Here is a 72,089-nt window from a genome sequence, read left to right as displayed (position 1 = left end):
CTAGAGTTCACTATTGCTGAAACTTCTGCCATTAGTGTGTTAAGCACGTCATGCGTAAGGCTTCTTCCGGCTGCATTTAGAAGCATAGAATCAAGAATTCTTCTGGTGATACCAATCATTCTTTCCCAGGCTCCACCCATGTGGGACGAATGCGGCGCATTGAAGATCCAAGTTGTACCAGAATTGTACAGAAAGTTCTTGAAGGGTCCATCTTCAACGTTGATTGAATCAATCTTTAAATCGTCGATTGCTCCAATAAAGTTTGTTCCACGGTCAGATCGGAAAATCTTTACTTGGCCTCTTATAGCGGCGAATCTCCTGACGGCGTTTATGAAGGCCGAAGAACTCATTTCCTCGATTAATTCGATGTGAATAGCTCTTGTCACTAAGCATGTGAATAAAATTGCCCAACGTTTGGAGTTGGCGTATCCACCACGTGTTTTACGTGAAACAATTGTCCAGGGTCCAAAGGTGTCTATATGTAAATCTAAATTATCCATGATGGTCTGTGTTATCTCGACTGCTAATACTGCAGCAGATAGTTCAAGGCGTGGAATAGTATGACCACTTGTTGGTGCAACTTTAGCTTTCCCAAGAATGAATCCTATGTTTGGTTCACCACTACTGTCGGTCGTGCGTAGATACGCAACAGCTGCTATGGCTTTTTCTGATGCATCAGAGAAGACATGTAACTCCTTTGTGGCGGTTTTGCTCAGATACGGCACGTAGGTACGTGGAATGCGCAATGTTTCGATAGCAATTAGAGTATCTCTCCAAGATTTCCACTCATCTGCTGTCTCATCAGTGAGAGGTTGGTCCCAATCGACGGTTTCTGATACTATTTTCCTCAATAGGAGTTTCCCTTGTATAATCATCGGAGCCAAAAATCCCAGAGGATCGTAGAGACTGTTTATCGTTGATAAAATTCCTCTCCGAGTGATCGGTTTGTTTTCTGATGATAATTGAAATAAAAAGTTATCAGTGTTTACGTCCCAGCTGAGACCAAGACTACGTTGTAGGGGTTTGCTATCGCATTCTAAGTCTAGATCTTTAAGATTTGAAGCCAAATCACTGGCATGAAATGCAGACATAACTTCCGCACAATTAGAGGCAAACTTGTGAAGGCGTAAGTTTCCATATCTTGCTAATGCTTGCTGTGTGTCCTTCATGAGCGTAACAGCTTCCTCTTTAGTGGGACATGACGTAAGACCGTCGTCGACATAGAAGTCTCTTGTAACAAAGCTAGTCACGTGACTGCCAAACTCTTGTTCTGATGCTTGAGCTGCTTTTCTGAGTCCAAGCGTAGCAACAGCAGGTGACGGACTATTCCCGAAAACATGAACTCTCATGCGGTATTCGACAAGGTTCTCCTGTAGGTCATTGTCTTTATGCCATAAAAATCTCAGGTAATTACGGTGGTCATTTCTGACAACGAAGCAGTGAAACATGTGTTGAACGTCTGCAGTTACTGCGATCATTTCTTTCCTGAAACGCAGCAGTACTCCCAAGAGATCGTTGGTCAAGTCTGGACCTGTAAGCAGGACGCTGTTAAGTGAAACTCCGTTACATTTGGCGGAAGAATCAAACACACCTCTTATCTGATCGGGTTTCTTCGGATGATAAACACCAAACAATGGCAAATACCAGCACTCCTCATGTTCGTGCAATGGTGGAGCGAGCTCTGCATGATTATTGTCCAGGATCTTACTCATAAAAGTAAGAAAGTGTTCCCGCTTAACTGGGTTTCTATTCAAACTGATGTCTAACATATTAGCACGATGAAGAGCTTGTTGTCTGTTGCTTGGCAATGGCTGTCTTGGCACTCGGAACGGCAACGGTGCTACCCAACTTCCTTCCGAGTCTCTTACAAATTCGTTGTCCATCTGCTTCATGAACATTTTGTCCTCATATGACTGTCCAGGCTTGTCATCGTCCCTTGTTTTTTCAAAGAGTGGTGATTGTAAGTCTTTCGTTACAGGGTCTGTGTAGTTTTCCCGGATGTCAAACTTGCTTGTGCATGGTTGAAAGGTTGAAGGTTGTCCTGTAGGCAAAATGTTGGTTATTTTGACATTTAACTCAAGAGGAACATGCTGCTTGTTAATGCAGGTTTCTCCTATCACTACCCAACCAAGTTTCAATTGTTGTGCATATGGAGTTCTGGGTGGTCCTATGCGCTGATCGAGGACATGGTGTGCCTCTATAAGGTCTCTGCCAATTAAGAGAAGAATTTGGCAATTTTCCTCTATTGGTGGAATGCTACCTCTAAGTTCTTTTAAATGAGGGTGATGCATTGTTACTTCAGGAGTAGGTATTTCGTCCCTATTATTGGGAATATGATCACATTCAATCAGTACAGGAAGGTCAAACTTGTCATTACCATTGATTGATTCCATGACGAAACCTCTTCCTCTTTTGCCGGAAGTGACTACTTTGCCGGAGCATGTTGATAAAGTATAGTTTTCCGGTTTATCTTTGACGTCGAAAAGATTGAAGAATTCGGGCGATGCTAGTGACCGGTTGCTTTGGTCATCAATGATGGCGTACATGCGAATAACTTTGTACTGGTTATCTTTGTGATAAACATTCACAGGAAGTATTTTAGCACAAGATTTCCCACTATATGTATCTTTGCAGATCTCAGTACAGGTAGAGTTAACTGAGGTTGCCTTAGTTTCAGCCGATTCTATAGGCTCCCCGCCGTAGGCTGGCTTAGGCGAGCTAGACTGCGAACTTGTAGGTTGCTGTGGTCTAGTGATGTGAAGTGCGGTAGTGTGTTGTTTACTTCCACATTCTTTACAACTTATGCTTGCATTGCAATCCCGGCTTCTATGTGTGGTAGAATCACAACACTTGTAACATACATTGTTTTCTTTCAAAAGACCTTTGCGCTCCTCTATTGACTTGGCTCGGAACGCTCGACATTCATTTAAGGAATGCTTTGTATTGTGCAGAATACAAAGACCTTGTTTGCTGGCGTCTCTAGATTGCTGCTCAACTGCTGTTTTATGAGCACCAACTTTAGTCCTAGGGTAAGGCGTAGACCTTGGCGCAGCACCTTTTGTATTTGGTGTGGCTTTTGACCCAAAGATGAACCCAGGATCGTTCTTTGTTTTGCTGATTTCCCTGATGTAGGCAGAGAATTCTGTGAAAGGTGGAAAGGCAACGTCATATTTAGCCTTGTATCTTGTAGCCCTTGTGGTCCACTTTTCTTGGAGTCCGTACGGTAATTTTTCAACAATAGGATTTATCCCGGACGAGGAGTCAAAATATGCTAGCAAACATCCCAGCTTGGGATTTTCCTTGTGATATTCTATTTCTGATAGAATGTCAGACAGTTCGTAGAGACGTGCGTTGTCCTTATTTGTTAAGGTAGGGAATTTTTCAAGTTTACTCTTGAGAGAGGCTTCCAACATTTCTGGAGCACCATACCGCTCGTCAAGCCTCTTCCATAATCTCTGTATACCTATGGTAGGATTATTAGCGTTCGACGCTCTTATGCTAATGGCGTGTTTAGCAGACTCTGGACCGAGCCACTTGATCAGTAAATCGATCTGTTCTGAGTCAGAGACTTGTAACTCATCAGTCACGTTCTTGAAGCTTGCTTTCCAAGTATGAAATGACTCTGCCCGATCGTTAAAGCTTGTTAATCGGGAGAAAAGCAAGTCCTTGCGTAAAAGGAATCTAGTTATCTCTGATGTAAAGTTGATTTGTTGCTGGTGTGCAACAGGGATCTCTTCTACTATGCCTTGTTTTTGGTGTGAAACAGGGATCTCTTCTATAAAGTCTTGTTTTATGCGCAAGACAGGGATCGCTTCTTTAACACCCTGTTTTTGATGTTCAGTAGGGCTCTCATCTGAAAGACCTAATTTTTGTATGCCGGTTACTAATCCCAGATCTGGGATAAAGGTAACTTCCGGTGACTTAGAATCGGAAGGTAAGACAGCAGATGTCTGTGACAGCAAGTTCAGTGCCGCGGACGGCACGAACGCTGGTGCTTCGTGGCTCAGCTCAATTTTAACAGGAAATTGCTTTTTCTTTTGAGGTGCTGTTACTTCCTTCACAGCTGTTGATACAGGAAGTTTGTTGACAAAATCTTGCACACGCTGGAGCGGGTCTTCCTTTTCGTCAGGTAGTTCGCTAAAGGCTTGACTATCGTCGTATTCCAGGATACGAGCCTCGGCTTCTGCGGCTGCAGCTTCTTTCTGTGCTTCAAGAAGGTTAAATTTGGCTTTAAGCTCGACCTTTTCCCGGCTTACTCGTGCGGCTTCTTGTTGCATTTCAGCCTTCCTGCGCATAGCCTCTTGTTTACGTTGAGCGACTTCTTGCTCCATTTCTGCCTGTTTGCGTGCAGCTTCCTGTTCCATTTCACCTTGTCTGAACAGGGCTTGTTCTTCTAACATTGCTTCCTGTTGTAGGATAATGGCATGTTTCTCTACAAAGGCTATTTTAGACTTGGCAGCCTCTGCCTTGGCACGCTTTCTCCGTGCTAGGCTTGACATGTCTGACACGTTAGAGCTACCACTGCGTGAGGTTTTCTTACCTTTTGAGGTCTTTGTTTTAGTGGATTTGGACTTTGTTAGAGCGAGGCGCTGCTCGTGTAGTTTTTCCATGACCAGTTCCACTTTGGACAGACGAAAATCTAAAGAGAGTTTACACGCATCTATTTCTTTTTGACTCTCCAGTGTTCTGGTCCTTTTCAGAAAGTCAAGGTACTCATCTGTGAGCCTACGATAGTTATTACAGGCTTTAACTAGTTTGTCCTGAGCTGTAAGGAGTTGCTGGAGCTCGTTAGGTGGCGTTGTTACTTCCAATAACTTGGATTCAATGTCTGTCCAGAGAGCCTCTAGTTCCTGACAGAACTTGTCACGTTTTTCAGTGAAAGCTCCTTGTCCTTTTTCCGTGAGGTCACGAACTCGCCTAGCCTCGGGAATTTCATCTGACTGAGATGTATTAGACGGATTTTCTAATATTTCAGGGACATCTCCTTCTTGGGGCTGTACCTCTTCTTGTTGTTCCTCATGACTGGGATCCATGTTGACTCAACGTTGTTAGGTTGCTGTCGAGTATACACACGATATGTAGTCCACTGTCAGTGTGAAGGTATGTACGTTGCTACGTTGTCGTTCCTTGTCTGGATATGTAAAGACAGGTTGTCGTCAATTTACTGTGCTGAGCCTGACTCAGCTAGTATAACCATGGGATTGTATCGCAATCTCGGCAAATTATGAAGAATAACAACTTGTGAGTGAAGCTTGTAGATTATAATTCCACCAGAAAGAATACAGGAGTTTACAGAGTGTGTAATGTTTGGTAAACTGAAAGAAATAAAAATACAATATTTTACAATATGTACGAAAGAAATATATGAATGTTCAATGCAATAATAATATCAAGTCAAAAACGAAAGTAGAATTCTCAGTTCAATTCATAGAAATAAACAATTACAGTTCGTATTGTTGAATAAACGTGGAATCCAAGTTAACGGAATTAACGGTATATATATTTAACAGTTTATAATTGATTTGAAACGTACTTGACGGTGATTTGTCACAATATCCGCAGGAGCAGTTTTGTCGTGGCATCCATTTGCAATAGACCGGTGAGGAAGAGAAAGTAAGGACTAGTGAAAATACGGAGAAGTTCAGATTATTTCCGGAAAATACGGATGTCTAAAAATCCAATCAAATAGACTATACAGTGAATATAATTGCGGATGTGATCCAGAATACACAACGTTCTCCGCCTACAAAATCAGTGTACGCATGCAGTACCAGTTTTACATTTCCATACTGTTCCGTGTCCATGCTGATCGAAGACACATATGTCTGTGACGCTTTGCTGTTTATCGATAAATTATCGGTTTCTGCAGGCAAATGATTACACATGATTCCCTTGTTCATTGAAAACTTGTTAGTATCCGCATGTGTATGTGCATGCTTCGATTGTTTATTGATACATTGTCAGTTTCTGCATGATTGTGTATTTTTACACATGTTTTCATTGTCTATTGAATTATTAGATGAATTATGATGTAAAGTTTCCTTATCTGTATGTATGTCTTTATTACATGTGTTTTTGACTTGTTGGTTTCTAGTTACAGAGAAATTTCGATTAAGTAACTCCCAAAATCCTTTGGTTGCCTCTGACATCGGTCGCGACGCAGGCGGGCAGTTTTCAGACATTTTGACAGCTTGTAAGAGAATCTCTTCATCTTTTGTCCAAATTTTACCGTTTGAATTAGTTGTGCTATCGCTGTTTTTAAAAGCGCTATTGTTAAAGTCTTTAGTACTGTATAATTGTGCAAATCCCGGAGGAGGTGGTCTCTGCTTCAATCGTTTCAAGGGCTATTGGTACTTTACGGAACGGAACGGAACGGAACGGAACGGAACGGAATTTCATTTAAGGTATCCAAAGGGGGCATTTATCAAATTTTCGAAAAATCTTTAAAACAAAACAAACTTTAAAATTTCTGTGTTTTACGGTTTTCCATATACAAATAACACAAATGTATACTTAATCTCATCTTCACAGGTGAAATGTGTAATAATGTATAACATCGGGAAATATTCTGTAGATGAATATGTCGGATTGTCCTGATAAATTATCATGAAATTAACGCATTTGCAAGTCATGCATTATGATATCTAGACTGACCTCACGTCGTCCTTTCCGACGATGATTAGAAACATTGGTTCTGATTTTAACTTTTTAAATTTATTATTCCGTTCCGTTCAACAAAGTTCCAATTGCTCTGAGGAATTGGTATTTAACGGAATCAACGGAAACAGACATCTTTAATGTAATTAAAGCAGTATGATAAAAAAAATTGTCTGACACCTCTTTTTGCATGAGTGGTATGTGTTTTAGATAGCATTTTCGACTTGATAGATAATAAAAAATTTAACACAAAGGCAGGTCACACAAAAAGTCTTTCTCCTTTCATCGGTAATTATATTTTAAAAAAGAGGCCTTCAACAGCCCGTTCCGACGATGATTAGAGACAGTGATCAAGTTGAATCTGATTTAAACTTTTTAATTTATTTTTCCGTTCCGTTCCGTTCCGCAAAGTACCAATTGCTCTGAGGAATTGGTATTTAACGGAATTGAACGGAAACAGACATCTATAATGTAATAAAAGCAGTATGATAAAAAAAATTGTCTGACACCTCTTTTTGCATGAGTGGTATGTGTTTTAGATAGCATTTTCGACTTGATCAATAATAAAAAATTTAACACAAAGGCAGGTTACACAAAAAGTCTTTCTCCTTCCATCGGTAATTATATTTTTAAAAGAGGCCTTCCACCTCTCGTTCCGACGAGGATTAGAAACAGTGATCAAGTTGAATCTGATTTCAACTTTTTAATTTATTTTTCCGTTCCGTTCCGTTCCGCAAAGTACCAATTGCTCTGAGGAATTGGTATTTAACGGAATTGAACGGAAACAGACATCTATAATGTAATAAAAGCAGTATGATAAAAAAAATTGTCTGACACCTCTTTTTGCATGAGTGGTATGTGTTTTAGATAGCATTTTCGACTTGATCAATAATAAAAAATTTAACACAAAGGCAGGTTACACAAAAAGTCTTTCTCCTTCCATCGGTAATTATATTTTTTTAAAGAGGCCTTCCACCTCTCGTTCCGACGAGGATGAGAAACAGTGATCAAGTTGAATCTGATTTAAACTTTTTAATTTATTTTTCCGTTCCGTTCCGTTCCGCAAAGTACCAATTGCTCTGAGGAATTGGTATTTAACGGAATTGAACGGAAACAGACATCTATAATGTAATAAAAGCAGTATGATAACAAATTGTCTGACACCTCTTTTTGCATGAGTGGTATGTGTTTTAGATAGCATTTTCGACTTGATCAATAATAAAAAATTTAACACAAAGGCAGGTTACACAAAAAGTCTTTCTCCTTCCATCGGTAATTATATTTTAAAAAAGAGGCATTCAACAGCCCGTTCCGACGATGATTAGAGACAGTGATCAAGTTGAATCTGATTTAAACTTTTTAATTTATTATTCCGTTCCGTTCTGCAAAGTACCAATTGCTCTGAGGAATTGGTATTTAACGGAATCGAACAGAAACAGACATCTATAATGTAATAAAAGCAGTATGATAAAAAAAAATGTGTCTGACACCCCTTTTTGCACGAGAAATAAGTGTTTTAGATAGCATTTCGACTTGATCAATAATAAAAAATTTAACACAAAGGCAGGTTACACAAAAAGTCTTTCTCCTTCCATCGGTAATTATATTTTAAAAAAGAGGCCTTCAACAGCCCGTTCCGAGGATGATTAGAAACAGTAATCAAGTTGAATCTGATTTAAACTTTTTAATTTATTTTTCCGTTCCGTTCCGCAAAGTACCAATTGCTGAGAGGAATTGGTATTTAACGGAATCGAACGGAAACAGACATCTACAAATGTAATAAAATCAGTATGATAAAAAAAAAGGCTGACACTTCTTTTTTTGAATGAGTGGTAATTGTTTTAGATAGCATTCTCGACCTGATCATTAATAAATAATTTAACACAAATGCAGGTTACCCAAAATCCATCCATTCCTTATTATATTTTAAAATTTTCGGAAAGAAAATGATGAAATGGGCAAAAAAAAGTTGTCGTTAATTATTAAAGTTCGGAATGAGTTGCTACATTTGTATGTCTAAAGTAATGTTGATCCTCTTGGAATTCATTTGAATGTAAGTTTTAAATTGTGCTAATGAATATCATGCATGTGTATTTAAGTTAAAAAAAGAATGAAAAAAAATGTCTTGAATAAAAACAAAGCTCTCGTCAATTATTCCTCAGAGCAATTGGTACTTTGCGGAACGGAACGGAATAATAAATTTAAAAAGTTAAAATCAGAACCAATGTTTCTATGAAATTCCGTTCCGTTCCGTTCCGTTCCGTAAAGTACCAATAGCCGTTTCAAGTACACGTCAGCAGCCGAGAACATCTGTATAGAAAAACAAAATATAATTGTAACTATATATACATCTCTGCGTCTTGTTTTAAGTTTTCTTCTTATGTTAGGAGATTCGGTTTTTATGTTAAATCTCTTAATGCCCACGTCACACTGTCCCGAATTTTATATACGATGGACACCCGAATGCGAAAATTGTAAGTTCGTACGAAGTTGGTCCCGATCTCGTTAAAATACCAAAAAGTGACCGAAGCAAGTACGATGCATAACGAAGTCTATACGATGGTGCCGAAATTATATACGATAGCAAAAGATGGACATACGAAGGTTAACCGAAGACGGGTATTTAAGCTTCATATCTCAGCCGAAGCCTACACGATGGATCACGAAGGCTACACGATGGATTACGAAGGCTACACGATGGATTACGATGATGGCGCGATGGCCATACGATGTCTAAAAGATACGAACAGAATTTCGACAACATATCGTTTCTGTACAAGTCTGCCATGCATTTCGGGAAATCAATCTTTTTGTCTAATTCTTATAAAACTTAGTTTATTATCCCCTAGCCTACTACATGTAAGTTGCGTGTAGATAAAATTGTTATGGACTCTCTAGAACCAAAATGCTCAAAACTTGGTATGGTGTTACTCGTTAAGAATATCTTAAGCGCTATTGACTTTAAAGTTCAAAGGTCAAGGTCACAGTGGCAGTTGTAATACAAGGCAATATCACCCTTGTGGACACTCTAAAACCAATATGCTTCAAAAGATTTTAACCACATTTGATATATTGTTCCTCCTTGTAATGATCTGACATGTTTTACGTTCAAGGCCAAAGGTCAAGGTCATGCAGATGGACTTGTTTTTTCTCCTTGAAATAGCATAATACACAGGAATTTGGTTGCTCATTTCTTTACCTGCTGGTTCTAAAGACAATACTAAAGGTATTTCCAGTTACTGAATGTTTTGGTTGATTTCTAAAAAAATAGTTTATGTATCAAATATGCATATTCAATTTACCATTTTCTGCATGTGTCATATACAAATATAGTGTCCACATTTGTCCACAATATGTTACATAAGAGGGGATGCCACGCTCGGCATTGCCTTGTTTGAACTGTAAAATGTGTGCACTAGTCTGAATAATCACCCATAATTATGCCCATGTTTACTGATCTATCTTAAAGGTAAGGTAATGGGTCCGTTGATCCCTTTTATCCAAAAAGAGTTCTTTCCAGGAGAATATCATAATAATATAGACAAAAGGAAGGATGTGGGGAAAGCAACAAATGCGGCAAAATATGACATATAAAAAACAAAATGGTTATGGAGTAAACATTCGTGTGACAACAACTCAGACGATACATAAAAAAATCAGAATAATGAAGAAAAAGTTGGTTTCCCTATATACGTGTACCTGCAGTGTTGGTGTACGAGGCGCGTTTATGATTTTCATTATGTTACTTGATATGAAAAATTGACAAAAAAAAATATTTTACTTGTAATAGTAAATTCTGAGCCTGTAATAGCTGCTCTTCTTGTTCCATTTGAATTCATAGAAACAACGCTGTCGCCTTTCTTGTTCTTATAGAATCATATGATATGAGCTCCATGTTTTGTGAACATCTTTCTTAACTGTCGTATTAGACTGATTAGTGCATATCGCGCATGGCACTTTAAATATATTTTAGCGCGAAAGTTAACTTACATTTAGCTGGATTTATTGCCGTCGTAGTTCCATCTTGTCGCCTTCGTACTTTTATTCGATGGCACCACGACGGGATTACGAGGTCTTCACGAAGTCGTGCTGCCATCGTAAGACCTTCGGGTATCTTCGTGATTCATTCGTGTAGACATCGTAATGTCAAAACTGCCCGATAAAAACGATGGAAACACGAATGCAATACGATGTGCAAAGATGTATTGCCGGTAACATTACGATGGTGAGGATGGTGATACGAACTCAATACGAACCCTCAACATCGGACGCACCTTCGTGGATTTTTTAACATGTTAAAAAATTTGGAACCCTTCCCGAAGTTGTCCCCGAAGGCTAGAAAAAGTGGCCGATGGTTCTACGATGGTTAAAGATGGCACTACGAATTGCCCGATATGGATACGATCAGTCCCGATTTTGAAAATTTCCATTATCGTGTTGCCATCGGCGTAAAAATCAGGACAGTGTGACGCGGGCATAACTGAAGTATGATTTGTATAGGATAAGATTAGAAAAAAACATAAAAAGAAAGAGAGCGTCTTATTAAAGTGTTCTCCGGGTCGCTAGTTATTACGATTTAGTACAAACGAATACTTTCAAGCTAAATTGAGCATTTTGAATAGATAACAAGCACTCCATGGTCTATGTATTTGATACCTTGAATACATAAACCGACTATTTTATATTAAAATAAACTGAATTATGTACGTTTAAATCTTTAATCCGGTTGTTTCTACATGTGTATCAACATTGCTTTTTGTATTGTAACGTTAGATTTACCTGCATTGAAACAATAACAAAATTGCATAAGATTAGCTAAGATGAGTTTTTCTTAATTGGCGCTTTAATTCAGAATTTTGACTATAAATCTATGACCAAATTAGCCTGAAATATATATTTAGAAAGGAGGGAGATGAGCTATACCAAAACGTTAAACCAACTGGATGGAGTTCTTACATTTTTCGAAAGGATGATTTCAACTTCACTGCTTGGAGCTCTTGGTTTAAAAGCTTCCTTGTGAGCAGCATCCCTCTATCAAGGAAATCATGATTGGAAAAGCAAGCCCTAGAATTACGTACCAACTGGGAGATAATTATAATCCATATGGTGGCGTTGTTGGGTTGTCGCTAATTAGAAATGGAAAATTCGCAATTGGGTAACTGAAATCTTCCCTTTTGTCGTTAAGTTTTGTCCTCAACCGACCCTCATGCATTGTCAATTTCTAGATAAAAGTCAAGATATTAGGAAGACTTATCTGTATCTGTTGTTTGATTTGACGGAAACGGTAAACATAATCACCAAACTTTGATTTATTTAGAGAGAGGACACCATCTATGTAGCGGAAAGTATAGATTTAATCTGCTAGGTTCTAGATCTATTCACAGAAGCTCCTGTATGAAATCAGCATCATATAAAATATGAGAATAAGTTGGCAAGAAGAAGGGCACAGTTGGTTCACATGGGAACGCTGGATGTTTTGTTAAAAAAGTCATCCAAACGTAAAAATATGTTGTCAATAAAAACATCAAGCATCTTGATAATGTAAGTAATAGACATTTTTTGTCTGAATCAGAGTAATGTTTTACAAAGTAGGGAGATAAGTTTAAACTAATGGGATTATACTCTTGAAACAAATTTTTTTTTTTAATTATTCATTCCCAACTTAGACAGGATTTTTGTATCTTGCTTTCTGTGTTGTCCTTGTCTTTGTCTGTGAAACAAAGACGTCCGTCAATTGAAAAGAAGTGATTATCAATTACTAGGTATCTTCCTTGCCAAAGTTGAAAAACTTGACACGAAAGTAGACAAGATTCAACTTTTATAAATAGATGCAGAGTTGTCGTATTGGCACTCATACCATATCTTCTTTTATCGGTAATTCGTATATTTTCCCTTTGATCTTACTGCCTAATATTTTCGAGTATCAACGTACTGGCTGTATCACTGAAAATATTAGGCAAATACATTGTGTGACGTCATAATTAACGATAAACAGAATAATAGGTAGTTTCGTTTTTGATACTGACTATATCAAGTGGAATATCTCAACTCGTCCTAACGGGCTCGTCTAGATATTCCACATGATATAGTCAGTATCAAAAACGAAACTACCTATTATTCTATATTTATATCTACTAGAACACACCCGCGAAATCGCGGGCACTAAGAGCGTAGTTTAAAGTATGTAAAGTGTTGTTGGAAGAATTTTGTAAAATATTGAATGACTGGAGAATTTCAGCAAAAGTATCATAAGTCATAGGTTATTAAGGACAGGAAAATGCTTTTTTTTTTTATCCCTCCTCCTTTATTTCCAATATTGCCATTTTTTTTGTTTTCTATGAATTTCAATATAAACATACATTTAGTATGTTATGAACATTCAAGTCAGGAGCCTGTAATTCAGTGGTTGTCGTTTGTTTATGTGTTACATATTTGTTTTTCGTTCATTTTTTTGTACATAATTAAGGCCGCTAGTTTTCTGATTTGAATTGTTTTACATTGTCAGTTCGGACCCTTTTAAAGCTGAGTATGCGGTATGGGCTTTGCTCGTTGTTGAAGGTCGTATGGTAACTAAAGAATTAAAGAATATGATTGTTTAATCAGTTGTTATATTATTTGGCACGTGTCAATCGGTTCATTGATTTTCGGTATATCAAAGAAAAATGGGCACGTGCCTAGAAAATGTTGAATATCTTTTTTATTTATGATTATTTTTCTATAAAATTTGAAATTTATGAATTAAATATCAATCTCTAACATAACATGTAAAAATACCACATATAACAGTAGTCCTTCTCGTCCTTAGTGGCATTGTATAGTCCTTAGTGCACTAAGGAGTCCTTAGCAGTGTTTAGACGTACCGATTTTCATCATCTTGTCTGAAACACTCTGAATATTGAGCTTCAAGGCATGTGAAATACTAATAACATATATACACGTTGTATGGACAAACCCTTAAATGATCTTAAATCCCTCAACAAAAATTTCTTAATTCATGTCATATCAAATAAATTATAGCGCGGGAAGGTAACTTTAATTTAATACGTCTCGGTTATTGTATAGAAAGGTATATACTATGAAAGTTAGACCGAGGGGCTTTGCCCCAAGCTCTTATTTTCATAGTATATACCTTTCTATACAATATCCAATTTAGCACATATTTACAACTTGAGTAATCCTGTAATTAGTCTATTGACATGTTTTGGCTGACTGGATGTAGCTCATTTACGTAGTTTTGTAAATCTACTCACTATAATATCATTGTAAAAATGGGATTTCAAAAGGCCCTTGACTTTAGAATGTAAAGAAGGTAGCTGCTGGTGTAAGTATGTTTATTGATATGAACGAAGCGTTGTTTTACTATACATGTACTTATTTACATGGTAAGATGACAAAATGAATTGAACAAGAGCAGACAATTCTTAAATTGCAGTGAAAGCTTTACATTCTTGAAAACATTTTTTTAATTTCACATAAAACCTAAAACTAGCTTTTGAATGAGTACAAACAGTTGAATCCCCCTCCCACATCTTTGGTTGAAACACCTTTTAAAAATGGCTGGATCTGCCCCTGGTATGTACCCATAGGTAGTTTAGTAGATAGTTTATATGCATGAAATATTTGTCACTGGACAATAGGCAACCAATTATCGACCAATTTATGACTAAATATATCAATTTGCTTTATTAGTAATTTCCTTTCAAAAGATTCATGGTTGACTCTTTTTGTGTACAATGTAATTGCATGGCAGATAAAAGATTACAAATTTTAGATTGAGTTGTACTTTAATCAAGGTATAAAGCACCATTATTATTACTCTTTATTTAAATGAAAGAAACTTTTTTAATTGTGAAAACAAAATTTAGATCAAAAGATTGATTAGTAGGATGTTAAAAATCTGTTTGAAAACTAATTACAAACTATTTAGTTAAATTTGGAACACATCATTTATTTCAAAATAGCCAGTAGCAATTTTTGTTCTAATATCTTGATTACAATACAATGAAATCTTACCCTTGTGGTCATTCATGCGTAGTTACGTAGTACACGGAAAAAGTATGTACTATGAAAATTAGAAGGCAAATTCAAGCAATTTGATTGGACGAGAAGTTGTAAGTATGTGCTAAAAATAAGGTATTCAACATTATTTAGACACGTGCCTGTATTTCTTTGATGTGCCGAAAATCAATGAACCGTTTGACACGTGTCAAATTACATAACTGATTACACGGGAATCATGCTATTTGTTGTGTTTCATGGACAAGATTGGTAAAGTTGGATCCTAATAAATGAATTGTTGTTGAAATATTATTAATGTGGTTTTTTTTTTTCAGAATGAAGAAGTATTTTTTCTCAAGTGTATTTTGTAATTATTTTTTGTAAATAATAAATTTGTCTCCAGAACAATATATTATATCTAATGAAGGTTTTTTAATTTGATGTTCATATTAATAAATGACAGAATATATATATTTCTTTTAAATATTTTAATTCACATTTATATATATATATATATACATATATAGACTTAATAAAATAAAATAGTGAATTGAATTGAAATATATTATACAGATATTTACATTACATTTCATAGCACTGAATATAAGACATTTTAAAAAGGTTCAAAATCGCGGCTGTGTTCGGGCAACCCTAGGTCTTTTTGTCTGGAATGGTTTCTTGGCAAGTCTTTGGGGGTAATGGCATGGTAAAGTCATACAGAGTACTTGTCACAGTTTTTTTCTTTTTCTGCAGTCAATCTAGACTTGTCACTGTCTTTCATAACTTTATGAAAAGACAATCTTTTTGGTCAGCTGATTTTGTATACAAGCCAGCATTGATACAATAATTGGTGGCGCTTATAGTATCCAAACAGCAGGTAATTGCCTTGGCTGTACAGTGCTCGTCTTAAGTCGGCAAACTCCAGCTTGACTAGTTCGTGGTTTAATCTTAAAGAAATCACTTAGAGAACTATTTGTCAACGAGACAACTATCAGCCGGAGTTAAAATGTAGTGGTAGTAAGCAAGCAGGCCATATTATGGCTTTCAACAACAAAAGGCTCCACCATGAAAAATTTGAAACAATTCATAAGAGAAGCTAATGGCCTATTCAAATACAACAGTTTACAAAAAAAAACATGTCATCAAAGACACGAGCCAACGACAATTTGTACTACAAGCTATTGATTTAGAACAGGTACATACGTTTTGTTCAAAATTAAAAGATATGAGTATATATATTTGCAGTGTTTTAGTCAGTGGACAAACCGTTATAAGAACATTATACTTTTGTTGTCGTCATTATGAAGAAAGCAGTGGAATATGCGAAGGTAATATATGTATATATACTTGTTCCACAATTCCACAGCTGCTGTGTGACTCCCTTTCGTTTTTATGTATATGTAATTGCAGCGTTGTTTAATAGTTTTTCGTTAACTATTGTTTGCCTTTTATAGGTTTTCTATCTGCCAAAACTGTTTTCTTGGACTTTATGTTATGATTTATCCTTGGTATATTACGAGCATCGCTAAATATTTTCTCGACTATTACAAAATTAATACTAATTACAATGGCAAGAAAGGTCTACAAAATCATAACGTAAATTGATAAATTTTAGAATGTGATACTGGATATGAATCTAATGGAACAAGATGCGAACCTTGCAAGCCGGGTCAGTTTGGTATAAAATGTGCAGACACATGTCAATGCAAAACACACGAAAGGTATGGCCTTGTAATTTTTACTACACAAAACTTTAAGTTGATACTATAATAATAATAATTCGAAAGGATTATTTATTTTCAATGTAATATATTAATGACGTTCATTAAAATTACAAAATGACAGACACAATCCTCTTTCAGTTTAGAAGACATGTGAACGCATTCTGTTGTTATTGTTTCAGATTAAAAGCTGTTTAAATGATTTGCTATACGAAAATCGTGGATATTTACCACAAAAATAAAAAGAATGTTTTGATATTGTGCTGTGATGATATTAATCATAATCTGTATTGTAATGAAGTCTTTATTAGAGTAATATGTGGGGTAAACGAAACAGTGAACCAAAAAAGTGAAGTATAGTTTTCAAGACATATTTATGTTATCGACACACTGTTAGAAAACACAGAAACGAAATAACATTGTTGTCAATATAATTGATTTTATGCGTCTGTCATACAAGTGAGCGGTTTGGTTATCTGTATAACCAGATACATTCAAACTATTATTTTCTACATAAGAAAATGCCTGCAACAAGTTAGGAATATGAACGATGTAATCCATTCGTTTGATGTGTTTTAGCTTTTGATTTTTTCATATGAATAAGGACTTTCCGTTTTGAATATTCCGCGGAGTATTTTTGTTATTTTTACCATCTATCAATAATTGATCAGTTTTTCTATAATTATTCAGTTGTGATCATATCCGGGGATGTATACAGTACACAAATCAGCTGATAACAGGGGAGCATATAACTCCTATTACAGGTGATGACTTAGGATCATGATTTACGGCATTTCCTTTTCAACTGTTTTAAGGGAAATGTATTTTGTCCTATTTTTTTTTACCAATTTACTACTTGTAAGTTAACTATATATATGATCATTGAGTTTAAAGTTCTATTTTGTGACGTACATTGTTCAGCAAGCCAAAGATATGCGTATACTTCGCTGTCTCCTAATGATGCAAAAACATGCGTCATTGACTGAAGATCGCAAACAGATGTTCCCAAACGCTTGCTTGCACCTTGCATTATTGCTTTTGAAAAAAACACCCAACTTAATAAGATGACTATTCCACATTTTCAAAAAATATCTCTCTATAAAATTAGATATCTACCGTTACTAAATAATATAAATTAAAAATGGTAATTAAAAATACATGTATCAACACATAATACATATTTTTTGTACATTAATGGTGCAACATGTCAAGCTTTCAAAGTAGAGTATACACATTTAACAAAAACTACCAATGGTCAGAAATCAACACTCGTTTTGTAGGTGCAAAGGTTGTTTTGTAAATAAGTACTTAATCGGTACCTCCTCCTATACCTAGATATCTTTATGAATGTAAAAGGAAAAGCCAAACATTAATTTGTCTCATCAAAACCATAATATTTTTTATGAAATGCCTCAAATGAAGGTAAAACAAAACCATTCTTTAAAATTTCATGATTTTTGTTTGTTATAGAGAAGACAGCAAAGGACTCTGAAAATGAAGGTAAAATATTGTAACATGATAATTAGAAAACGTTGTTGTTTATCTTCGCACATTTGACTTTGAATAAAATAACAAAACTAATATGTACTATAATAATAAGACAGCAATGGCACATATTATACTACGGTCAAAACCCATTTCGATAGTTAATGTGTCTCCAGGGCTAATCGATTCCTAAATATTTGAAATCAAAATAATATTAGATCGTTTTAATAGATATAATTCTTAGTTTTAAATCGTAGTGTGTTATAATTTTTGGTTTATTTCAGTCTTATACAGCATAATTAGTAACATAACTCAAATAAGGAGACATTACGGATATTAATATATTAATATATGTCAATAATCATAGCATTACGTTACAGAGAAAACCTGAAAAAAATTAATTTCAATATTTCTTCACAGTATAGGTTTGGAAAATTTTGGGAAATCTAATATAAAAAAATATTATTTTTAGGTTTTCTAAACAAGGAGAGTGGTGTATATTTTGGTAGTTTCGGATTACTGGCAGTCTTTAGTGCCGTGTGGAGGCAGTAGAGTGCCTCCCCGTGCTTCAGGTTTATGCTCTTATAATATACTAGATTATGGAGTGTGTGTCCGAGCGAGAACTGATCTAATTCATTACTTTAGGAATATTTATCAAAAAGTAGTATTTCAAAATTCAGCCCCATTCTACTATTTAATACTGATAGCGTTTGACATTTTTAGCCAAACAAATTTATCCATTTTATATACTTCAATTATTGTATGCTGGTTCATATTCTGGACGCTAATCTTTGCTCCTTTATTATATAATTCACTAACAAAACAATTATGAAGCTTAGAAATGGAAAATTACTAAATACTAAACTTGTTCAAAGGGTATCCACACGTCTCAATCTTCAAAATCGGTTATCTAAAAATACTACCATCGCTAACATTTTTAACAATAAAAAACGTGGTTACCCTTCTATCGATAAGTGTCATGCCAAAAAATGACTTACATGTCCCCGTCTTTCAACCAACAATACGGTAAGGTCCACGTTTAATGGTCGCACATTTTCTTTAAATTTTGAAACTGATATAACTTGAAAAACAAACAGTATTATTTATTTACTCACATGAAACAAACCGGGGTGTGGTATTCAGTACGTAGGAGAAACTGGACGATATTTATCTAAACGCACTCAAGAACATCTGTATCGTTTTAAAAGACCCAATAAATTCAAAAGTATCATTTACCAACACCTTAAGAAGCACAACCATCCTTTTAAATATTTAGCAGTTCAACCTTTAGAAGAAGTAAATAAGCAGCCTGGTGAATCGCATTCAAAGTTTGTACGATCACGGAAAATAATTGAATTAAATTGGATTAAAAAATTACAGACAGTTTACCCTCTCGGTCTAAATGATAATATCATGGAAATTGGTAATATATCTAAAACCAATTCCGTTAACATTTTGGATATAGTTTCTAAAACTGTTCGTAAAAAACGTTCTCACGGTCGTAGAACAAATCGCAATCAAAGAAGATTTCGGGCCAATCATACCAATATTTCGGACCTAATTTCTATTTCAAAAAACAACGGCAGACATTATCTGTTAACAAAACTCTGTTCGTTACCGGTTAATAAGTTAAATAAAATTTTGGAGGATTGCAACACAATTTCATATAGCAGTCCTAAGTATGAAATTGTTCAAATTATTATGGCATATTGTTATTCTAAATTATTTCCCAAAATTGATCGCCCTGAAGATCATAAAAAACATTTTATTAAAATTAAGTATGTCAATAAAGGCTTTGATTTTGTAAATATTGCCGGTATATTTAACGACCATTCTGTTAAAGAACACATTCCTGGATATTTTGACAATACTGAGCTACCTCTTATTTGTTATATTTACAAGAAATCTACCCGGAAATTTGTGTTTAATTATAGTCAATTGTGTAAAGATGTTAATATCAGTGAAAATACACCTACTTCATGTAATTGCAGTAATTCCGAATATATTTATGGCCCCATTTCCCATGTTATAACAGGAGATCTTAACATCGTTCAAGACCGAGAGTTAAAATCATTCCTCAGTAAAGGACCTAAATATCGTCCCCCGTCAATTATTAATTGGAATGAGTGTCGTAATATCATCCACGACTCACTCCATACTTACTGTATGAAATGGATAAAACGAGAAAAAGCTGACAAAAAATCTTTGGACTCTTTTTTTAATTCAGTAATGAAGATAGTTGATATACGTATTCAACATTTTAAAGAACATTTTACTATAAACCCTTACAACAATAAACCTATTTCTCGTATCAAACATAAACTAAAAGAACTAGCCAAGGAATTTTTGTCCCGGCAGATAAAGCTGCTAATAATATTATTATTGTTTGACGTAAATTTTACATTGAGGTTCTGAAAAAGGAAATCACCAATTCACCCAACATTCCAACTGACTCCATTTTCAGAAAACGAAATCTGTAACAAACATAAACTTTTAGGCACCGCTTTACAAGCAGAGCCAAATACAATGAAAGTCCCAACTATGTATTGGCTTCCGAAGCTACACAAAACCCCTTACAAATATAGATTTATTTCGTCTTCAAGCCATTGTTCAACTACTAAATTGTCTATTCTTCTTACCAGCACACTTGGTACAATTAAAAACCTGATAATAAATTGTTCAAATAAGGCCTTCGAAAATAGTGGAATAAATTACTTTTGGAGTGTCAAGAACTCGTTGGAAGTACTTGATATATTGCATGCTTATATTGGTGATTTTGAATCTGTTCAAAGTTTTGATTTTTCTACCCTGTATACCACATTGCCTCACATTCTCATTAAGAAAAAATTCACACACCTAATTAAATGGGCATTCAAAAAATCAGAATGTGAATATATATGTTCAAACTCTTTTAGGTCATTTTTTAGTAGCAATAAACAAAAAAACTATGTTAATTGGACATGCTTTGATACTATATATGCCCTTGAATTTTTACTAGATAACATTTTTGTTCGCTTTGGGGATTCCGTATATCGTCAGATTATCGGAATTCCAATGGGGACTAACTGTGCACCACTTATTGCGGACCTGTTTTTGTATTGTTATGAGTTACAATTTATGACAAAAATAAGCAAAGACCCATCGAAACAACATCTGATAAACAAATTTAATAATACTTTTAGATATTTGGATGATATTTTGGCTCTCAATAATGACGACTTCAGTATGTATATTAATGAAATTTATCCTGTTGAACTTACTTTAAATAAAGCTAATACTAACAATGACCACTGCCCTTTTCTCGATCTTGATATCTATATCACTAATGGAAAGCTGAATACTAAAATTTATGATAAAAGGGATGATTTTTCATTTCCTATCGTTAATTATCCGTTTTTAGATGGTGACGTTCCCTTGTCACCATCTTACGGTGTTTATATATCTAAACTTGTACGATTCGCTCGTGTATGTAACAATGTTTTAGATTTTAACGAGAGAAATTTATGTATTACTGAAAAATTATTACACCAGGGTTTTCGATATCACAAACTAGTCAAAACATTTACTAAATTTTATCATCGGTATAAAGACATTATTCGTAAATATAGCTCAACATGCAGACTTTTAATACGTTCAGGTATTTCACATCCAATTTTTTATGGTAATATTCTTTATAAAGCACAAAGGTGTCAGTATTCACCTCAGAAACTTACAAAACCTTTGAATAGACTTATTAAGAAGGGATATAATTACGATACTGTTGTCAAGTCATTAAAGATTGCATATTTTGGCGTTAATATTGAGTCATTGATAAGGTCTTTGCATCGGAACTAAACACATTTATTCTAAAAACAGTTGTTGGCATGACACGGGTTATGTTCTTCTCATATATGTTATGATGGTATGATACTAAACCCCTAACGGGAAGGATTGTGCCTGATGTTCATATGATGAAATCATAATCTTTCAGTCAGTTTAGTTGAAGTCTTGAGCTGGCATGTCAGTTAACTGCTAGTAGTCTGTTGTTATTTATGTATTATTGTCATTTTGTTTATTTTCTTTGGTTACATCTTCTGACATCAGACTCGGATTTCTCTTGAACTGAATTTTAATATGCGTATTGTTATGCGTTTACTTTACTACATTGGTTAGAGGTATAGGGGGAGGGTTGAGATCTCACAAACATGTTTAACCCTGCTGCATTTTTGCGCCTGTCCCAAGTCAGGAGCCTCTGGCCTTTGTTAGTCTTGTATTATTTTAATTTTAGTTTCTTGTGTACAATTTGGAAATTAGTATGGCGTTCATTATCACTGGACTAGTATATATTTGTTTAGGGGCCAGCTAAAGGACGCCTCCGGGTGCGGAAATTTCTCGCTACATTGAAGACCTGTTGGTGACCCTCTGCTGTTGTTTTTTATTTGGGCGGGTTGTTGTCTCTTTGACACATTCCCCATTTCCATTCTCAATTTAAATGAATAATGGCTTATATCTGTTATAAAAAGGGTAAAAAAAGGCAGGTTCAAATTTGCCTAAACAAAATCCAAACGAATTGGCAATGGATACAAAATGTCTTGTTCGTGGGACCAAAGGTGAAATGATTACAAATGAAAATGATTATGAAGAAATTGACGAGAGGTACTTGTCCGATATCAAATTGGCAGTAAATCAAGAAAAAGATATTAAGAAAAATGAAAAAGCTCAGCAAGGTGGAAGCAAGCATTCGAAAAAAGAAAAAAACAACAGTTCTACCAATCCTTACCAACTAGTTGTTTCTTCTGCAGTAGATGTTCATGAGTACTCATCAGAAGGGAGACAACTTGGAAGATAATAACAGGGATTCTGGCTACCTTCATCCATATCAACCACTGTCACTGGATACTAAAAATCTTAAACATGACTATACTGAATGTAAAGGTTTAGATATTGTCGAATCTAAAACCACAATAGACAATAAAGATCTCAAACACGGTTATACTGAATGTGAAGATTTACAGTGTTAAATCTCCAGTCAGTAACACTAAAGAAGACGATGCAGATAAAGAAATCAATGCAGAAAATGGAGAAGACACACAATCACTTTCGCTCCAAACATGAAAATGAAACCATTTTGTTTGATGAGCAAACATTTAAACTAGAAGTACGATATACTCGTAGAATCACTGTATCTGAAACAACGTTTACATATATTAAGAGATTTCTTAAATAAAAAAAAGACACATTACTTTGCAATCGCTCCTACCTCGGAACTGTGAAACTTATATCTCAAAATCTAGGAAAAGATTATTGCAAAATTATTAAATGAATCTAATGCATGCGGGATAAAATTAATTCACTGAATGTGTTACATACATGAGAGTAAAGATGAACCAGAATGAAACTTTCGATAACAATTGTACCATTGCCATGTTATAAAAAACTTTCTATCTTCATTAAACATTAAAGTGTGGGTTGTTTACCGTGTTGACAACGGTATAAACATACAGATTATGAATTTGTAATAATAGCTCAAACTGAAAATTTCATAGGTTTGAGAAATTCTTTAGTGTTTAAGTTCAATGTTTAAAGTAATTTTAGAAATATTGCTTTTCGGGTATTATATTTCGGTCAAGAGCATCATAAGATGAAACTTTACGAAAACATGCACCATGAATTCAATACCATTTATTATATAAAACTAATTTGAATTTTTTTTATGTTGTTTGTATTATCCTTTGAGGAAATAAAGTAAAACATGTCAGCGTTTATGCTATATCGAAATAAGAAGATTTGGTCTGAGTACCAATGAGACAACTTTCCTTCCAAGTCACAATGTGTAAAAAGTAAACAGTTATAGATCAAAGTACGGCCTTCAACACGGAGCATTCAAATTTGGAACACATCAAACCATCAGTTACAAAGGGCCCGAAAATGACTACTGTAAAACAATTTAAACAGGAAAATCAGAGATCTAATCTATATAAAAAAAACCAAGTGAAATACTTATCAAACATACAAACAAGCGGAAACCATGGAACTGCAGTTTTCTTACTTAGAACAGGTCCATGACTTGTATGTTATACAATATAAAAAGCAGCTTTGAAGGAAACAAATACGGATAAATTGTACTTACTTCCTTCTAAGTGGATAGACTTTGTAACTATTCCCATTATCAGAATCAAATAATAGTCCAGATTGCATTCCTATTAGTGGATGCATAGTGCCGGTCTTTGATGATCAATCTTTTTTGTCGTCTTGTGGTCTAGATAGGCACAGATCTATGGAGACTTTTGTGCACATACAACTAGTGCTGATGAATCTTATGTAGACGAAACGCGCGTCCGGCGTACTAATTTATAATCCTGGCACCTTTGATAACTATTTAAAACACTGGGTCGATACTACTGCTGGTGGACGTTTCGTCCCCGAGGGTATCACCAGGCCTGTAGTCAGCACTTCGGTGTTGACATGAATGTCAATAATACGGTCATTTTCATAAATTTCCTGTTACAAACTTTTTGATTTTTTCGAACAACTAAGGATTTTCTTATCCCAGGAATAGATCACCTTAGTCGTATTTGGCACAACCTTTTGGAATTTTGGGTCCTTAAACCTCTTCAACTTTGTACTTGTTTAGCTTTATAACTATTTTGATCTGAGCGTCACTGATGAGTCTTATGTAGACAAAACGCGCCTCTGGCGTACTAAATTATAATCCTGGTACCTTTGATAACTATTTACACCACTGGGTCGATGCCACTGCTGATGGACGTTTCGTCCCCGAGGGTATCACCAGCCCAGAAGTCAGCACTTCGGTGTTGAGATGAATATTAGTAATAGGGTCATTTTTATAAATTTCCTGTTACAAATATTTTGATTTTTTCATAAAACTAAGGATTTTCTTTTCAGAACAAATAACTTAATCAATGTAAACTGTATGTTTTAGTTCATCCATAACCTTCCAAACCTCAAACAGAAAAACTACTTGCGAAATTCTTAAATCTTACTTTCAGATTGTCGCTTATCGCTTAATAACCTACATTTCAGTCAGGACTTACCTCTTATATATTTCACTGAACATGCAATTAAGAAAAACTTGTATTCTATGGAGATTTTTTGCAATATTTTTAAACACATTCAAGGTATTCTTAAGAGTTAAAAAATGTTATCAAGAAATTGAAATCAAAATCTGTCGACTATTGCCACTACGTAAGTTTTGACATTAAAGGGATTTGTGTTCAACAATATGTCCCGTGCAGAAATGATTAACTCAGTCAAACATGCTTGGCCTACAATAATGAAATGAAAACATGCGATACCATTGCCTCCCCTGCGATAAATATTTTGGAAATTCTAAGGACAGTGCTTGGTAATAATGAATTTGTGTTCTTATACTAACATTGATATAATGTTTTATTATATATTCTCCCTGGATGTATAATAATTGATATACAGGGATACTTAGCCTAATGCTGTAAGCTAGGTAAATTGTTAAACAGCATTTAGTGCAATAAAGATGATTAAATTGTTTAAAAAAAATGAATTTGTGGTCTATGTTAAGTTTTACAAATCTTCAGTTAGAGTTTAAATGGGAAATAGTCTATAACGTGAAATTACCGATTTAGAAGTTAATGAAGTTCTTGCACCAAGAGGTTGGCTTCAACTTGCCCCTGACAAAAAGATATACAAGCTGTTCAAATTATCCTTGATAATATTTATGTACGTTTCGGCAACAAAGTTTATCGACAGTTTGTAGGTAACCCCATTGACACTAATGTTGCCCCTTTAATAGCAGACTTGTTTTTGTACTGTTACAGTTTATGAATAAACTCAGTAAAGACCCGTCAAAATTGCATTTAATTGATAAATTCAACGACACTTACCGTTGTCTTGATGAAATGTTTTCGTTAAATAATCAAGAATTTTCTCAATATACAGCTGATATTTACCCCAAGGAACTTACTTTAAATAAATCAAATTTATACGGAAACAACTGTCCTTTCCTGGATTTAGATTTTTCAGTTTTAAACGGGAAACTCCAAACTAAATTTTACGACAAAAGGGACGAATTTTTGTTCCCTATTGTTAATTTTCCATTTCTTAGTTGCTGATGTGCCTTTGGCACCATCATACGGTGTATATATTGCACGGATCGTTCGCTATGCCCGTGTTTATAGTTCGTTCTTATGTTGTACTGTTAAACCACTGTCCCAGGTGAGGGGGAGGGTTGTGATCCCGCTAACATGTTTAACCCCGCCACATTATTTATGTAAGTGCCTGTCCCAAGTCAGGAGCCTGTAATTCAGTGGATTTCGTTTGTTTATGTGTTACATATTTGTTTGGTTTTTTTTTATTTTTTTTTTTACAAATATTGCCGTTAGTTTTCTCGTTTGAATTGTTTTACATTGTCATATCGGGGCTTTTTATAGCTGACTATGTGGTAAGGGCTTTACTCATTGTTGAAGGCCGTACGGTGACCTATAGATGTTAATGGCTGTGTCATTCTGGTCTCTTGTGGACAGCCGTCTCATTGGCAATTATCCCACATCTTCTTTTTTTTTTTTATAAGAACCTGATTTTCAGTGGTTATCGTTTGGTGATTAGGTTCAAAGGTGTTTTTTCGTTTCTCGTTTTTTTATACAGATAAAACCTTTAGTTATCTTTAAACTGGTAATACTTTGGACCCTTGATAGCTTGCTGTTTTGTGAGAGTTAATGCTCCGTGTTGAAGGCCGTTCGTTTACCTTTAAGGGTTTACTTTCACAAAGTATACCTAACCTAATAAAGATTTCGCTAAAAAGCAAAGTAACCAAAATTGTTGATTTTATTTACACACTTTAATCATTTGGATGTAATGCATATGTCAGATAATGCTGTATATACATGTATAGGAAGATGTGGTATGAGTGCCAATGAGACAATTCTCCATCCAAAATACAATTCATAAAAGTAAAACATTATAGGTCAAGGTACTGCCTTCAACTCGGAGCCTTGGTTTACACCGAACAACAAGCTATAATATAGAATGGATTAGGCTAGTATTATAGTATTCAGGGGAAGATTTCATTCAAACGTTATCGGTTTAAAGTATTTGATTTAACATCCTTATGAATCTTCTGATTTTGAAGATATACAAAATGTGTCATATTTATCATGTTTGTCATCAGTATTAAACAAGAAGGACCTAATTAGAAATAAGCGGACACTTTTGTGGATAATCCTTCGAAATAAATAAGTTTTGTTTACATAGTTTTAACTATATTTGTAGGATTTGTTTTTTCATTATCATTTAACATTTATTAATTTTGATATCTAACTATTACAATTTACTAGATGTGCAAGATTCTCTCCTATGAACAGCATCAAGTTTGCTAGTTAGTCCAGTATGGCTTGTTAGTTTCTTCTGATTAAACATTTAAAGATTGGTAACTGTTGCGTGATGATGTTATGTTACAATTAACTTAAATACAAAAAATATAACAAAATGTAAACTATCGTCCTTTTTTTCTCTCGACAATATCTATTCTTTTAAGTCTTATATAACAGAAGGGGTAAGTTTGGTTCATACACAAGTTTTCAAATTGTTAAATTATACAAACTATTTTACAAGTATCCTTTTGAAGAAAATTATTGATACGCAAAGACATATGAAAAGTACAGCTTATCTATATAGCCAAAAAAATAAAGTGTAAAGTTCAATCGTATCTTTACCTTAGATAAGTTTATAACCATTCAAATTTGTACAGGTAAATCTATATCTGTAGTGTTGGTGTCTTAACAAAAATCATGGCACAGGTAGCTTCTACAACATGCGATATTTGTTCAAGTGCTTCAACTGAACATTATTGTTTTGATTGTGAACAATACTTCTGTGATAATTGTAAAGGATTACATAAAAGACAACGAGCTACTCAAAACCATGAATTTCAAAGCAGTTCAAATTTGATCCAGGAGGTAAAATCGAGATGTAAAGAACACGACGAGGACTTTATCTTTTTATGTTCTAGTTGTGACGAGCCTGTTTGTAAAAGATGTATGGCAGGGAAACACAATGGTCATAAAATCGCTAATATTGATGATTCCGTCACCAATTTGACTCAGAGCATCACAATAGCCATTGCGAAAAAACTTGAAGTCGCAACCAAAAACTTAAATCAACTCGAATACGGACTGATGAATTTTGATTTGGACGTAAACTCCGTCATTAAAGTAATTAGAGAAGAAGGACAAAACATGAAAGTATCGATTGACCGTGTAGTGCAAAATATGATCGATGATATAAATAGAAAATCAAAGCAGGAACGGGAGAAGTTGAATAAACTGGTTAAAGAAGTGACTACAGGATTAGAAGACATAACACTACTGGGTTAAAGAAAAACAGAACTCGAGAAAAAAAGAAGAGATGCTGCTCTACACCAAAAGTTGAACACCCTGAATAAAGAAATAACTATGTACCAGTCTGTTAACGTTTCAGTGCTTCCTACTATTAGATATACACCAAAGGGAATATCTGAAACCTGGTATCTTTGTTTGGAGAATACAGTGTTAGGTTTGTGTCTTTTTAAATAGTAATACTTCTTACAGAATTTCATGTTCACAGTAATAAATAATCGTTGTTAGGAATGGCATAAAATCATTGAAATGAGGAAGATGTGATATGACTGATAATAAGACAACTCTCTACCAGAGACCAAATGGCATACAATTCTATGTTTTAGTCTAGATTCACAAAAAGCTAAAATCTAAAGTCTGGAGGACAACTTCATGTTTATGATGAAATTTCGCCAGTTTTAATGATTCGAAAGGACCCTGTCAGGAGTATAAAAGCAGACTCAAGACGGAGAGATGAAATACATATATAGTCAGCAAACCAGCAAACGGCACTTGAAAAAAAAATTGAAAAAGAAAGATATGAAGCCGGCCAGTGAAAACAATTTTCATAATAATACTTTTGTTAGATTCTTCATGTAAGTTTTTTTTAAATTGCTGGATTTTTTTTATTTTAGGGAAACGTACAGTGTACAACAATGTTCTGACTTAAGATACAAAGGTGTAGAAAGGCAAGTTATAAATTTGGTAATTTTTTAAACTGAACAATTTACAGTATGTACCTTGTCAAAATTATCATATAGCTAAATAAATACGGACCAAAAACCGATATATTTAGACGGCTAATTTGTTTTGCAACAGATGAGTATTGTAAAAAGTAAAATCACAAAAACACTGAACTCCAAGGAAAATTCAAAACGGAAAGTCCCTAATCAAATGGCAAAATCAAATGATAAAACACATGAAACGAATGGACAACAACTGCCATATTCCGGACTTGGTACAGGCATTTTCAAATGTAGAAAATGGTGGATTGAACCTGGTTTTATAGCGCTAAACCTCTCACGTGTATGACAGTCGCATCAAATTCCATTATATTTTTTAACGATGTGTGAACAAAACAGACACAATAGGTAAATTATAAACTATTTAACTAAGCTTGGCTTCAAAAATCAGGAAAAGCAAAATAGAACAATACAATATATGTCTAGTTTGCATACCGTTGAATTTGAAGTCAATTTTTTAAAACATTGTTGCATTATTATATGTTCAGTGTTATCATTATAAAGCAAATTGATATATTGATTGGATATTTTACAGAGGTAATATGTATTCGGGGCCAAAAACAACCAGAATAATCTGCAGATGCAAAAATTGCTGGTAATTTATTTGTTTTTTATTTGTCCGCCACCATTTTATCTATCAACAAATCCGAATATTGTTGGGCACTTCTATTAAACTAGGGAATGATCCTATTCATTTTCTATTTTATTTGTATTGCTTTTCAGATCAATTAGCAAACAGTTACTACAACAAAACCTATATAAAACGACCGCTTATTTGAATATAAAAATGTCCAGTTTTTAGAGCGGGTCGGTTTATTCAATCTGTTTTATCTTTGTTACTTGTGAGGTCACATGTCTTACATGAAAAAAATGGTCACAAAAAGCTTGTAAATTGGATACCAGTAAGTCCAAAACCGGGATTATATAACTTTAAAAGTCACAATATGTGTGAATAAACTCATCATATATACCAGGATTAAAATTTTATATATACGCCAGACGTGCGCGTCGTCTACAAAAGACTCATCAGTGACGTTTGAATAAAAAAATGTTTAACAGGCCAAATAAAGTACGATGTTGAAGAGCATTGTAAAACCAAAAATTCCTTAAAGTTTTGCCAATTACAGCTAAGGTTATCTATTCCGGAAGTAGAAACGCCTTAATATTTCAAAAACTCAAAGTTTTGTTAACAGTTAAAGGCTACACGATAGATTATGATGATGGCGCGATGGCTTTACGATGTCTAAAAGACGTCGCGTACAGCTTACGATGCATTTAAATTATATGCCGAATGCATCACGCGTTTTAAATTGTTTGATCAATACTGAATATATATTATATTGTACATTTCATTTCTGGTTTAATCATAAGACGGAAGACCGTGGGCTTGAAGGGTAAAACTTTACTCTGAGTCTCTGCGCTATTGACTTTAAAGTTCAAAGGTCAAGGTCACAGTGGCAGTTGTAGTACAAGGCAATATCACCCTTGTGGACACTCTAAAACCAATAAGCTTCAAAAGATTTTAACCACATTTGGTATATTGTTCCTCCTTGTAAGGATCTGACATTTTTTACGTTCAAGGCCAAAGGTCAAGGTCATGCAGATGGACTTGTTTTTTCTCCTTGAAATAGCTTAATACACAGGAAATTGGTTGCTCATTTTTTTACCTGCTGGTTCTAAAGACAATATTAAAGGTATTTCCAGTTACTGAATGTTTTGGTTGATTTCTTAAAAAATAATTTATTTATCAAATATGCATATTTAATTTACCATTTTCTGCATGTGTCATATACAAATATAGTTACCATATTTGTCTCCAAAATGTTACATACGAGGAGATGCCACGCTGGGCATTGCCTTGTTTGAACTGGAAAATGTGTGCACTAGTCTGAATAATCACCCATAATTATGCCCATGTTTACTGATCTATCGTAAAGGTAAGGTAATGGGTTCGTTGATCCCTTTTATTCAAAAAGAGCTCTTTCCAGGAGAATATCATAATAATATAGACGAAAGGAAGGATGTGGGGAAAGCAACAAATGCGGCAAAATATGACATATAGAAAACAAAATGGTTATGGAGTAAACATTCGTGTGACAACAACTCAGACGATACATAAAAAATCAGAATAATGACGAAAAAGTTGGTTTCCCTATATACGTGTACCTGCAGTGTTGGTGTACGAGGCGCGTTTATGATTTTCATTATGTTACTTGATATGAAAAATTGACAAAAAATAATATTTTACTTGTAAAAGTAAATCCTGAGCCTGTAATAGCTGCTCTTCTTCTTGTTCCATTTGAATTAATATAAACAACGCTGTCGCCTTTCTTGTTCTCATAGAATCATATGATATGAGCTCCATGTTTTGTGAACGTCTGTCTTAACTGTCGTATTAGACTGACCAGTGCATATCGCGCATAGCACTTTAAATGTATTTTAGTGCGAAAATTAACTTTCATTTAGCTGGACTTATTGCCGTCGTAGTTCCATCTTGTCGCCTTCGTACTTTTATTCGATGGCAACACGACGGGATTACAAGGTCTTCACGATGTCGTGTTGCCATCGTAAGACCTTCGGGTAGCTTCGTGATTCATTCGTGTAGACATCGTAATGTCAAAACTGCCCGATGGAAACGATGGAAACACGAATGCAATACAATGTTAAAAGATGCATTCCCGGTGACATTACGATGGTGAGGATGGTGATACGAACTCAATACGAACCCTCAACATCGGACGCACCTTTGGGGATTTTTTAACATGTTAAAAAGTTTAGAACCCTTCCCGAAGTTGTCCCCGAAGGCTAGAAAAAGTGGCCGATGGTTCTACGATGGTTAAAGATGGCACTTCGAATAGCCCGATCTGGATACGATCAGTCCCGATTTTGAAAATTTCCATAATCGTGTTGCCATCGGCGTACAAATTGGGACAGTGTGACGCGGGCATAACATTTATCATGAAAAAGACTGCCGCAATGATTCGCGGCCAGTTAGCTACTAAAAAGACAACTTTTACTGGATCCGCGGTCACTGAAGATATCAATGACACCATACCAACGCAATCCAAAGCATCTCTCAATGGAACATAATTTCTACTGTCAAATATCCAATGAAAGTACATAAACTCTCCGCTGCGAACATGAATATACAGTCGAACCTCGTGTCGAAGTCGAAGGGACCAGAAGAAAGTATTCGACTCATCCGAGGTTTGACTCATCCGAGGTCGAGTGTGACATCAAATATTTGATTTCTGTAAACTAGATGCATGTTTATTGATCATTGTGCTTTTTTCGATATGATAATATATGATTGTGTATTTATGTTCCGTATTTTTAAAGATTCAACACACAACATTCACAAATAAAATCAATACACAAATATTTACAAAGGTCTGTCACTATAAATTATGGAATCACTCGTGAAAATATTTTTATAACTAATCTTTAAAGAATGTGAACAGTGTTCATAGATTAAAAAGACCGACTCGTAATAATTAATAAAATATTTTAATCCTTTTAATTAGTGTCCTTATTCTAATTGTTAATTTAATCTCAGCTTGGGTCATTAAAATTCGTTTCGTTTTTATACCAAGTGAAATAGGTTCAGCACATTCAAGTTCCGCTTGGACGATCAACAAAGGTGTTGATAAGCGGTCATCATAAACATGTCATTTTAACTGTTTTACAAACAAGTGTGTTTACACAGCTTTAATCACTTATGGAATTTACACAGCTTTAACCACTTATTGAAATGAATAGGTTAAACAAGAAAAACATCCGTTATGAATTTCATTTTTAAAGTTTTTATTTCATTCCATTTTTTTTTAAATTTTGAACTTCGAGACATCAGGGTCAATTTACAACAATTTTACATCGACGGGACTTAAGAATTACCTTGACTTAACCGAGAATTCGAATCATCCGAGTTCGACTCATCAGAGGTTAAAATGCATTGATCAAACGGGAATTATGCCGGGACCGAGAAATTACTTCGACTCATCCGAGTTTTCGACACAACCGAGTTCGACACAACGAGGTTCGACTGTAAATATCTTAAAACAAAACCTGAGTCATTGTTCTACCTTGGGAAGAAAAAGAGGAAAGAAATATACCAGAGGGACTTTCAAACTCATACATTGAAACGCCATGGGCAAAGATAAAAGACAAACAGACAAACAATATCATAAAAAACACAACATTGAACAATGAGACTCCACAACACAAACCCACCAGAACCTAGGAATAATCTCAAGTGCTATGTAACTGGTATTTTAAATCAGGGCTATATATTCATGAGTACAGAATGAATAGACGTGGTTGAAAATAGTTAGGTTGACAGAACTTTTTACTTGCCTTTTTTTGCATAAATTGTTACCAGGTTTAATTCACCGTTTTCTACAAAGGAAAATGTCTGTACCAAGTCAGGATTATGACAGTTGTTATTCATTCGTTTGATGTGTGTGATATTTTGATTTAGCCATTTAAATTAGGGACTTTGCGTTTTGAATTTTACACGGCTATCAATATTTTTGCTATTTTATTCTTTTCAAATCCCCCCTAAACTTTTTAAAGTATTGCTATATAAGTTCAGTCTACCTTTATATACATCAATTATCAACTTCATCTCATTAAAGTCTTTATTCAATTTCAGTTATGCGATCGCTTCTCTAATGGGCAGGGATGTAATTTACAAATGTTTTGGTTGTGTGTATATTTATTACAAGATATATTACCTTTCATAACAGTGTATAACATATCTATGGCTGTTTATACCAAGCCTTTGGTATCGTAAATTGCAGTTTTGTCCTTCTATACATTCCTTTACAACGATGATCAAGATGGGACAGAACTATGAAAATGATTGGTTGCCATATGTGACGGTTTACTGTCGTTTTATACGATGTTGAGTATCGGTTATTTTCTTGCCATTATTTCTGATGTCTCCTTAAGAAGTTATCACATTTTTGAAACCATCACTTCCTGTAAAATTTAAAGTTAATTTTCAGATTGTTTTAACATTGATCTCTACTGCTTTAGATTTCAACAGTATTACAAAAAGGTGCTTATTCGCATACAACATTTTTGTGTATCAATTGCAAACGTAAAATGTGGAGAGATAAGCCAAATAAACATTTTTCAAAACACCAAATGTTGATGAACCTATCCCGAGTAATACAAATGAAATTTAATCTTCATATCCTTGTTCGATTGTTCTTGGTCAATATGCTCTCGTCGGCGATCATATCATATTTCCTTATTTTCATATGAATATTGTGTTAAGTGTCGATTTATGTTATGCCAGTTGTAATCACACAATGGTTTTAAGCGTAAAATATTATATTTTCTTTTGTTTATTAAGATTAATATATAAGTATTGATCCAAAACTTGCTTAGGAGGATTTTTTCACCTAAAAGGTATCCATTTAATTTGCTTAAAAACCTGCCTTAAAATTCAGTCTAACTTTATTAACATCAACATATCGCCTACATCTTATAAAGTTTAATTCTATTTCAGTCATGATCTGTTATCTGTACTTAGCAGGTATGTAATAAAAAATAATTTTGGTTGTGTATATAATGTTTACAAGATAATGTTTATATAACATATACTATAGTGTGTGATAACTTTGTGTGAGGGAATTCGACGTTTGATGTACCACTGTTGACTCCAGTGCAATTTATGACAATACCACTGCATCAATCAGAATTATTTTTTTTTGCAGTGTTTTAAGAAATGATTTTGCTTTGTTGTCGCGTATTATTTGTGAAACATTCAATGTTTTAAAAAGGCGAATTTTCTTTATAAAGTCAATGATTATGTTGACTTTTGAAGGCCAAACTTTCTACAGCCTTAAATACGCTAATGAAAGATCCAAAAACTATACCAATACATAACGACATGATTATGAAATTATAACAAATCTATTGGTCAACAAATTTTTACTCGTTATTGCAAAATACTGAACTTAATATATCTGACATTTTCTCCCTACCCAGTTTACCCCTATACATTTTTATGATGTGGACTGGTCATTGTTATTGAATCGTAGGCAATTTGATTGGATTAAGTTGTTATTAGTTTACCTTCAAACTTGTTTATGCTTTTCATACATGACTATTGATTAATTAGAACGTGCATGAATGTGACCGGTAACTTAAATGACCTTCAAACTGGACACTGGACGAGTCAATATTATGTTTTATCAATGAAAGTTAAGGTATGAAAGGTAAGAATTGCCACTTATTCGATTTTCACAAAATTTTCGGAATATACAGTTGGAAAGGTTATTTTTTAAAAGCCTATTGTGAAGAGTAAAGAGAAAGTTTACAAATAATACGTTTTGTTCCATTAAACAAGTCATTTTCGTAAGAGACATACCGAAATATATTTTACGCACGACTACGGCAGGTAAAATTATTATTTATCATAATAAAAAAATGCATTTTTCAGTCTCATTGGAATATGTTGATTACAATTAATCCCAAACTCAAGAAGTAAGTAACTTAAGTCAAAATATGTCCGATCTGCCTATTTCTGCACATCAAAAGTCAATACGATCGTTTTAAAGTCAACTTCGTCTACCTCACAAAATCTTGTTAGGCACTATAGTGTCAAATATTCAATGACTGTTGATATCAAGCCTCTGGTGTTTTATGATTCAATTTTATCCTTCTATACATCTCTTCACAACGATTAACAAGATGAAGTGTGTTTCTTTGTTTGATGTGTTTTGTCATTAGATTTAAGAATTGAATGCTTTTTTGTAACTTCAATGCGGTGTAAAAGCGTTGACCGTAGTACATTTTGTATGAAGCGCAGAAGCGCGGATTTATATCAAGGTTTCATTTAATTTACCTGTGTACACTTTTTTGTGGGACCTCGTGCCATCATGAATGATACATTTTATTGTGTAATGCAATTGCTCAAGGAATAACATGAGATTGCAGTGTAGCCAATTCGAATAACGTATTATAATGAAAAATACATCTAATGTAATTATTTTGCCATTTTATTAGGGACATTCCGGTTATATTTTCCTCGGAGTTCAGTATTGTTGTGATTTGACTTTTTTCATATTTACTGTCTACTGTCGTTATTAACGGTGTTTACAATGAGATATTTCCATTGTCATTATTTCTGATTTAATTATGTAAATTATTATAATGAAACAATATGTTAAATAATAAACTACTTAAACGCCAACGGTGAAATTCAAGAACTAAGAAACTAGATTTATATTCCTATAGATGCTGCATTTGTGTTTTTGCGAATTTCATCAAATTTTTTTTTTTTTTAAATATTTGGCAGTTTCTGAAGAAATGATGTTTTGAAATATAATATACACGACGTTTTTTACAGAATGATATTTTATTTAGCTCTGTAAATCATGTAATCATTTATAACATCATTTGCATGAACAATTGAGTTGACATGTATAGTCCATTGAAATAGAAATTAACATTTCTAGTTTGACAGGTTGCAACAAATGCTTATCCTGTCCACATTTCGTTTCATCTCTCATCGTTTTCTATTCATCAGAAACGGACTGATATCGTTCACCTATTCAATTTAACCCATGATAATTTGACCAAAAAGCAATACCAATGCTTGTGCTGACAAATAAGATATTTCATTTAAAAAAATACAAGGATAAAAAGTAAAATCACAATAATACTGAACGCCGCGGAAAACAAATTAAACGAATTGATAACAACTGTCATATTCCTAACTTGGTACAGACATTTTCTTATTTAGAAAATGGTGGATTAAACTGGGTTTAAAGCTAGCTTAACCTCTCACTTGCATGACAGTCGCATCAAATTCGATTATATTGACAACGATGTGTGAATAAAACAAACAGACATTATATGTAATAATGTCAAAAAAAAGGAATGCAGCAGTCAACATTTCATTGCGTATAATCTGAATTCCTAAACAAACAAACAAACATGTAACAAAAAGCACAAAATGGCATATAGACCAAGCATATTAGCATATTCAAATAGTACAAACAGGCTGTCTTTCGTAAACTACAAAAAAAAAATAACCTTAAGCAAACTGATATTACCTGAATGCTCCGTTACTACATTTATAACTGGGGCATGTTTACAATATAAAAAAAATGCACAGGTACTGTTGCCTTTATTTATTTGGTTTCATCTTAAAACTTTTTTAATTTCATTGAAATAAACTCTTAATCCGATGATCAGTTCCATTGTCGTAATGTTTGAATGGAGGTGTAAGTGTATGCACATATAGATTTGACCATCTTTTAATATATACTATGGTGACCTATAGTTGTTAATGTCTGTGTCATTTTGGTCTTTTGTGAATAGTTTTCTCATTGGCAATCATACCACATCTTCTTTTTTTATATGAACGACTTTTCAAATTAATAGCGTCCCGCAAAATATTAAACATATCCATCCATTTTATAAATGTGACATCTTCATTATGTCAATTTTGAATTTTTTGTTTTTTTATAAACTGTTATCATATTGTTAATGTACTTTTGTATAATACATTGTATAAATCTATTTTACATTTGCAGAACATTTGAGTACATTGGAGATGCATCAGACTATTAGAAGCACATTAAACTGCAGTTAATAATTTTCCAGTAGGTGATAAATAACACAAGGCTTATGTGTGTCTACTATTATTTGTAAACTCTGTTTATTTTGTTTTAAGTAGTTAGGGAAAATTTAAGAGCCAATTATTCGAATGTATTTTTGATAACTCTAAATTTCATTACTTAGAGTAGAAATATATATGAATATAAAAACAAGCATATAGTATTACTTAATGATATGAATAATAACATATTTTTTGTGTTATTTGTGACGTTTTATCTATGAATGTAAACTGTTATTATCTGTAGGTTGCATATCTGTAAATATAGACCATGAAATTTCACATCGGAAATTCCTTTGCGGCTAAGTTTAAAATGTCTTCTGTCCAATGTCTTTTACGTGGAAATACACTTCATTTTTTTTTTCAGAACGCAACTACATGTATATTGGTTATCAATTGGTTAAAAATTATTGTTTTCAAAATAAATAGTCCTTCTCCTGTTGTATCGAATAATGTTTTGATGAATATATAAATACGACATGGTTTATAAAATAGACAAATAAAACGACTTTAACTGTAAATATGTACATTTCATTGACATATTATCATCGGGTATATGTCAGAAGTATATAAATCATTTTCGGTTTCAAAATTCATACCGAGTGTTATCATAAAAACTATATAAATATTAAAGGCATTTTAATAAACCGATTATTTGAAGCATAACAATTTGGTGAACAAATAGTTCGGTTATAGCAAGTCTATTTACTACATGTTTTTCCACAAACTTTGATCATCCCTTCCAAAATGTTACAGACGAGTTAGTTGAGCGTTTATAATATCTGTTTCATAAGAGACGACGGATATATATCAATAGTTTGTTTTTCAGTCACAAGTATGGCAGCTGTTTTTCACTTGTTCCACTGGCTGGTATCGTTTTGTTTTGTCAGTTTTTATTGACTTCTCTTTTTAGAAATGCCTTGGAATTCTTCTTTTTTTTATTGGGGTGTATTTCTTCCTACAATGTGACTAGCCGAGAAAAAAAACACCACTTGTCACTTACAAACAACATCAAGGATGCTACAAGAGGAGCATGATCTTCCAATCAATTCAGAGCACATAAGATTACCTTCTGTTTTGGTGAGGTTCATATAGATCATCTTTAATGATCAGTCTAAGCTGTGTTGTCTATTCTGCCATTGCATTGTCAATTTAGCCTAGGAATCTTTTGTATTTTTCGTCGTTCTTTGACACTGTTTGCCGTTTTTATGTCCCGATGTTTATAGTAATACTGTACAAACAAATGTTTAAATATTTCTCCTCCTAGATAGACAAATATTTATCAAAGGTACCAGGATAATAATTTAGTACGCCAGACGCGCGTTTCGTGTACAAAAGACTCATCAGTGACGCTCATATCAAAATATTTATAAAGCCAAACAAGTATAAAGTTGAAGAGCATTGAGGATCCAAAATTCCAAAAAGTTGTGCCAAATACGGCTAAGGTAATCTAAACGTGAAAATGGTACATAAGTGATCAAATGTGTACCCTCAATCAGTTATGATTTACGTCGTGACCAGTTATATATGGCAAATATGTGTTTTACCACCAAACATTTGATACAGCGGATCGTAAATTGACAGCAGCGAATGGTATAGACACATAATCTAGCTAGCTGCCTGACTAGATGCTGACGGATTGTTTTCTACGCCATTTTTAGCATTGTTGTTCTATTTCGTTGCGTGGTAAGTCTGTTTGAGTTAGAAAGTCGGGGTGTCCAAAAAGAACCAACGACCTTCAATTATTCCATTCAGATTTGAGCAGAGTTCACCTGTCACGTGCGGTTCTAAAACTCAAACGATTAGTGTTGATAGCCTTGTGAAACAGAACTTCGACTAATTAGACCACTAAGCCACGGAGGCCCAGTACCGATATAGTCTTAAGATTTACAAATACATGAATTAGTAAAACTGTATATAAGTTGATTAATCATGAATCTCTTTTAATATGATTAAACTACCAACATGTATTTCGACTAGTTGATGTATTTTTGAAAATGTAAATCATTCTTTTATTTTTTTAAATACAAAATACAAACGTTGAGGTTTGAGTATTCATATGCATGATAAAGCTGAATAAAAAAAAACATCGCTACTTGTTAATATATTTCCCCTTAAACTTAACCGAATACAATGAAATTGAAATCTGTTCATAATGTTATAATCACCTTTCACCGAATAGACGCGCTTCCCAAAACATTAAGAGACAAAGAGAAAGTCTGATGTGAAGCTCTAATTGAGAATGAAAATTGGGAATGCGTAAAAGAGACAACAACAATTGCAGAAATCAGCCGAAGCCACCAATGGGTCTTCAATGGCGTTTTGATGGATGCAATGATACATAAATGGATATTAATTTCAAATGGTGAGACTTAAACTCTAAGACTCCATTTGTATCTTACTAAAATACAAATTTGTTTCAATATAATTCAAAATAAAAAATCTGAGCACATCAAAACACGTGTTGGTTGTGTAAACATGAAATTTCGTATGCTATAATTCAGGTATTTGTATAAGGGGGTAGCCGAATCCCGGTTTCGGGTATGGGATTTCTCGCTGTGTTGAAGACAACCCATTAGTGATCTTCAGATGTTTTCTGCTCTATGGTAGGGTTGTTGTCTTTTTGACACATTCAAATTAATTTAGTTTAACAGAAGCTCAAACACATCAAACGAATGGATAACAACTGTCATATTCCTGACTTGGTACAGGCATTTTATTATGTAGACAATGGGGGCTTTAACCTGGTTTAATAGCCATGGTGGCTTTGGTAAGTTTTTCACAGATGAAAAAAATGCAAGTTAATTTCTGCGCAAAATTAAACATAGTTAGTTAAAGGTTTTTAAAGATACAAAAAAAATATTACATTTTCACTCTATCGTCAGCATTGTCATAGGACAAAAACATATGCTGTCAGTTTGTAAATGCAAAGTGATGTGACAAATTGCAAATAGACACAATCGTGTAATCACTTGTTATTGTGTCCAAAATATATAGCAAATAATGTGCCTGGTACCAAGTATGCTCTTGTAAAAAGTTCGAGGAAAATTCAAAAAGGAAGTTCCTAATAAAATTGCAAAATCAAAACCTCAAAAACATCACACTAATGGATAATTTAACAAAACACACTTGTCATATATTAACTTTTATAAACATAGAAAATATTTGATGAACAATACTGGATTATGCGCTTTTCTTTTTGAAGCACCATTTTGCTCCTCCAGATGTATTTGAGTTCCAACAGCATCCTTTGGTCTGACAAGCTTCTTTTGTAATACCTTCCCATCCACACTCCATTCTGTAGTTTGGAAGGACTTCACATTCACCTAAATAATGTATAATGTTGATAATAAAACTACCTGTTTTTTTTATCAAACTGGTCCTCATTTAAAGGGTAACACTTGAGAGTCCAGAATGGTTCACTAGAAGTAGGACAAACTAATTAAATACCATTTATTTACAATATTGTTAGGAAACATACAGAATAGATTAGCTTTAATATCAAGGTAATATTAAATAACACACGCATCGAATTAAACAAAACTTACAAAAAATATTTAATCTAGTTAGTTGATACGTATGAGTGAAAAATTTCCACACGATGATTCTGCAGGCATAAAGACCAAATTTCGTAACAACACTAAGACAGAAAGCTTGTATCCCTACTGTTACAAATTAAAAGGAAATATGTTTTGATAAGTTTACTTCCGTGAATGCACTTGGTCAATACATCAGGCTAGTTTTACTTGTTTTAATATGGTACAATTGCTCCTACGTTGGGTGATGTCTGAGGGATATATTCGAAGAAATCTTAATGAGCTTTCAAAGTGGAATAAGACTATTGAATAATATAGTTTAATGACAACCACATGTTATGCTATTTTTTCTTCTTCCTTGGGTCAACAATACGTCAATACTAAAGAATGCATGTTGTTACGATGTCAAATTACATGTTAAATTTCTTACGTATTGCCGTTTTGAAGCACCATTTGACATCCGGCTCTTGTATACTTGAATCATAGCAGCAACTCTTGCTTACACAATCCGTTTCTGATATTCCGGTCCATCCACATTCCTCTCTGTATATAGGAGCTACATGGCATTCGCCTAATACCTCTGTCAAAGATAATATTTCAAATCATTCCATGTACTCAATTGTACTTCATACTGAAGTACGACAATTAAGATACAGACAACTCTAAAAAGCCACATTCGTTGATGTCACATTTGAAAAGAAGAAGACATGATTGTTGTTTTCACTAGTGACTACTATTCTTGGTCATTCTTGGTCATCTATGATACAGATATATTATGAACGTCAAATCATGAACTCAGTACAACATCAATAGAGACGCATTTACCAGTATCTTTAAATTGATTGGTTTAATTTTTGGGCAGTTTTCCGCACTTTGGTCGGATTACTTTTGAAATATTTATGTAAAGTAACAAGGACTTATTGTGTATAGGTTTATTTTAATTCTAGCAAGTACCTACCTTTTCCATCTGATTTCTGGAAACACCATTTCACATTTTCACCACGTGCGTTCGGGTTGAAACAACATTTCCTTTCCCCACCCTCGCAAATGTATTTTGTTATATTTGAATATCCGCATTCTTTACGATATTTTGGCAAAACATCACATTCACCTGCATTAAATAAATAAATGGATGAATGAAAAACTTAACAGAAATATCCATGGTATAGAGAAATTTATGTATTACTGAAAAATTATTACACCAGGGTTTTCGATATCACAAACTAGTCAAAACATTTACTAAATTTTATCATCGGTATAAAGACATCATTCGTAAATATAGCTCAACATGCAGACTTCTAATACGTTCAGGTATTTCACATCCAATTTTTTATGGTAATATTCTTTATAAAGCACAAAGGTGTCAGTATTCACCTCAGAAACTTACAAAACCTTTGAATAGACTTATTAAGAAGGGATATAATTACGATACTGTTGTCAAGTCATTAAAGATTGCATATTTTGGCGTTAATATTGAGTCACTGATAAGGACTTTGCATCGGAACTAAACACATTTATTCTAAAAACAGTTGTTGGCATGACACGGGTTATGTTCTTCTCGTATATGTTATGATGGTATGATACTAAACCCCTAACGGGAAGGATTGTGCCTGATGTTCATATGATGAAATCATAATCTTTCAGTCAGTTTAGTTGAAGTCTGGAGCTGGCATGTCAGTTAACTGCTAGTAGGCTGTTGTTATTTATGTATTATTGTCATTTTGTTTATTTTCTTTGGTTACATCTTCTGACATCAGACTCTTGAACTGAATTTTAATGTGCGTATTGTTATGCTTTTACTTTACTACATTGGTTAGAGGTATAGGGGGAGGGTTGAGATCTCACAAACATGTTTAACCCCGCCGCATTTTTGCGCCTGTCCCAAGTCAGGAGCCTCTGGCCTTTGTTAGTCTTGTACTATTTTAATTTTAGTTTCTTGTGTACAATTTGTAAATTAGTATGGCGTTCATTATCACTGGACTAGTATATATTTGTTTAGGGGCCAGCTGAAGGACGCCTCCGGGTGCGGGAATTTCTCGCTACATTGAAGACCTGTTGGTGACCCTCTGCTGTTGTTTTTTATTTGGGCGGGTTGTTGTCTCTTTGACACATTCCCCATTTCCATTCTCAATTTTATAGTGATTAACAAATTAATCAATCTAAACCGATAACTATAGAAACTTTTGAATTGGTCTGTTTGTCAATATACGTTAACATGATTAAAAGAGTTATTTAGGACCACAGTGGCCTGAAAACATTGGTAGTTCATTGGCAGTGTGTCAGTTCGGAGTTAACCCGGGGCGATCTGGGTTCGACTTTGATCTATATTGATAACTATAGCTATTTTTCCCTTCGCAGGTGTGCTTTTTTTTATCCTCTGAGTACTCGGGATTCTTCTAGAAATTAAAACTGACGCCATGGCATAACCAAAAAAACAACCAACAAGCAAACAGCATTCTTTTGTACAAATCACAGGTATACAAATATAGTATTCCCTTATTTGTATTTATTTGCAGTTTGCGTTTAATTTAAACTATGAGAAATTAGAGACAATGATTTAGATTTTATTAACTAAACAAGTGTTGGGAGTCAATTTCAGGATAAAAACAATGTATGTACATCTATTTGTACTCACTATGAAAAAGGAGAAAAGCTCGGCAAGCCTAGCTTTTTCGTCCTGTTTCTAATGCTCATACAAATAAATTTTATATTTTATATACATTCCCTTATGCTTTGGACACATACACTTTACTTGCAAACATTAATATGAATATATTTTAAAAGGACACTATATATACTCATACTTACTCTTTGATTTTTCAAAGCACCATTTAGCTCCTCCAGAAATACTTGAATCATAACAGCATCCCTGTGATTCACATTTCTCTGGAGTAATTCCTATCCATCCACACTCCTTACGGAATATCGGGGCGACATGGCAATCCTCCGCAAATCCTTCAAAAAAATAATTATTTGGCAGTAGGAATTTGAATCTACAAATTGTTATTTTTGCTAACTAATAAACGAAAACGTTTAGAACCAATGATTTTACGGCCAAAGTCAAAGTATTTTCAATGAGTTCCAACCTTTTTCATACAGTTGAAAAGATAATGACCATTGCTGTCAGTGGAATATTTTAGGCCTATAGAAATATGTATAACATAGAATAATCAAGATAAAACAAGTATTAATATATCTTAGATAACAGCATTCGCCTTGTCCTTAGTTTTTGTTGTGTGGTACTTTTTAAAATTCACTCCCAATATCAAACAGTACAAGATATATGATTTCACTAAGTAACTGTAAAGGACAAAACTCAAATAAAAAAAAATAAACAAAATAAACCATACAACACTAATCAAAGTCACATAATGACGAAAATTGAGTTATGGGATCAGTATCCCTGGAGACATAGTTGTGCAGTCAAAACTACTTCCAAGTCTTCATGTTGGTCTTGTTATTAGTTGTTGAAGCGTAATTATAATACAAAAATAAAACCCACAATATATACTTTCCAGACGTTGTAATATACATGATGTGATGTAGAATACTTACCAACCCCTAAACTCGCAACAACTGCAAGAAGAATGGCGCAGATGTTCATTCTAATGGTGTTTTGCTCAAAAGAAACTTCAAATATCTTTATGCCCCTAAAAATATAAACCAGTAAAATGAATCATACATGTTGTATGTTTAAATATATAAAATTATATTTTCTATTCACGAAGAGATGTATCGCCTGTATGTCATGGTCATAGTTGAGTGCAATTGAACTATGAATTAATGCCACATGATAGCCTTAAAAACGAGATATGTTAATCCTAGCTAATACAACTGCATACCAAATATCATTGCCTTACCATTGATGGATTGTTTAAAACTGTCTTAGTCTTAGATGCATGATTTTTTTATTAGTTGTTAGTGGCTTTGAACTAGCTGTCAGATAACTGCGAGTACTCTCAGATCTGTTCATTGTGTCTTTTTGTGTCGGGATGTATAAGTACCCGTCCACGTCCACTTGTATTTTTGTCCATCTGATGAGTTAAGCCTTTTTCAACTGATTTTTATAGTTCGTTCTTATGTTGTACTGTTATACCACTGTCCCAGGTTAGGGGAGGGTTGGGATCCCGCTAACATGTTTAACCCCGTCACATCATTTATGTCTGTCCCAAGTCAGGAGCCTGTAATTCAGTGGTTGTCGTTTGTTTATGTGTTACATATTTGTTTTTCGTTCATTTTTTTATATAAATAAGGCCGTTTGTTTTCTCGTTTGAATTGTTTTACATCGTCTTATCGGGGCATTTTATAGCTGACTATGCGGTATGGGCTTTGCTCATTGTTGAAGGCCGTACGGTGACACATAGTTGTTGATGTCTGTGTCACTTTGGTCTCTTGTGGACAGTTGTCTCATTGGCAATCACACCACATCTTCTTTTTTATATTATTCACAAAACTAAGCAAACATTTCAAAGTCAATAGAACATGACTGAAGGAGTGAAGCCAGATGCTTTACTTATAAATTAGATGACTCAAAGCTAATATAACTGCATATCTAATATCATTGAGTTACCATGGCCATTTATGGTTAATTATTAACCTTAACTAATCACAGAGCAAAAGTTGTAAAGGCAATATAAAATTGAGAATGGAAATGAGGAATGTGTCAAAGAGACAACAACCCGACCATAGCACAAATAACAGCTGAAGGTCAACAACAGGTCTTCAATGCAGCGAGAAATTCCCGCACCCGGAGGCGTCCTTCAGCTAACCCCTAAACAAATATATATACTAGTTCAGTGATAATGAACGCCATACTAAACTCCGAATTGTACACAACAAACTAAAATTAAAAATAATACAAGACTTATAAAGGCCAGAGGCTCCTGACTTGCGACAGGCGCAAAAATGCGGCGGGGTCAAACATGTTTATGATATCTCAATCCTCCCCCTATACCTCTAGCCAATGTAGAAAAGTAAACGCAGAACAATACGCACAATAAAATTCAGTTCAAGAGAAGTCCGAGTCTGATGTCAGTAGATGTAACAAAAGAAAATAAACATTAATACATAAATAACAACAGACTACTAGCAGTTAACTGACATGCCAGCTCCAACTGATTGAAAGATTATGTCTTCATCATATGAATATCAGGCACAATCCTTCCCGGTAGGGGTTAAGTATCATACCATCATAACATATATGAGAAGAACATAACCCGTGTCATACCATGACTTAGGTGCCCATGAAATGTGCCAATGCTAATACAACTGCATATCTATCATCATTGAATGTCATAAGAGGTTCATTCTAAACCGACCTTATCACAAACATATTCATTTAAACTGAGCAAACACTTTTGAGTATTAGACCATTCAAACTGAGATGAGGGCCAAATAAGCGTCATGAAATAGATTGAATGTTTCAATGCTAATACAACTGCATTCCAAACAACAAAATGACTTACCTTTAAATAAGCCATGTAGGTTTCCCTTAAACTTACATAAACTCAATCTTTTTAGATACTGTTGTGGTCGCCGTCCACGCCAACGACGACAGAATAAGAACGACGATGTTTCACTTTAATCGAGATGAAACAAAAAAATAAAATAAAGCGGGATATGGTCGCATATAATACAATCATTCATAAAAGAACGGTGAACAAAAACACAGGTAGAAAGACATGAAAAATCAGATGTAACAAAAATTGGGGGAAAATATAGCTTGGTTACACAAGTACACAGCAGTAAACAATAAGTAGAAGGAAAATGATAATCCTATCTTTCACTTAAAATCATTTATTTCCAATAGTTATTACATACCTTCAACGTTAACTCCTCTGAAATACACAATCGAAGCAAAGAGGCTAGTGTATATGTCGTTAAGTTGATCTTGATTATATTATATATTCTGCAATCATCCAATTAAAACATTTACTTTATATTATACATCTTTCCTGTGCATGTCATGTAAAGAAAAATTCGTTAATCAGATATGTATCCATGATTTTGCAAAGGGGAAAGGGAATAAAAGGTAACTTTTGGAGTAGGACATGCAATAAATACACTAACCATAAAAATAATATATATGTAGCTCCATACGGGGGCGGGCCTTCTGCTGCCTCCACCCCTTAACACGTCCTTGTTAACATAACTAGTTATGCTTTTTAAACGACATGTGGTTCAAATAATTAAACCTTTATTCATAAGTTTAACGGTAGTTGACGCTAAACATTAGCTAGGAATTAACGTTTACACGTAATGTAAATACTTGCTGGGCTTCTTGATAAATTATTTATAGTAAGAATGTCAAAAAGTAAAATCACAAAAATACTGAACTCAGAGGAAAACCTAATCGGAAAGTCCATAAGCACATGGCAAAATCAAATGACAAAGAATCAAATAAGACAAATTTGTAAATGTAAACCCTCATGACGCACATTCCATTAACACAAGACTCAGATGTGGGTCTCGAATCATTTGGAATAACAAATGTTTATGCATAATTTGGAAATATTTAAGATATTTACTAAATGTGTTAATAATACCGGCCACAACTGATAATTTCTAGCAATTTTCTGTAATTAGGGGCCATAACTTCTGTGCAATTGTGGAACCGAAGTGAAACGTAATCTACTGCAGCAGCTGTAATTATCTTTATACATAAACTAATTTAAAGATCAGACAACTAACGTATAAACTGATTGACAGACTGCAGTAAAAACAATTGTTCAGTTTGAAAAAGACGGTGATATTTCCAAATATCAGAAATTATTTTAACAAGTACTTATATTGGACGCACTGATTAACTGATTGAAGGTCAGACATTTGTAAATGCGTATTTTCCCTTTCTTAAAACGATAAACATCCGTTAACAAGCCGCCCTTCCTCTGAATAACGGAAATTATAAACGCTGACTCTAGAAAAATACAAATTTAAAATATGTACATATTTAATTTAATAACAGTGACCACAAGTTTTTTCTACTTTTAAATTAAAATAAATGCTGCGTAAATCTGGGACAATTATGTGTTAATATGATGAAAAAGTCCGCAAACAAGAAGAAAAGAAGCTATATTATACTCATCATTCACAACCAAATATCAAACGACCTTGTAGCCATAGACAAGAGTAAATACCTACAAAAACCAAAAGAAGCTCGAACCGGACAGGACATCATACTTACCCTTTACAGCTAGCCACAAAAGATTGTAGGAAATGGCCCTTCTTCGGAAACAACGTCAAGGATTGGAACAAACTGCCTCCAAACATCGCTACATCAGAGTTGTTTGATGTATTCAAGTCTCTAGTGGCCAAAACTAAATCGATCAACAACTTGTTTTTAACCATTTCATAATCTTGCGCAATTTGCCAGAATATTTATCATGTTGAATGTGGGCAGTATTTGGAAGAACTTTCTTTTTCCTTGACTTTCATCGCTTTTTCATCAGTAAAACACTTGCTCGAGTGTTGTATGTATCTGTTTTGCTATGCGAGATCTATAAATTCTAAGTCTAGCAATGTCAGTATGGACAGTATCGGGACGGTAATTCTGATGTCTCATGTATGGAGAGGGTCATACTCTACTCGCTTAAGGACTCTTGTACCAATTCCCATGATAAAGAGTATTGATATAGTGCGAAGTTGGTCTGTTACAAAGAAGAAAAATGTCCTTTTCCAACATACTTTTTTTCAGTGGCAATCTAATACCCGCCTCTCATCTCTGTTAAAATACCTTGTAACATCAACATATTGTGTTGATCAAACATTGTTCTCTTCCTGAATATGTATGAAATATTTGTCACTGTGTGTTGATCAAACAACTTAAATCTCTTTTGTGTTTTAATAGTATTCAGATATATAAAAAAAGAAGATCTAGTATGATTGTCAATGAGACAACTCTCCACAAGAGACCATATTACACAGAAATCAACAATGATATAAGCCTATACCGACCGCATAGTCATCTATAAAAGGCCCCGAAATAACAAATGTAAAACTATTGAAGCGAGAAAACTAACAGTCTAATCAATTTGCCAAAAAATGAACATCAACGAGAACAAATACGCAACACAGCAATAAACGACAACCACTGAATTATAGGCTCCTGACATACATAATCCAACGGAGTTAAACTTGTAAATGGGATCCCAACCTTCCCCCTAACCTGCGACAGTGGTGTAACAGTACAACATAAGTGCGAACTTTTAAAATCAGTTGAAAAAGTTTCGTTTTTCTTGGCGTAGTTAATGCTTTGGGTTTTAAATAATACCTTATCGAATATTATTTGTTCTACTAGTACTCTTTTTTGACATCATATGCATCTGAGAGCATCATTTTAAATCGTTAATGGTTCAAGACTTCTTACTCATGCAAAATATAACATGTATAAAATCAATTAACCAATCAAATCCCTTGATGCCCTCTGCATGTTGAGAACCCTTGTAACAACTCCATCAAGGGTCTATAGGTTATCTGTTGCATGGCAAAATGTCCGCCTCTATCAATTATACCCATTGCTTTCAAGAGCAAGTCTTGAATCCAAAATCCTTCTTATGTGTTCAATTTATTGTATTTAATGCTTATTTTGTTTATTGTTCTGAACATGCATGGCATATTTGCTACTAGACATAAAGGTGCTCCGAAAGTGAAAGCAGATCCTGCTCCACATGTGGCACCCGTCGTGTTGCTCATGTTATAACGAATCCGGTAAATAGTCTTAATTCGGTAGGTCACATTCATGAAAGGAAAGGGGATTGTAAACATAAACATATCCGATATCATCTGTGGAACGGTTAACCAACTTGTGATGGCGTCCGTAAAATTTACGAATGGATGATTTCAACTTCACCATTTGGAACTCTTGGTTTAATAGCTTCCTTGTGAGCAACAACACTTTATCAAGAAAATCATGATAGGAAATACAAGCACGGGAATATCGTATCCATTGGGAAATATGGTATCCGGTCGTTCCGGCCCCAAACCGATCCGGCCCCAAGTCAATCCGGCCCACGTCGATCCGGCCCAATAATAAAATATGAATAAACTATATTGATTTTAGAGGAATTTGTGACAAATTTTAGTAAAGATAAGATAAGATAAGATATTTTTATTCCAATTAAAGGGTCCATGAAGAGCAAAGCAATTTATTACAATGATTTTTATAATTGTTTCAATAATGTTAACACTAATCATAAATATGAATTTAACTATTTGTTAGATGTTAATCTAAAGGCATAACAATATATCTATTATTAACAGGCAAATATTCTCCAAGTCTTAAATAAAACAATATCTATACTATATTGAGAGTTTTCTCAGTTCCAAACATTTATTAATATAAATAGCAATATTTTTCAACACCTCTAGGTTTTCTTGAATAAAAAGCCAATTAAATTTGGCAATTGTGCTTAACTTTTCAAAATTTTGATAACCTATTGAAATAGTATCATAAAATTCTTTTCTTAATAGAGAGTTATAAAGGGGACACTGACATACAAAATGTTCTTCGTCTTTAATTTTATCTAAGGTGCATTTTTTACATAATATTTGTGATTTATCTATATAGGTTTTAGCATATCTATCTGTTTCTACTTTTAGGGGATGTGCACTCTAGGAACATTTTTCATCTCTAATTTATTCTTTGTTTGATTGATTGAATATGTTGCTAAAATGCTAAAAGTTAACTTACTATGACAATCAGAAAGATTGGGTATAAAGTCAGAAACTTTAAAGTATAGTATTTCTGGTAAAAGTTCTTCTGAGACAATAACATAATCAACTACACTTGATCCTAAAGGTTTATGGCAGGTGTATTTGCCATATAAATCATCTATAACTCTACCATTTAATATTCTCATATTTGTTGAGATACACATATCTAAAAGTTGTTTACCTCTAGTATTAAGTTTATTATCACAACTACACCTTAATTGTTGTACACTATCGTAATCATACTTTTCATTTACAGTAATATGACTATCATTATCATATACTAGTACATCATTTTGTAAAAAATCTGTCTCAGAACCTGACCGGGCATTTAAATCGCCACACAATATAATACCACCTTTATTTTTATACTTGTTAATAATATCTCTTTCTATGATATCTAATAAATCCTCCTCTGATTGAGTCAAAAAACTTGAGTTGCTTGGTGTTATGTAAGCTAAACAAAGAAAAATATCATTTGTAAAGTTAAAAATTGTCTGTCTAATATAAATGGAATTGCAAAAAGTGTCCGATGATGGATGACAACAGGTAAGTGAAGTATTGGAGTACCAGTTAAAGAACTATTTTAAATTGATACGAAAATGAGTATTATTGTGTCTGTTTGTATAGCAGCTTCAACATATTTTAAAATATGAAGTTATTTTCCATGATAACTTTAACTTTGAATGTCATGGCGACTTTTATTTTATTTAGTTCATACACAGAATAGATAAATAAATATTTACAGTCCAATGGAACCTATAAAATTTAACTCATCATAATGACTTGTTTAATCATTAGTCTATAATTGGTTTGTTTTTTTAACAATTGTCTAATGATTGTGAACTAAGGTAATGCCACTTGTAATCACTTAATTCAATCAAATCCTGATTAATTAAAGTTACGTAATCAACAAGGTCTTTATAGTTTGATCTTCTGGTTGGTGTATATAATAATAATTAATTGTATTTTTTTATATACGTTTTAATATAATTATACCCAATAATCTTGGAAATTTGTATTAAAAATATAATCAACCTAGTTGTTTTATACTCATTTAAAGAAAATATTTTTCAAAGGCCTTTTTTATTTTTTTTTACTGTACACCTTTTACATTATAATAAAAATCATCAACATTTATGAATTACAATTAATATATATCTTTATTTTTATTCCTTATAAATATATTTTGTATTGGGGCCGGATCGACTTTACATGTGGGCTGGATCGACGTAGGACGGATCTACTTGGGCCGGATCGACCCGAAAGCTGAGATATATACCCAGTATGCAGATGATGCTGGAATGTTGGTACTAAGAAATGGGACGTTCACAATTGGAAAGCTAAAATCATATCATGTCGTAAAGTTTTGCTTTCAATCGACCCTCAGTGTCAATTTCTAGATGTAAGTCAAGATATGAGGCCGACTTAATGCATCTGTTGTATCCTTTATCTCTAGTTCGATGGGATAGATGCGTTCAATATAGTCACGAAATTTTGAATTATTTAGTGAGAGAACATCATCTATGTAGCGGAAAGTAGAGTGAAAGGATATTGCTAACTTCTCATTGTAAAGCAACCACCAATCAATCAATCAAACCCTTTAATAAACTTGTTGGTTTCCAGCTGGATTTCTCATTTTATGCTCAGAATTTAAATTGACAAACTAATATGTACTTTGTGTACAATTTGGAAATTAGTATGGCGTTCATTATCACTGGACTAGTATATATTTGTTTAGGGGCCAGCTGAAGGACGCCTCCGGGTGCGGGAATTTCTCGCTACATTGAAGACCTGTTGGTGACCTTCTGCTGTTGTTTTTTCTATGGTCGGGTTGTTGTCTCTTTGACACATTCCCCATTTCCATTCTCAATTTTACATTATTATACAAACACAGGGTGACTCAAACTATTAAAAAAAAAGCAATTTTAACGAACATGCAACCTTGTATGTGTTACAAATGCTTTATTTTGTAAAAAAAAGAGTATGACAGGGGCCTGAACTGCCCACAAAAAATATTTAGCAACAGTTTCACACTCAGTGTCTGATTTTTGTCAGGTTTGATTTAAGTGCACTAGAAGAACAAATATCAATAAAGTTTATTAAATTATCTAGTCAGAAGAAGAATCACACTTCTGGCATACAAAATTATAGTGTATCTTTGATGTATTTTTTTATCTTTAATTCATACCTTATAATGGTTTACTTTTGTAAATTGTGATATGGATGGAGAGTCTCATTGGCACTCATACCACATCTTCCTATATCTACCTATAATAAAGTTCATGGTTTTTTGTACAATATCTAAAATAACTCAAACATACAATGTTTTATTGTTAGAGAAGGGGCTAAGTGGTCAGGGAGCTAGTATAGAAGTGTAATAGAGTGTTAAGACTCTTTTTCAGTGCAAGTCTTTATTACTTTTATGTAAATGTATTTGTCCTTTCAAAACATATATGGTTATGACTATATCTTTGATAGTTTCTGTCAAACTTACTCATAATTAGTCAAATACTGGTTATGCTTTAAAGAGTGATAAATAGAAGGGTTGTTTTCTCTGGTGTTTGTTGCTGCATTACTGTTTCATTGACATAAACTTCATATTACCTTTTATATATACATTTGTACACATAATTTTAGTCATTTTTACTATCTATGCATACAAAATTGAGGACATAAACTACTTCATTTGAACCATTTCATGATAAAACTATTTGAAGGAATTAATATGTATGTCTGTCCTTTAGAAGAGATGCCATTCACAATAGGAAAACAAATAATTCTTTTATTTATTTAAACAAACAATGCATTAACTTCAATTGTTCCTTTATACAGACATTAAGAACCACTGCTTCCATTACATGCATTACTCTGGTGACTGTAAGTGGACATAGCTGAACACAAACACTTTGTATTTTCTAACTTGATAGCAATTATCTGCCAACAAACATCCTCTTTTAGTTAAATAAGATGCTTAAGTAATTGTTAAAACTATTGTTAGTATGGCATCCATTAGATTAAGGCATATCTCATGTCAGTCCTTTCTGGTAACAAGCAAACCTCAATAGGGATTCATATATCAAGGATCTTTCCAAAGCTTTCAAATAGTCATAAGGTCTTGTGTATGAAATAGTCGAATTGCTAATACTATTTTCATTTTCTATTCTTCCTTTATAGGTTTTCACATCTTCAATTTCAGTCAAGTGCTGTTCAGATATTTCTAGAGCAGTAAAAACAACCTGAAATACAAAACAATCATTGAATCAACAGAATAAAGATATGAAATACAAAAAATAGTATCAAACCATATTCTTTTAATTATGACCAGTTCCTTTTGTTGATCTTAAGAAAATTGTGTATATTGACTTTAAATACAGGATTTCATTAAACTGATTACATTTTGGATACAGTGATCTCCACAGAAATTTTGGATACCATCACATTTGGCATAAAAAAATAAACTGATTTTATTTTCAATACATCATTTGTCACGTCCCTGCAATGCTCTATTTCCTTTATGTTAAATCGGTTTATATTGTTCAATTCATAACTGAGAATACCATTAACCTATAACCTTAACAGTTGTTCCAGTTTATGTTTTCATATTCATTTATAGTCACAGTATTAATTTTTTCCTCTTAGACCAAATAAAAATATATGTGTGGTTCCAGTTAAATATCCTATATCTATACAATACTCAATATCTAGTTGTTTCTTGTTATCAAAATGATATATATTTTACACAAAGAAACCTAGTTTAATCCGTATATTGAAACAATGCACTTAAAAAATTACCAAGGAGATCTAACAAATAGTCTGTTAATGCGTGTGCAATGTCATGAATGTGTATTTTTTTCTTTTGGGATAATTTTTCCGTCTACTGTGCCTTTGGGCATTTGTAGGTATTATCGTAAAAATACGGATTTTTGTCATAACTGGTCTGGTCCGATCTGTAGTTTTCAAATGTTAAAATGTTGACCAAAGAATCATTTACAAAAATAAACAATGTTTGACAAGGGATTGTGAAAAATATGAGGCTTTTAACATGTTTAATGCATTAAAAGAATGAAACATTTACTAAAACCAATTATGATCACTCTTTAGAGAAGTATCAAACTTATTTAGCACAAAATTAAAATGTTTGTGACAGGATTGCTTCCCTTAGAAAACTTAGTAGATACTTAGTCAGCCATAAGCGGTTGAGATAAGGAAGTACTTCTTTAGCTCAGTGGGTTAACATGCTGCCTTGTAACACAGAGGTCCTGGGTTCGAGTCCCAGTGGAGACATGCGATTTTGCAAGAAGAATCATGCACTTCAGTTACATGTTTAATATACGCTTTCAAAGTACTGCATAAGTACCGGAAGTGAAAGAAAGTAATTTTTTTTTAAAGTTATACGACCAAACATTTCCTAAAAAGATAAATTGTTTGTATATTTGAATTTTCATTTTTCAAACATAAATTTCGAAATTGTTTTATGATTTTCTAATTACATTTTCTCCATGTTGAAATTTGCGATTGGACCACATGGTATTAATCAAGTTACTAGTGTCAGCTAGGGGCATTTGTATCCAAACAGTTATCACTCAAAGGGCAATAAACACCTATTTAATCACTCTAAATTGCCGCAATTGTTCGCCTTGAACGGATTACAATTAATGATAAGATACATGTAATATAATTTTTATGATCACAAGCGTTAATTATATGAAAGTTCAAAATTTAGGGCATGGTTTGCGATAGCGATATGCAAATAGCATCCTCAAAATAATTATAGCGTAGTGAAAATTATTATAGCATCACAGGAAAAAAATATAGTGTCTAAGATCCACGGACACAAAAGTAAAACTTAGTGCCAAGGTTACCACAGAAAGTAACACATTTTATGCAGGCATTAGAGGGTGTTGGTCTAGCAAAAAGTGATCCTCTGATTTCAATTTAGAATTACCTGTGTACCAATAACAATGGCTCCATACACCAGTCTACTAGGTTGCTGTTCTGAATCTACTCCTATTCTAAAACAAGTACTGTTAGTCTCAAGTAATAATTGACCACCATGTGGTCCAAGAACATTACAAGGTTGAAGATGATGTGATCTAAAATCCATTGAATGAAGTAATTTCCAATTCCTCTTCCACTGTTTTATCTGTAAACTCAGATAAAAACTTACTTTAATTCTTCAGTTTTCAACCATTTTCTTCTATCAAAAGGTATTAATTTCTTTATCTTTTAGGATTTAATGTATAGAAGGAGACATGAAAAAAAGTTGAATTATGCTTCTTATCTTCATGGCTTGTACAACATTTTTGTAAAAAATTAATATAAAACCTGCATACCACAATTTTTGTATATTGTTTATATAATAGATAATGGTTGAAAAGTACAGTATTTGAGTAATTACAAATTTTGTTTGTAAGCATCATGTTTTAATGATTAAATCAATCAAGTAACACACTCTTTTAAAATAAGATTTAACCACATGCTCCTCAGGGCGCAGATTTATACGACCGCAGAGGTCGAACCCTGAACGGTTGGGGCTATATATTATGGACACAACATTCAAGCTTAATACAGCTCTGAATTTGGATTGTAATTAAATAGTTGATACAGCATAGGTTTCTGACACAGAATGAATGTGGTCTTATTAACTTAATTTTTTTTTTGGCTTTTGAGCAATTAACTATGCCGTTGAATATTAATCCTCTCAAAAAAAAATATTTGAAGAAATTCAGATTTAATTTCTGAAATCTGAAATGAGAAAAATTGAACCCCCCCCTCTTTTTTTTCACCTCCCCCTTTCCTTTATTCAATGATCTCAATTCAAATTTCTAATGGAGTTTGCAACAATTACTACTCATTTAAATACATCATAAAATATTAAAATATAAAATGGCATACAGTCATGGTTAAAATTAATATATGATGCCCGCGCTAGCATATAACGTTATAAAAGGACATAACTCAAGAACTGTAAAAGTGATGATGCCAAAAATTGAACTTAAACTGAGCTAAGAGGTAATAAGCATTAGATACACATTTCATTAAACTTAGTTGAAACAAACTTAAGTTAAGAGAACAGAAACTAAAGAATTCTTCAAATTTTCGATTTGTAAAGGGCATAACCCTAGAATGGTAATCAAAGTGCTTGTAATCAATGAATGGTAAAGACTGCTTTAATTTATCAGTTGGTAGTAAAGTAAATATTGCATAAATATATTGTATGTAGCATTGATTTAAGTTGATTCAACTACTATTCTGGACAAAGAAAGATAACTTCATCTTTCAAAAATTTCATAAAGCATTGGTTTTAGGTGATTCAACAACCATTCTGGTAGTGTTGGATAATCGGTTGAAATTACCAACCGATTATCTATTACAATCGGTTGACAGCAACCAACCGACTATCGGTTATAATCGCATCATAATACCTTGCCCTTTTTTTAAAATGAAATCATGTATTTAGTCTCATTGTACATGTCTAATGTGTATATTCCATATCATTGCAGAGTTTATATATTCATATTAGATCTTTTGTTTCCTTTTCATATTCTGGCGTACTAAATTATAATCCTGGTACCTTTGATAATTATCTATTTAGCTGTTAAAAAAATGAATTAATAAGAATCAAGATTCAAATTGAACATATTTTATCTCATAATTACAACATTAATTACCAACAGTGACACTAACATTTCTAAATTTCAATGGTGTAACTCACAAAACAATTTCAATAACATAGCTGTATGAACATTTGAATGCTTCTAATTAAGAACAAATATATAAAGTTTTGAACTTTAAGAAATTCAAAATTAACAAAAAAAAAAAAACAATGCATTTGCATTATAATATATACAGTAAACAAAGGGGATAAAGGCAATGTCTGTTCATTCGTGTAGAATGCTTTTTTTCACTTTTGTGATCATTATTTTCTGTCAATTGTGCCATTCGTGCGTCTGAACTTATAATTGCAAGAATGCAGAATCATTACATAGTTGAACCGTATCCGAATCCTGATTCTTATATTTATAAAAAAGTAAAAACACAAAAATACTGAACTTAGAGGAAAATCAATTCGGAAAGTCCATAATCACATGGCAAAATCAAATAACAAAACGTATCTAAAACGAATGGAAAAGAACTGTCATTTTCCTGACTTGGTACAGGCATTTTCAAATGTAGAAAATGGCAGACAAATTTCAGAAAATTTACAAAAATAAACGATGTTTGGCAAGCGATTTGAAAAGAAATATGACGTATTTGATGCTACAAATGGATAAAACATTAATAAAAGGCAATTTGCAACACATTCTCATGAAGCAAAGAAATTATTCTGTCTAAAATCAGAACGATTTGTATGCTCTCAAGTAACAAGTACCTGTATTGAAAGAAAGTATTTCATACAAAGTTATAAATCTTAAGTAACATTCCATCAATCTGCAAATATTTATAGTCAATGCTTTTTTCACGTTTATAAAGAAGGAAATTGGTTATGTCTTTAATTATAGGATCTTTGACATTGTTATTGTCATCGACTGATACATGTGATATTTTTTGTTATTATCTGTTTGACTGCGCATATAAAACGCAAACCGTAAACGGACCGGAAGTTGATAATATAAAAAACAGAAACTTTAACGACAATCGATTGAACAAAATACCAATCGATTATCGACATCGCCAGGCCCAACCAAATGATTTCCGACTTATTCCGATCATCGGAACAAAACTACATTCTGGACAAAGAAAAATAACTCCAATTAATTGTCTTGAAATTACAAAAATGCTTGTTTCTGGCCACTTGTTGGCCCTTTATTACTGGACTGTTTGCCCCATAACCCACAACCTTCTACTTATGGTATTAAACATTGTGGTACAATTTCAAAACAACTGAAATACTTATACACACCTTTTTGTACCAACACTAGATAAATGCTTGTGTTGGGCCCCTAATTCTTAAACCTTAGGGACCAAAAAATCAATCCCATGCTTCCTTTTGTAGTTATAAACATTGTGTTAAAATTTTATTGATTTCTATTTATTAATACTCAAGTTATTTATGCGTAAACCATCCGTCTTCGGACAACGCTGACGACGACGCCACCGCCGTGATACCAATATACGACTGCAAAAATTTTTGCGGTTGTGTAAAAAATGCTCTATTAATGACAGCAGTGTCATTTTTAATTTTGAGGTAACACACAAATATAATATTCAAATATAACCATATTTGAATAGTTAGAAAAATCGCTGTGACTTGAATGTGAGTGAATATCTTTACTGACAAAATAAAATATTTCAATTACCTCTCCTATCACAAGAACAGTTTCTTCTTGATAATTATCTACTAAACTGTTACTATGGAAATAACATCTAAGGTCTGGCACTGATTTTACAGTCAGCTCTCCAATCTCCAATGTTTGGTTCAATACATTTCCAGCCCTATAAAAGATAATTATAGAATAACTAATTGAAGACTTTCATTCATATTGAAAATTAAAATTATGTGTCTTCAGTATTGTATTGTTAATTCACGCATGTTGAAAGGTTTGTATGTCATCTTTCCATGTAAAATCATTGATAACTTTGAATTGTCCCCCTTTAATAGATTTGTAACGAAAATAATTATACAATTGTGTCATCTTTTCTGAAACAAATAATGCAAAAATACCCAATTCATTATCACTGAACTAGTATATATTTGTTTAGGGGCCAGCTGAAGGACGCCTCCGGGTGCGGGAATTTCTCGCTACATTGAAGACCTGTTGGTGACCTTCTGCTGTTGTTTTTTTCTATGGTGGGGTTGTTGTCTCTTTGGCACATTCCCCATTTCCATTCTCAATTTTTATTTATCTATTAATCATGTATGCATGAAATATAATAATGTCATTGGTCTTAATATTGGCAGCTGTTTAATAATTGTGCAATTTTAATTTTTTTTTACAAGAAATAAATTAATTCTGTAATTGTTGTGGCGTTTGTATATCTTTTTATAGATATATATATATCATGTATATAATAGTCAGTCAAGAGAGATTTAATCATGACCAGCTGTCCACGGTCATATTGGTCACAGAGTGGACAAAACTAATAGATGGTCAAATTGTTGATATCTTAAACCTGGGAATAAAAAAAACATAAAAAACTGTGGAAAGGAGTTTAAGTTATTTATCAACATCTTTATAAACTCTGGGATTTAATTTGAATGAGCAAGACTAACAATGATGGGCAATGTGAGAGAGGTCTGTTTTACTCTTGATTTAGTTTTCTGTTATCATGATTATATCACATTTTTTTGTTCAATGTCTTTGTAGTTTCTATATTAAAAGGCCATGCCTGTCCTTCGTCACTCCAAAGAACTGTTCATTTCAAACCTTCACATTTGGTTATAATCAATGTTAGAGAATAAACCAATTAAACCCCATCAAAGTGAGACAATCCAAAATAATCAATGGCTTAACATGAAAAAAAGGTTTAATATTAAAAAACAATTTGTAAGAAATTCATATCAGATGAAAATTTTTATATACAATTTGATCCATCGTGATATGAATTAAGATATGAATGATTTTTTATTTAATTGACTTAGTTTCTGTATTTAAAGGCCATGTCTATCCTTTGCCCCTCAACAAAAATTTTCATTTCAAACTTTCATATTTCATTTTGGTTATGAACAATGTTATATCACATATTTGATTGTGCTCCACATTATGTTTAAAACATTCTTAGACCTGTCATATATTCACACTAAACATTCATACTGTTTTAACATTTATTTTTTCTAATTTTCACATCTGTTTTAATTACCTAAACATGAGTTTTGTTTATACGAGTAGACTACATGTTCAATATCTTACCTGGTTCCAAGTCCACATGTTTTTAAAAATGCTCTGCAGAGTTCTCTGTATGACCCTTCTGTACAGCGATTCAGTTTGCTGTCTACCATAAATTGTTTCAGGTCGACATAAAACTCTCTCACGGATGCCATTATACTATCAAACAGACTGTAAATATAAAAAACATATTTTTGTTTAATCTTACCACGTCACTTTCATGACTTGTTTCATATTCATATATATCCATAATTTGTAAAACATGTGAAAAGTACTTATAATATACAAGATATAAATGTCATTTCAATAACATTTTTTTTTACAATATCAAAATAAGGCCAACTAAAATTCATAAGAAGATTTTCATCCAAAGTTTTGAAAAAAAGGGGGCGGGTGGGATAATTTTATTTTTAAAATTTTATTTAATATGAAACCTTCTTGCGACGTGAACTTCATATGCAAGTGTTATAATTAGCTTATACCATGTACATGATGTGCATGTGTAAACATGTATAAAGAATCGTACATAATTTTTCAAATTCTTAGATAAATATCTCTGATTGCCAACGACTGTTCTACATGCAATTGCTACTTTAGAAACCCATCTCCAGTAAACAGTAAAATCATGGAGAAATTCTCTATTCAGTTGGACTACTTTTTAAGCAGTGGTTTGTAGTCCCCATAAAATTATGCAAATGCAATGGTATGCAATGTATTATGAATGAAATGAGACCTCAAACAGTGTTGGTAATAGTAGGGTTGTGCTTCTAAGATTCTCAAGTTTGCAAGACTGAAGCAAATATAATTACAATGTAAAACATGAAGTTGTTTAATGACTCTTTTAAGAGTATTTGATGTTTTTAAACAGAAACAATAGACATGGGTAAATCTAAGGGCTTTCTATGACACAATGTGTATGTTTGTTCACTTTTTGAACTCAATATACAGTCATAGATCTAACAAGTTCGTGCTTTTGTCAGTTTCTTCAATCCAGTTATGTTTTTTTCAACCATTGTGATCCGTGATTCTTGCGCTTTTGAAATCTTTCAGAGCCCAAATTTACTGACACAAAGTCAATGTTTTATTAAACATGTTAAAAACAAGAATGTGTCCAAAGTACACGGATGCCCCACTCGCACTATCATTTTCCATGTTCAATGGACTGTGAAATTGAGTAAAAAATCTAATTTGGCATTAAAATTAGAAAGATTATACCATAGGGAACATGTGTACAAACTACAAAGTTTCAAGTTCATTGGACATCAACTTCATCAAAAACTACTTTGACCAAAACTTTAACCTGAAACTCCCACTTTCATTTTCTATGTTCAGTGGACCATGAAATTGGGATCAAAAGTCTTATTTGGCTTTAAAATTAGAAAGGTTATATCATAAGCAACAAGTGTACTAAGTTTCAAGTTGATTGGACTTCAGCTTCATCAAAATCTACCTTGACCAAAAACTTTAACCTGAAGTGGGACGAAAGGACTAACGGACGCACAGACGAACGAATGAAAAGACTGACGGATGGACAGACCAGAAAACATAATGCCCCTCTACTTTTGTAGGTGGGGCATAAAAATCCATGGTTTTCTAATGACAGAAATTTCCAATTTTCCGCTATTTGTGTTCTTGGACACAGTGTATTACTTGTAAACCGAAAATTTCATGCCCTTCTGGTTATCTATCTCTATTCTCTGTAGATGATATTGTCATCATTGAGCAGCAGAATTTGTCAACATAATCGTTTTAAAGTACTCGAAACAAGAACTATGAAAACCAAAATTTAGAACAGGAAGTTTGAATGAAACCAAATTAGTGAAGGTTTCCAGTATTAACGGAAATGAAAAAATTCCAGAAATCGTAAATTTTAAAAATAAAAAAAATCGGGGAGGGACGATTTCAGAGGGCAGGCGGGGATGAAAATCTATCAATTAATTTTAATTGGCCTAATCAATTTTTTATGATGTTCATACACCTCCAGTCCTAACAAAATGTGATTGTTTGTGTTGTTGCTTGACATCAGAACAGATCAGAGTACATGCACATCTAAGGTCATTCAGCGACAAAATTTAGCTAAATACCAAAATTATTATACATTTTATATGTCTCTGGCCTTATGTCAGTTCTGTTAATGACTATTGCATAGATTACATTACAGATTACAATGTTTACCATAATAAATCATTATCAGTTTCCGTTTCATTATCAATAACTTCTTCATATTTATACACTTTATCTGCCTCTATTTTGCACCTGGCTAATGCTTCCATTTCATTTGTCCATCGGGCTTGTCTATCTTCCCTTCGTTCACCTTCGGAATAATCACTTGGTAAACTGACATTAAAATTCAGAAATCGTTCTAGAATTGTTATAAATGCCTTCAAATTTGGTGACAAATGCGATATTTGTGAATTGTAAGACAGCGATTTATCAAGAAGTGTGTTGATGTCAACAGGCTGCACTGCATAGAAAATACCTAATCTCTCTAAATTAGTTAGGTCCCAGTGTGACACTAAATTGTCAAAAGAAGCCTTAGATGTCAATTGTTGTCTTAAAGGCCTTGTAGGCTGCTGCAAACTTGATTCAGGTACAATCAACAAATGATCGCCCATTTTTGATTTCTGCAAAATGGTATACTCGGAAGAGGGGAGAGAAACGATAAATTCACGTTCTAAATTTATAAGTTATCTGCTAAATCTACCATTTTAGGAACACCATCAGATAGAATTTAAACCACACAGTCGATCGGGTAGGGGATTTTCATATCTTATGTATTATTATTCAATATCATTAAAATATTAAATCATACTTGCACTGGATATACAGCTGATTAATTAAAAACGCACTGTACAAGTACCTGGTCGGAATTTACCAAGTTCTTTTGATAAAAAAAATAATTCGTGTTACTCCCCTTTGTATCATGTGTATTGGAAATAAACTAGACATCAGCCCTCCCTGAAAGTCTGTGATCCTTTGTTATTATACCTAATAAATCTTTGAAATATTCTAGATGGGCATAACTTTTATACAAGTCCTAGAGCGAAAGCATAGGATGAAGTCTACCCTAGATGCAGAGTAAAGGAACATTTATTGGGTTGCTGTCTAGTAGATAAAAAATCCTGTTAAGGGTCCATGTGCAGTACCACCGGCGTCGATTCACTTCTTTTCAGCTTTTTTTTTCATATTTCGAATGTACACAGAAGTACTGTTAGAACAATTAGATTATATGCTAACAATATTGGTTTTGTTTTTATTACAAAAACTACTTAAAAATGAAAATGTTACATGATGTATATGATTTGTAAATAGTTCTTAACAACTAAATTATTAGAGTACCAGCAAAAAACTTTATATCTATGAATACTCCCTGATACTAGACATCTTCTGATGAACAGATCTAAACCGTAGACTGTCAATAAAGATCATAAACACATTGTTGGTGAACCTATTCATATAAACACGTTTTGTTTAAACATGCTTGGCTTAACAATAAGTTTAGGATTGTGTTTAGCTTAGAAATTAGTGTTTCATTCCTAAACGCTTTTAATCTAAAACGTTTAAATGCAAGCCTATGTGAATATTCAATGTCCTTATTGAGACATGTGTTTAGAAATTAAACACGTCAAACCTAAACACGTTTAGAACTTAACAAGTACAACCAATTTAAGGACACCCATCGGTATTTCACCGTTCGCGACCATCGTTGGTAGTCAAGATCGTTAAACATCAAATAGAAGTTACATCGTCAAAGGGATTTTAATAGTTTGTTAAGGACAAACAATAGAATGCATATACTTTGGAGTCGCATGCAGAGCTTAAATAACGAGGTAAAACAAAAACAAAAGATGCATGTGAAACTTTTTTTGAAACAAGTCACGAAGGATAGCATTGCCTATTGATTTATGATCTTTCGATGTAGAACTAGTTTGTGTATGTGAAACTTTCCGTAAGCCTGTAATGAAAGACAACTGATATTAAAATATTAGCACTAACGATTTATCTCTTTCAAATTTTCTAACATGTTCGAAATTTCCTAAAAATGTCAAACAGATTTCTTATGCCTTGATAGAGAGTTATAGTTACTGGCACGGAACGTCATTGTCATCATCAACACACACGTCATCATCACAGAATTAGTATGGCATTTCAAACTTTCTTTTTCTCTTTTTTTTCTTCTCTCTCTCCTCTTTTTACCTTTGAAAGCTACATTGTAGTATTATAATCTATAATCTGTTTACTTTATATGCATGTCCACTATATTATACTATAATTTTTTTATTGTAATTTTATGTTGTATTATGGAGAAGACTTCATAAGTATGATTTAGTTGTGTCTAACACCAAGTTTGCTTTAATTCAGCTTTTAAAATATGTTATAACTAAATCTCTTTCCTCTTTCTCTCTCTCCCTCTCGCTCCCAATCATGAAGAAAAGCCTTACCGTATAGTCATATATAATAGACCCCAACATAACAAGTGTGAAACAATTTAAACGAAAAATCAAACAAAATGATTTGTAACAAAACATAAGCGAAAGACAACTATTAATGACAGGAACCAAACGAAAATTGTTCAACAGCTCAATATAAATACCAAACTCGAAATGACCTACTCGGCAGGTAAGCACCAATGACACTACAATCACAAATAGAAAAGACAAAATACAATAAGAAAACTCGCAGTTTCCGAAAGAAAAGCATGATATAAGTGCGCATATCATCACCGACTAGACGTAGTACAATACGTGTTCATAAATATAAAGCATTACATATTTCGTTACATTTTAATTTATCAAAAACAAAATCAATTTTAGTACCGATAAAACAATGGCCAAAAAACTACTCACATGCAACATTGATATCCTTAAAGAATAAGTTTATTGAAAGTTTCAAAGAGCTTACATACGTACTAGATAGCAAACATGTACTAGCACGTGCACTCTATTCATTTCTTTTCATTCGTTTCTTTTTGTTTTTTTTATTCTATGCTTTTTTTTGTAGTTGCGTGTTTTGTTTATTATTGTAGGTTTTTAGATAATAAAAAAAATATTAGTCATTCTTAGTATAGAATAAGAAGACACAGACACCAGTATATACTGTGTACCATCAAACAGTAGAATTTTAAATGATACCGACATGCTTTCGCGTCGATCCGGCCCAAGTCGATCCGTCCCACGTCGATCCGGCCCCACGTCGATCCGGCCCAAATGTAAAGTCGATCCGGCCCCAAAAAAAAATATATTTATAATGTCGCGCCGGCGAATCCATGTGGAGTTTAGTATTTAGACATAGTCATAAAACAGCGGATGATTTTTTTTTAATTCTTGAATAACAGCTTCCATTTGTTTTCAGTATATGTGGGTGTTGTACTATGCTTGACCAATGTAACATAGTACATATAAATTCATATTTTTTAATATTTTTATGTCTTGCAGAGTTTACTAGAGATATTTGACATTAAAAACCATTGATAATGTAATAAAATATCTCATTTAGTCAGAAAAAATCGAATGATAATAAATTTCTACGAAATTATGTTTTTAATATCTTGATTTCAACGTATTACCTTGATATAATGGATAACAACAATCATAAGCATATATATATCTATAAAATATATGAAGCTCATATATAATGAAGACATGAGATCTTAATCAATGAAGTCTGGTGCTGGGTTGTCAGTTTTTGTTTGCAGTCCTTTAATTGTTAATTTATACTTATTGTCGTTAATTTGCTAAGTTTCTTCTTAACTGTTGTTAACATGTGGAGCAGGATCTGGTAACCCTTCCGGAGCACCTGAGATCACCCATGCCTAGGTTTTTGGTGGGGTTCGTGTTGTTTATTCTTTGGTTTTCTATATTGTGTCGTGTGTGCTGTTGTTTGTTTGTCTTTTTCATTTTTAGCCATGGCGTTGTCAGTTTGTTTTAGATTTATGACTTTGACTGTCCCTTTGGTATCTTTCGTCCCTCTTGTAGTGTTCTGTTATTTATCCTGTGTATTCCATTTTGGGTAATATCCTTTTGATATGGCTCGGTACTTTTGCATCCCGCTAATATGTTGTTGTGCTGTGGTCATTTGTTTAAAGCAATTACTTTTATGCCATCTTTGTGACGCAGATCAGAGACTCCGCCAAGATCAAGCCATATAGTATTTTGTTAAACAGGATCCTGGTCTGTCATTCTTAAACACCTGTGTATGTTTTCTAATGCAATACACAGCTTGAAACTTTTGAAAAGCGTAAGTGGAATTAAAAATGTTCAGCACTTATTCTTGTAGATGTATTTGTGTATTTAGGGGGATAACCGTTTGACTATCAAAAAACATAGGTCTGGAGTCCGAGTGAAAAAAGTGCATTTATGCCTATGACGTTTCAACAAAATATGGAATCATTTCAGTTGTTGATTTAGTATTAAAAATTTGACTGAATTATGTCTCATCAAATACGGTTTCATATGTTAAATTTGTGTTTCTTTAAGAAAGAGGTCAGGTGCTCTTGACGTTGTTCATTCATAACATTATGGTTCATTCATAAATTTATCGTAAAATCAAAATCACTCCACATTTTATATAAATAGGTATATATAGTGTCAAATGATACCGGTAATCTAAAAATAGACATATTTTGTTGATTTGTTTGCGCAAAAAATTTAGCGGAACGAAACCCTTGTTAATAACACATACAAATAAGTTTGTTTCCTGTTTTGTCATAAACTCCGTAAAATTTATCGATTACCTTACAAATAAAATGGACCCGTCCAAACGAGATAGATGCCAAGGCCAGTTTTGGAATTTACTAGATGCATATATAGATTGAAAAAAAAGTACGACCTTTTGGATATCATAATCTAAACTGGGTATGCATGACATATGATGAAACCATTATCCTCGTCTTTCCAGTGGACGAGCCTACTACGTTTGTTGACACTCGACGGTCCGGCCACCGTGTTTGCAATTTTATTTTACAATCATGTGAAATATTGAAGATTATTTTTCGCAATGTTTCCTATAAATTGATAGATATCAAAGCAACGTAGAGCTGTTTGTTCTTGTTCGTATAATGACGATTTAATGTCATGTTTTCTGTTATGACCCCCCTTTTCGGGATTGTATGAACATTATAGTTATCTCGTACCGCATGTGGATGACACATATCAACTGAGCAATAATGTTTGGGACTTAGTTTTAAGAAATGATGACATAGTTACATTATGAAAATATTTTTAGTAAGCTGAAATATATAAATCAATTTTTTACATGTCTTGTAAAGATATCTTATTTCTTTCAACATTTGCGTTTGGGAAGTTGAAATGTTTTGAATGGTTAAATTCAAATTAATTATGAAAATTGTTTTAAAAATTAAATCAATAGAGGAAATTATTGCCCAGTTACAAACACTATCATGGGATAATCCATAATGATTTCCTTTTGAGTTATATGTTTCAGCAAAAGTATATTTGACCCCAACTTTAGCCTGGTAAACGTGTTGTCTCCTTGTGAAATATATATATAAAATATATTAAAAATGACTTTCTGCTAAAGTCTTTTATTGATATAAAGTTAAAAATCCTTCTTACTTTTCACTAGACAACACTCCTGTCAGGTTAAATTCTTATATATATATATATATGGATGAAAAATTAAAAAAAAACAAAACATTTACATGGCAGCAATTGCTTTTACCTATTAATAGTATTCTTGTATTTCATTTTTGCTAATGTCCTTTTTTCTATATGCCATTTTGTTTTTCTCTGTTCACATAATTATTTCGGTTGTATATTGAGATAACAACCGAAGGTTGACTGCTGTAGCCCTATTTTTGACATTTACCTATTATGTCTGTTTGTTTTGTTCATATATTGTTGTCGATATACATTGTCATGGAATTTTATGCGATGTTCATACAAGTGAGAGATTTAGCTAAGTTATTAAGTCAGGTGTAATCCACTTTGTTTATTCATAAGGAAATGCCTGTATCAAGTCAGGAATATGACAATTGTTTTCCATTCGTTTTATGTGTTTGACCTTTGACCTGATTTTGACAGATGATAAAGGATTTTTAATTCGAATTTTCCTTGGACATGTTGGAATTCGGTATTTCTGTAATTTTTTTTTCTGTCGCCTATTCTAACATCAGACTCGGACCTCTTTGAAATGCGTTTTACTGTGCGTTTTTCTGCTTGTGAATAATTCGACTTCATTGAAACCGTATTTCATGTGACTTTCAATCTAACCCCTTAGAGATTGATTATATAGATATAGAAAGATGTGGTATAAGTGCCAATGAGACAACTCTCAATCCAAATAACAGTTTATAAAAGTAAACCATTATAGGTCAAGGTACGGCCTTCAACACGGAGCCTTGGCTCACACCGAACAGCAAGCTATAAAGGGCCCCAAAATTAGTAATGTAAAACCAATCAAACAGGAAATCCAACGGTCTAATCTGTATAAAAAAAATTACGCGTGTTAAGTTATTAAAGGAAAAGAATCTCAACATTGAAAGTGAAACAAAAGTGAAAAAAACGATCAACACATACTCATCCAGTGAAAAATCTTCATTTTGCCTTTTAATTTTTATAGTACATCATGACTTTCCATGCACTATAAAATATTATCCATGAACACTGGCGGATCTAGAAATTTCAATGTAGATTAATAATGAAAGTGAACTCTTAAAATCTGCACTAACAATGTACAATTCTCTAAGGCAATTCATAAAGGAAAAGAGCAACAACAAAAACCATACAAACTGTTGTTATCAATACAATAAGAAAACAGAAGTACAAAATTTAATGTATTTTAAGATGAGATTTAAAACACTAAATGTTTTTTATGAATCATATATATATATAGACAATAATAGTGCATTGACTTAACATATTAACGATATAAGGATGAGGCTTAGAAACGGGGAAATGCGAGGCTGTGCCGAGCTATTTCGCCGTTTCGGGCCGAATCTTTATACTGCAATCTAAAAAAAACATTTTCAATTGTTGTTTAATGCGTTAAGGTTATTTATTTGATTTAAATATTAGGGGAAATACCCTTTAAAAAGGCCTCACATCATGCTCGCGGAGACCAACACGCGATGGTGAACGAAATTGTTTGAGTATGGACTTAAATATCAACCATAAGCATACAGCATAATGATTTATAGGTTGCAAACAAAAAATTTTAACAAATTAAATATGTTTTTCCGATAATTGCAAAAGAAACAATGTTGAGTCGTTCCACGCATCGTTGTATGCATTTGAAACAAGAACAGGTTGAAGAGGTCGTATGAATAATTCAATATTATTTCGGCAATTTCTATTTAAACATTCACGAGGAAAAGTGATATCGGGTCAGTGACTGTATATGACATAGAAATATAAAGTCAACGCATTTTGACTGCTCAAATAGAACGAGTGCAGTATAAATATATATAATTACATTAGACGTATGTTTCATTATAATACGTTATTCTGATTGGCTAACTGCACATCACGTGTTATTCCTTAAGCAGTTGTATCACACAATAAAACTTATCATTCACGATGACACGAGGTCCCATAATAAAGCGCACATTTTTAAAATGAAGCGCTTCCGCGCTTCATACAAAATGTACTTCGGTCAACGCTTTTACACCCCAATAAAGTTACAAAAAGAAGCATTCAATTCTTAAATATTTATCCTGCAATTTGGTGTCTTACTATACAGATACAGCCCTACAGATATCGCTATGCTGTATCTGTATACTATACAGATATCGCGTTAAAGCTCCGCCCACTGCCGGACTGAGTATTGTTTGAACCTGTGTGACCTCAGAATGTGTATTCCAGTTGTGTTCCAATGACGATGACAATTGTCGATTTCAAAAGTTGAATATGTATGATTGTGTTACAAAATCAACCATGTCAATTTCAGCATGCATGTTCAGTGAATGTCAAGTCTGAAGCGTAGGACAACTCGTACACTTCTGTTTCAATTTTAACAATGTTTTGTTTTTTGTTTTTTTCTGTTGAAATTAGTCGTTTTAAAATAGATAATTATTCACCTTGAGCGATGTATTATTGTCGACCATTCGAGATTCTTTTTTTGCGAACCCGTCTTCGGTGTAATGTGATATTTTGAAATTACTACGCGGGCCTCAAGGGATTACAAATCGAAAATAAATGCTAAATATGTTAGTTTCTGTGTCTTTCAAAAAACAAACAATATACAAAATTAATTGCAGGATAAAGACAATAACTGTTTAGTGTCTTTAAATATCAGCTGTATTTGTACTCGGCTCGAAACAGGTGTAGAAGCTTGCTAAAAGCTCGCATACACCTTGTTTACTAGCCTCGTACAAATACAGCTGGGGTGCGTTCGTAGCGCTACGTATATTTTAACTATTGAACGCATAGCTAGCCTAGCCGCTACATAGATCTAGATAACCTATTCTATTCATGCTATCTCAAGAAATCAAAATGGAGTCGGATTGATTTAATTTTGTACAAAAATTTAGTGAATTTTTGGTTTTTTAAATTTTAGGAAGCGTAAAGAATTTATAATATCAGGAATAGTTGAGTCAGCATTCGGACTGAGTTTAGCTTTCAAACCAAGCCTTCTTAGCTCCCTTGATTCGACCAAAGATGTCGTTTGCAGAAAATGTTAACGAGATGTTAGTGATTTTATCACTTTTTTGTTCATTTTGTTTTAAATTTAAAGACACTAAACAGTTATTGTCTATTTATCATATACTTAGCATTGATATGATAGCTTTTGCATATGTGTAATGAGCGGAAGTACACAAGCCATAATTTCCAACCCGGACTGATAACCCATATCAGGTGCATCTCGTGTACAAATTACGTAAAAGTGTATCTCGTGCAAGTTACTTCCGGTGTTTCCGGTATTGGTTGTTTACTTTTCCATTGTGATGTCAGATATTTTTTTATGACGACGTCGAAATTTACGGGAACTTTTGTGGTGATAGTTTAGTATTTGCTAACAAATGCCATTGACAAGTATATGAATCATTTTATAGTACAACAAACATGGAGTAATAATGATCATAAAACTCTTTCAAATTTTCAATGTTTCAAAATGTCTCTATAGGAAAAGTTACCATAAATATATATGGAGGAAGCGGCGATGCTGTTGTTGGACGATTATAGTATATTTGATTCATAATTTAACTTCTTAATAAAGTTTTTGACTGTTTTAGTTATTGCATTTCTTTATTTGCCTTATATCAAACTATAATTGTCGGAAGTATATGATAAAGCGATTAATACCCATATCAGTACCTCGATTCCATCTCGGACTGATATTGACGTCTCGGGATGATACCCAGGCTGATATGGAAAAGGCCATGTATTAATCTCTATATACATCCCCTCCCCATACAAGAATAAAAGGGACAACGGTGTAGGTAAAAAAACATGTAAATTAAATATTAAATCT

The 72,089-nt window shown here is 33.4% G+C and overlaps 2 protein-coding genes and 3 long non-coding RNA genes across 5 annotated transcripts in view; 1 reads left to right on the top strand and 4 right to left on the bottom strand.

Moving 5' to 3' along the window:
• LOC143084868 (uncharacterized) overlaps positions 1-5,229 on the bottom strand; it is a 6,253-nt gene extending 1,024 nt beyond the window's left edge. The window contains exon 1 of the long non-coding RNA XR_012981192.1: positions 1-5,229. This exon is cut by the window's left edge and continues 737 nt beyond it. This is a non-coding gene — a long non-coding RNA (uncharacterized LOC143084868).
• A 17-nt stretch (positions 5,230-5,246) lies between these two features.
• Positions 5,247-5,721, bottom strand: LOC143084867 (uncharacterized). The gene is made up of 2 exons (XR_012981191.1): positions 5,534-5,721; positions 5,247-5,315 (listed from the first exon to the last, which is right to left on the bottom strand). It is a non-coding gene; the product is annotated as an uncharacterized LOC143084867 (long non-coding RNA).
• An 11,343-nt stretch (positions 5,722-17,064) lies between these two features.
• On the top strand, positions 17,065-18,393 carry LOC143043071 (uncharacterized). Its single transcript, XR_012968175.1, has 3 exons — positions 17,065-17,140; positions 17,847-17,876; positions 18,334-18,393. It is a non-coding gene; the product is annotated as an uncharacterized LOC143043071 (long non-coding RNA).
• A 22,321-nt stretch (positions 18,394-40,714) lies between these two features.
• On the bottom strand, positions 40,715-47,072 carry LOC143084871 (integumentary mucin C.1-like). The gene is made up of 6 exons (XM_076260924.1): positions 46,942-47,072; positions 44,677-44,771; positions 43,930-44,076; positions 42,080-42,232; positions 41,552-41,701; positions 40,715-40,911 (listed from the first exon to the last, which is right to left on the bottom strand). The coding sequence occupies exons 2-6, from the start codon at positions 44,723-44,725 to the stop codon at positions 40,769-40,771; spliced, it is 642 nt and encodes a 213-aa protein (XP_076117039.1). The 5' UTR covers positions 44,726-44,771; positions 46,942-47,072; the 3' UTR covers positions 40,715-40,768.
• Positions 47,073-53,587: 6,515 nt separating this feature from the next.
• LOC143084866 (uncharacterized) lies at positions 53,588-63,298 on the bottom strand. The gene is made up of 5 exons (XM_076260922.1): positions 62,835-63,298; positions 60,684-60,830; positions 59,133-59,268; positions 55,778-55,975; positions 53,588-54,068 (listed from the first exon to the last, which is right to left on the bottom strand). Exons 1-5 carry the CDS (start codon positions 63,272-63,274, stop codon positions 53,859-53,861), a joined length of 1,131 nt encoding a protein of 376 aa, XP_076117037.1. The 5' UTR covers positions 63,275-63,298; the 3' UTR covers positions 53,588-53,858.
• Between the last annotated feature and the right edge of the window lie 8,791 nt (positions 63,299-72,089).

Source organism: Mytilus galloprovincialis, chromosome 8 (genome assembly GCF_965363235.1).
Source record: "Mytilus galloprovincialis chromosome 8, xbMytGall1.hap1.1, whole genome shotgun sequence".
NCBI lineage: Eukaryota > Metazoa > Mollusca > Bivalvia > Mytilida > Mytilidae > Mytilus > Mytilus galloprovincialis.
This window is presented reverse-complemented; position numbering and strand designations above follow the sequence as displayed.

Coding starts and splice junctions, on each gene's coding strand:
- LOC143084871 (XM_076260924.1), bottom strand. CDS start 44,725: ATGAACATCTGCGCCATTCTTCTTGCAGTTGTTGCGAGTTTAGGGGTT. Junction 42,233..43,929: donor GTGCTTTGAAAAATCAAAGA/GTAAGTATGAGT, acceptor TATTTAATGCAG/GTGAATGTGATGTTTTGCCA. Junction 40,912..41,551: donor GTGCTTCAAAACGGCAATAC/GTAAGAAATTTA, acceptor TACATTATTTAG/GTGAATGTGAAGTCCTTCCA.
- LOC143084866 (XM_076260922.1), bottom strand. CDS start 63,274: ATGGGCGATCATTTGTTGATTGTACCTGAATCAAGTTTGCAGCAGCCT. Junction 59,269..60,683: donor ACATGTGGACTTGGAACCAG/GTAAGATATTGA, acceptor TATCTTTTATAG/GGCTGGAAATGTATTGAACC. Junction 54,069..55,777: donor CCATTGTTATTGGTACACAG/GTAATTCTAAAT, acceptor TTTGTATTTCAG/GTTGTTTTTACTGCTCTAGA.